The following is a 72,089-nucleotide window of genomic DNA, read 5'->3' on the forward strand; positions in this document are numbered from 1 at the left end:
GTGCTTCATTCATTTGTACAATGATATAGGGTACTAGGTTGTTTTGAGGTTGTTATATGGGAAAAGAAACCTTTCCTTATGATGCTTCCTCATAAGAAATTGATCCATCTGATACTCTAAGTCCTTGAGCTCATCCATATAGCCCTAAATTCAAGATTTAGTTGAGTTTGTAGTCTTTAATTTAGGAAGAGTGTTGAAGCAACTTTCATTCATATAGCGAGCTTTGGTTATTTTTAGGAATGCCCCACCCATTCCCTATACTCTACTTCATATTGCTGATAGAGTCTCAAGATCCTTGTCCAAAAAAGTGACGACTTACATTTTTTATGAAAATATGGAAAATATTTTAATAGTGATTGGGTGCATTTCAAAAAATTGTATATAAAATTGGTACTCAAGCAATAGGTTTAAGTGGTTCAATTTTCTAAAATCACTAAGAGTGGTTGAGTGCATTTCAAAAAGAGTTGTCCTCAGTGAGATTTTTTGGAAGCTTTTCTGGTGATTTTTTCCTATTTAATTTCTCTAAAATCCTGTATTTTTTTTTTTAAATCACAAGTTTTTGGAAGCTTTTCTGGTGGAATTTTCCTATCGAATTTCTCTAAAATCCGGTAAAAATTTATTGAAATGACAAGTTTGATGGGTAACCACGGCCAAATCCAAGTGTCCCAAGGGTTTTTAAGTTATCCGTATATACAGTCAAAATAATCATTTAAATAATACAAATCAAGATTTCACCTCATAATTTTCTTCCAACACCTAAAAGTCCAAAATATCACACTATAAACAACTCTTTTAAAAAAAATGTATATAATTTATAGGAAAACCGTATATAATTTATAGGAAAACCGTAGATCCACATAAAGACCCAACACCCTTGATGCAACACCCTCGATGCTGAGAAAACTTGTGATTCCAAAAAAGAGAAGGGAATTGGGCTTGTCTGTCATGTATGCCTCAAGCAATCCAAAGACTAAGCAATGAAGAAGCCTTTGGGACACTTTGTTGGTCTTAGATCCTTGACTTTGTGCAAATAAGAGAACCAAGCATGTGAGGTTTTTGCTAAACTTGGCCATCTCGTGCCCGCGAAGACCTTAAGCAAATAGTAGCAGTGAGACCTTATGCAAAAACTTATTCATCCATGCGTCAGCACCCTATGGAACCCTGTATAATGTTGGGACCTGCAACTCTGAGTCATTGCATGCCCTAAAAGAAAAATTGAGCCCTTGATCTGCGACAGCATATAGGCAGAAATCGCAGTAATACAAAACTCTAAATTGGTGAACTCCATCTCTTCACGAAACTCTTTTTATATTTACACTGATGGGCGTGGTTTATATTGGAATGGGCAATAAGTGAGTTTTTTTTATTAAGAAAAAGTTAATATTCGAGATTAAAAATATAGTCATCATCGTATAACAGAATCTTGAACATTACAAATTAATAATAAATGTGAACTAATATAGTTTTGGTCGATTTGTGTGTTGTAGCAATTCTCTATTCCATCATCTGCCTAGATGAGAGGAGTGCACGCTCGACTTGGACATCATTTCTTTCATTCACAGTTACCCTTCCCTCCATTTCCACTGCCATAGACCTCAATTTTGACTCTTCCTAGGCATTTCTGAGCACGAGTTAATTTATTAAAATTATTTCTAAAATTAAAGCAATCTGAAATAATCTTCACGAAGAAGAATGGGTTTTGCAAACAGCATGCTGACACACTATTTTGAGATTTCATTGCCATCCATAGAGGTGTATCCAAGGCATTCAAATCACAACCTCATTGGATCGTTCTTCGGTCTATAATGTTGTATATGTGTTCTGAGTCTATTTTTAACTTTTGTTAACATTAGCTTAACATTATCGGGCTTCTTCTCTTCCATGTCGTTGTAATTTTCAGTTATATTCAACACATTTGATTTAGTATTATGGTTTATTGGGCATGACATGGTTTGTATGATAAGCATGAGAACAACACATTTGATTTAGTATTATGGTTTATTGGGCATGACATGGTTTGTTTGATAAGCATGAGAACCTTGTGGTTTATGTTGTCATTTGCACCATGGCTGTAAACCACATTCGTAGTTACACAATTCATTAGAAGTTGAAGTTAGTGGAATCCATGAGAGGAGAATCTAACATCAAGGAAATGGTTGCTTGTAATTTAGGTTATTAACATATTTGTGGATTATTTGCAGTAAAAATTATATACTTCCGATTAATGTATGTACATATTTGGCCTATCTAAATTCAACTTATATAAGATTGAACGTGCAAAAAAACTAAGAAATATAAATTTCTATATAGGATGGAACGTGCAAACAAACTAAGAAATATAAGTTTGATGGACAAAATAAAGGTCCGGCACATCATTGAAGCAACAATGGTCCAGTATAACATTTTCAAGCCAGTCATGCTTAGGCAATTCCTCAACAGCTAGAGCTAGCGAAAGCCATGAAAGCTCCCTACATCAAGGAAAAAGCAGATTGGAACATGAAATCTTACTAGATCAAGGAAAATCTAGATTGTAATTTAATTTAAGTTTCCGGGATGATTAAAATAGAAGGGATCACATACTTCCAGTTTATTAGCAATACCTAGTTACAAGGCTAAGGAGTAGAATTGATATTATGCCTTTCCATTGGGGAGATGCTTTATAAACTAGTGTTCAATTAATCTAATGCTAAAAGTTTTTAATTTAAATTAGTAACATATTAAAAATTTTTAATTTAAATTATTAAGATATATGCACACCTAGGCTTATTAGCAATGTCTAACTACAAAATAGTCTAAGAGAATTCACATTGTGACTTCCAACTACAAAATAGTCTAAGAGAATTCACATTGTGACTTCCTTATTGGCTAAATGCTTTAGCAATTGGTATTCAACCAATTTGACTAACCCTAAAAGCTTATAATTTAAACCATTAAAATATATGCTAGTTATTTTCAATAATAATTATATACGTCTAATTAGTGTATATAGAAATCATGTCAAATTCTTAATTATCTGCTCGAATTTTGGTTATTTACTGATCCTTCCAAATTCTTCTTTCTTAACCGAAAACTTAAATTGTGGAGTACTTAGAATTTTGGGATGACTGTAAAATACATGCATTTTTTATTTTTATTTTTATTTTTATACAATGCACAATCATGAAAACAATAATAACATTAAATTGCAATTCTAGCTTATCTTTATGAAGATTCCATGTTTAAATAAAAAAATAAAATAAAATAAAATGCATTAAATCAAATGTGTGATAGGAACCTGCACATATAATTGTAAGTTTAACCATTCCTACGTGTAATCTCAAGATATCAATGAGTGGCATGTGAGAATAATGCAGAAATAGATTTAGTTATGAGTGGTTGAACTGAATTAGTTGTAGGTGGTTGAACAGAATTAGTTATGAGTGGTTAGGTGTTATTCCTATATAAGTGTGATGTAATTGAACAAATAAATTAATGAAGTTTGTGAGTTTTCTATTTTAATTTGGTATCAGAGCTCAGGGTTTGAGCTGGGGTGAGAGCGCAGGAGGTGAGGAAGGCCTAGTGGTGTCTGCGCCTCTCTTCTTTTCGTGGGCAGTAAGACTCTGCCATTAGAGTGTGCGTGAAGAGACCTGTGTGCGTTGTGCGTGGAGGTTTACGGCTGTGTGGAGCAAGACGGCTGCGTGGAGTTTTTAGACCTCAAGACGGCTGCGTGGGGTGCTGTGTAAGAACGCTGGTGGACGCGAGACAGTGAGGTGCTGTCCAGAACCCGGTGGAGACCTCAAGAAACTCGGAACCGCTCTTTCGTAAATGGATCTGAGAGCGCTGGGTAAGATGACTTTGGTTCGATCCGTGGCAACCTATAGTTCGACTTCAACCTCAGACCGCGAGAGGATCTAAGCCCGTCAGTAAGGCGCGGAGTAGGCGGAGTATTGGGTAGTTTTCGTTTGCCGCCTGCTGTAACATAAGGACAAGACGCGAATCAAACCACGTCCTGCTGTTAGAGTGAGCATTGTCGCCCCATTTCAGAGCGAGTAAAAAAAACGTCTCTGTGCCTACGTTCAGTTTGAAGTGGGTCGAGGTTTTTAAACTGAAGAAAGATTGTGTGGAGTGAGGCGTCCAAAATCGTCCGTCGAGAAGCCATTGCCGCCCTGTCCAGAATAGAACCGTCGAGACCAGAACTCGGGTATTAGAACTGTCAAGAAGCAAGACGAAGACGGTGCTGTCAAGAAGCTGTTGTGAACCGTTTGTAGTTGCTGGTGTGAGAACCGGTGTGTCCATGTTTCTTTGATTTTCTTGAAACCTTGCTGCCAGAACTTTGCTGGTGTGTTTTGCAAGCTTCCACCGTCTCTACTACCGTGGTCATATTCTTTTTCAGTCGGCCCGGTTTTCTTTGTTTTGTTGCAAAAATTGTGTAAGTGGGTCTTGTTCAAGAGAGTGCTGTTAGTGAGCACCGTTTGTGACAGCGGGTCTGATTTGAGGAGCCCGGAGGGCCAAGGAGAGCAGAGAGAGGCAGTAGAAAAGGCGTTTTGTTTGAAGTGTGATAAAGCTAACTGATATGTCTATTATTTTAGATTTTTTTGACAATGATCTTTTTAATGATCATTTTCTCATGAACCCATTTGGGATTAGCAGTGTTGTTGAGTCCATTGACAAAGAGTTTCATGTTGTTGAAGATCATGTCTCTGAAGAAATCACTCATGTTGTTGAGGATCACGCTGTTGAAGAAATCACTGAGATTAAAACTTGCCTGGTTGTTAGAAGTTTTATTGGATCTACTTTCAAGATGACTGCTACTTTGGAGGATACTACCATGGATGTTCTTCGAAGGCCGCTCATGTTCAAAGATGACTGCATTTTGGTGACTCCTTTGTTAGTTCCTCATGGAAAGTGGGGAGAACATGAATTAAATTACCTCGTTCGAGATCTTGCATTGCCTCTCAATCCAAAAGAGGTTGTTCACGTTAAGTATGTAAGCAAGGAGCAAAGGAATTTCATAAGGAAACCCAAAAAGGTGAAGATGAAACTGCACCAGCAATGGAAAAGGAACAAGCATGGACCTTTTAATAAGAAGGCAAAAATGAAATGTTTTGTTGTAAGCCTAGCTGAGACTTAGACCAGCAGGCACGTTCAAGTTTAAGTCGTCATGATTAAGAATATAGTTTCTTGTATATCGTGCTATAGTATATATTTGTTATATAGTTGGAATTAAGGGGGAGTGGTAGAAAGGTATTAATTCAATCTAGAGAATACAGCAGATCTTCAAAGCACAAGTTCTAGAAGTCAGTTAGGTATTGTAGAAAATCCATTTCTTCATTAAGGGAGGATGTGAGAATAATGCAGAAATAGATTTAGTTATGAGTGGTTGAACTGAATTAGTTGTAGGTGGTTGAACAGAATTAGTTATGAGTGGTTAGGTGTTATTGCTATATAAGTGTGATGTAATTGAACAAATAAATTAATGAAGTTTGTGAGTTTTCTGTTTTAATTTGGCACGACTGAATAATATAAGAAAATAGCGATCACAACCTGTTAGAATCTGAACAAAAATTCGAAACGTTCAGTACTATAACGAAAGCAACATGAAAAACACCATAATGGAATTTGGACCCATCACAAGCCTGCCCATGCTTGTTCTCAATTTTAGAATACTAAGAAAATGAGTCGCTCCTGATAAACAAGTGAAACGAAATTTTGCTGAAGTTGGTCCTGAAAAGCAAGTGAAACGCAAAGACACTGCTTAAGTTTAAAATGTATGTTATTTTTGTGTTTTCTTTCAAGCATGACACTATTTGAAATGAAAAGAACATGATTAATCACACCATCAAGATGGTTGGAATTTTAGGTTTAAAAACTACAAAATTTATTTTCAAACACATGGCTATTGCAGTAAAAGGAATATGACTAATGACAACTTTGTTATGTATAATATGAGTTATGCATTATGTATTTTGAACTCAACACTCTATTAACTTTAATATGTAATGTCTAATTATTCATATTAAATTGGTTTTTTTCATAAAATCGTTAAAAAAGAAATCTTAAATACAAAGTAAAAATTTGGAATTGAGCCTTTTTTAGAAAAGCGGTAAGTGAAAGGAATGTAATTAATCAAACCATGATATAGATAATTTTGTTAAATGTTGAAATTTTTAATTGAAATGGACTTTTTTCCTCAACACAATATCAAAATTATTAAAATTGTGGGTCTTTTATATTTCGTGTGGAGCAACTTAAGTAGTGGTGAAGTGGCCGCTTTTGAATAGGGAATAAGTGCTGCATTGTGTTGTAGCGGATGATTTTGAATAAGGAATTGAAGGGAATATAATATGGGGATTTTAGAATAGGGAAGAAGGGGTATCAAAATTATTAAAGTTGTGGCTCTTTTATATTTCGTGTGGAGCTGCGTTTAAGATAAAAGTTAAGTAGGGGTGAAGTGGCCGCTTTTGAATAGGGAATAAGTGCTGGATTGTGTTGTAGTGGATGATTTTGAATAGGGAATTGAAGGGAATATGATATGGGGATTTTAGAATAGGGAAGGAGGGGTGGTTTTAAAAATGAATAGAAAAATTCCAAAAGAAGCCTTAATAGTATTCGATCACATTAAGCCTATCAACCATTACTAATATGGTTGTGTAAATTTTTTATTATTATAGATCATATAATTTAAACTTTATCAAAATTAGTAATTAACAATCAATTAGTAAAGTTAATTAGCATTGAAGTTCTAATGTAAATAAAGGAAAAATAGATGTATACTGAAATGAATCTCATTCGATGCATTTGTTAAAACTCTAAAATAGAATAGATTCAACTCAGGAAAATACTAAAAACCGCGAACTGCGCAATTTGTTCAGTTTGACGTTGTCGTACCAGTACAAATTTCTCTCGAAGATATTATCAGAAAAGAAAAACTAGTGTACTCGCGAACTCAACTAGGGTAGAACGGCTCTGCATCTACACTGAACTAAAAAAGATGATTGGGAATGTCTGTTATGCATGAAAACTCCACTGGCGACAATTTCTGCACGATAAAATTATTCTGGCAGGGGTTTTCCTCTCAGAAAGTATTTGAACAACGTCAAAGCCCGGGATGGTTGAAATTCCGGAACTTCATGCCCTGCTCCCCTAATGGTTGCAAATGTCAATCCCTTGTAAATTACAGTATATCCCCCTACCTGCACACGAGCAAGCATGCATGGAGTCATTATATTTCTGTACATAAAAATCAGTATCGTGAGGACGTTATTTGTGGAATAGGCGAAACTGATATAATATAATTACCTCGCCGCCATTAACCCACGGGTACCACGGAGTCTCAACTGGAAGTTTCAGCGCATTGATGGAGAGTCTTGTACCGGCGACGGGCACTATGGAATCTGTATCTCCGCTGAATACCAAACAAGAAAACGGCGTTAAGGAAATTGGTGTGATGATCAAATAATAACATACGGGGAGTACGTTACAATTGAATTCAAAGTTCATACCTGAAGAGAAGTATTCGTAACCCTGCTGCAATAAGACGACGATAGGTCGGTAACATGGTTGAGGCATAGTCGGTCCAGTTCAGAAGAGAACTAGTCCGTTGGTGCAAGATAACACGTTTCAATCAATCAACTTATATGTCGAAGAGGTTTAATAAATTTTCGGGAAATTGAGGATTACAAATAAGTTGGCCTAAGTAATGTTACCTGCATTGGTCCCACGGATAAGGTAAGTTTGTCACGTTTGCGTGTATGGCTTTCTGAACACTTCGCCTGTTAAGATAGGTGTATACATAGTCATCGATGCAAGGATCATATCCCGGAATTTCATTTTCTTCTTCCTTTTAAGACGGCAATTATAACTGTAGTAAGAAAAACATTGAAGGAAGAAATAGTGGCGGCATAGCTATTGAGTTCTGAATTTAATATTTTTGGAATAGTAGGGTTATATGAACTATCGATGAGAAAGAGTTTAATTAATTTTTGAAATATTTCAAAATCTGCAATAAAAATAAAATTAAAGTTTATCTAAATAATACTTTAAATAGTTTTAAATAAAAACTAAATTATAAATGAAAAAAATATTCAGCTAAATTACAGATTAAAAAAATATTCCAAAAATATTTCAAAAAAAATGATCTAAATTAAATTTTCATAAATTCTGAATGACCAGTTATAAATGGTCCTAAATAGAAACTAGACTTCAACTAAATTGCATATTAAAAAAATATTCCAAAATCTGACATACAAAAAGGGAAACCTGGGCTTTTAACGGCATTGCAAATTCAAAGGATAGTTACCAAATTCTGACCTAAATATCATTTAATTCTTTGAAATATGCAAATTATCTGTAAAAAAATCAATTCATTTCCCTATAGATTACATGGGCGGGAGAGATCAAAGAGAAGGATTGGGTGATCAAGGTTTCTCCTCGAGTAAACTGTGAAAAAAACATTGATAGATTGAGAGTTATATTTCTCATGGACCAGAGACGGGTGCCAGTCAGCTGGGCAAGACAGCAACAGAAACCTCAGCGGTTTATATTGCTCATAGCCCAGAGGCTTATATTTCTCATAGAGCAGAGAGAGGTGCCAGTCAGCCGGGCAGGACATCAACAGAAAACTTAGCGGTTTATATTGCTCACAGCCCAGAGAGAAGGAGCAGTTAGCAGGGTAGGACAGCAACAGAAACCTAAGCCGCTTATATTTCTCATAGCCCAGAGAGAGGGAGCAGTCACGAGGGCAAGGCAGCAACAGGAAACTTGAGTCAAATTACAAGTAGTTTTGAGTCTTGACAGATTATGGATGAACTTTTTTGAAGTGTATAGGCGAATCTTTTGTCAATTCAATTTTTTTTTTAATTTAATTGTGTATGGTATGGTATTAAATTTGAATTTCGTAATATCTGTAAAAGAAATATTCGAAAATCTAATATATAAAATAAAATTCCTAAATCCGAATTTTTGAAATATATAGGGGAATATTTTCCTTAATTCAATTTTTTCTAATCTAATTGTATATTGTATTGTATTTGAATTTGAATTTAAACTTAGTAACTATGTATAAAAAAATATTCCAAAATCCACCCTATAGAAAAGAGGTACTAAATCACTTAAAAGACAAATATTAGGTACCATTTAGTTTATTGGTTTACTGTATTTTCATCTGTCCAATGAATATTAGATTATTCTGATCCAACTGACTAGATGAAAAAGTAGTGAACCAATAATTTGCTCATGACATGGTGTTTAATATGAATTCTGTCCATCAAAATTCTCTAATATTCCAAAACTCTAGGTGAAAAGTACCATCAATTAAATACTAGATATTAAAACATTAAGCTGTATAAACTTGTAATTTGATCAACATACCTTGGATAAATTTTTTGAGCATAAAGGAGCATAGATGCTGTACGGATCGATATTTCCCATCTCATTAGCCATTTTTTCTTCCGACTCTATGCACAATTTCGAATTCGCATCTCCTTTAATACAGCTATCGATTAGAGCGTTATAAGTTTCATCCGATATCAATGCATGTGTCCACGGGTACGTAAGTTCTCCAATGCCATCCTTATCATTATCCATTATGCCATTCCCCACCTGTATAAATTCAATGAGCATGCTTGAAATTGATTGTGTACTGTACTTTCACAAACTCAGAATGTAGCATGAGGGCTTTTAACAGAGTTGGTCAAGTTTTATTTGTGATAGATGCCTCGATATATCCAGAGGAAACAATGTTTTGTTCAATCCATAGTTACATATATTAAGAGCTTGACCGGAAAATTAATTTGTGATAGATGCCTTGATATTAAGAGCTTGACAGGAAAATTAATTTTGAATTTCCTTCTGATGCATTCTGAGCTTCAGATTATTGAAGCTGAATTACTTTTCTAAATGTACCCAAATTTCAGTTCAACTCACCAGTATTCCTTTTAAATTAATGAAGGACGCCTGCGACTTCTTTTTCTGGTTTAAAATAGTGGCAGCCAACTCTGGAACGTAACTCCCTACAGTAATGTTTCAATAATCACAGTTAACAGTTATTAAAATCTGCCCAAGCGTTTTGTATAGACAATGTGCTGTTAATAAATTTTTTAAATCAGTGGTTCAATTCTCCACTTTAATTTGGGTGTTATTCTTAGAGATAATTTTAATATAACTAAATATGAATTCAATAATATAACCATATTATTATTCCACTTGATATAACCTCACTAATGCGTAACTTACAAAAAAAAAAAAAATATACATATTTCTGAGCCTTATTATTATTTTTCCATAGTATCAGAGCTTTCGAGAATAAGTTTTTGTAAAAAATGAAAACCAGCAGCTTACAACTGAGGCTGCAGCGAAGCTATATTGTACTTGCAGAATTTGGCTTGTTACATGACTTACATCATATTGTTTTCTATATTCCAATACTACCTGCATAACTTTCGCCTGATATATAGAAATCTCGGAATTTGTACTTCGGAAATCTTCTGAACCAATTTACCAGGAATGCATACGCGTCTGCAGCTGGAAAAAGAAAAAGAAAAACAACATGTTTAGCGATGTCCGGTATATGTCCAGGGTTTCCTAATCGTCATGAATGCTTTTTTTATGAAATTAAACGCCACACAAATTACCCGTTCGACTGTCGCCACTGTTATTATAATCAGAGGTCGTGTTCGAGTAAGAGAACCCAACCCCCGCTGGGGACTCCAAAAACAAGATATTGGCCGCTGTAAAGAGAATCCATAATGGACGGTCAAAATTTAGATGCAAAATCATAAATCTTGAACGAATTTTCAAGGCTATGGAAATACAAGATTAAAGCTGTCTTTAATATTATCAAAAATTTGTTATGACGTGCATTCGAGCTTAGGATGTGGACCTCGGATTAAATCTATATGGTATGTATCATGTATCTAATTTGTCTTACCTTAATCGTTACATCTTTAATATGTTACAAAAGTTATTAAATAATGAAGGGAAAACAATGTTACATTATTTGTTAGTGTATGCAGGGTCAAATTAGCTTGGAACAATTAAGGCTAAAATTTTGAAATTTTAATTTTATGTAATTTTTGCAGTTATAAATTTAAATTATATATATATATATATATATAAAACGTTCAAATATATTAAAATATATAAATCAGGTGGCCATGGACATGAACGATGATATACACAGCGTCCTGTAAAACGAGTTAAAAACAAAAAAAAATTGTGTAGGATGAATATATTTATTTGTAAACCGATTTGTCTATTTTGCATGCCTCTAATTGGTTAGATGATAAGATTGGATTTCTGTGCAACAACTGGTCTATTTTGCAACCCTGGAATTGATTAGCGGCAAGATTGCATTTGTGTGCAATAAAGAAAATAATAGTTTTATTAGTAATTTTTTAATATGCGAAGGATGAGGAGTTTTTTACGGAATTTAATTGGTAAATCTGTAAAACTATAAAGTAAATGTCATTACAATATTTCATGTTCAAATTTAGCACGACTTATTGTGTCCTTGACAATATTTCATGTTCAAATTTAGCATTACTTACTCGTGTCCTTTGAGCTAAATGGTAGTGTGGTTCATGTAAGGGTTATAGTAATAGCTAACACATTATTAGCCTAATTACCAATTATATATATGATAACGAAAAACATTTTCGACAATTGCTAAAAGCCCCATCTAATATTTGATGGTGCTGATCGATCTTTCATTTTACTAATTTATTTAATTTATATTTTATTTGGTTAAATAGGTTAGTAATTTTAATTTATTAAAATCATCTACACAAGGGAATAATGCATATTTCATTTTAGTAGTTTATTTTTCTATTTTATTTTTAAATTTGACCAATTAATGATTACTAATTTTTTTCATTAATCTTAATTAGTAAATTGAATGTGTTATTTTAAAATATTTGATGATTTTGCTAAATTGCAATAGAAAAAAAATACAGTCATAAACATATGATTTTTATTACCTTGAATCACTCAATTATATGGCATATTTATTGTGCTACTGAGATCCAAAATGAGTTTAAAATAAATGATTACAGTTGAGAAAATATCTGAAGTGTCCAATCCACTCAAAAAACCAATTTTACCAAAATTCTAAATTAAGCATTTCCAACTTCACCCTTAACACTTACATTATTACATAAGTCACAAATTACATATAAATCATATCAAGTCTACTATGGTCTTCATCAACAATTATGCTCATTATGGGATCTTGCGAACATTGTTCTCTTTCACCACCAAATGGGCGACCACTTGATCTTCATTTAAAGCATAACCACCTCTGAACACCATTGAGAAGCTTTGCAAAATTGACATTTCTTAAGTACCACAAAGAATAGATGAGATATTCAATATCTCTACGGACAAGTTTTCATCCTAGTAGCATGCACCAAAATACACACTTTGAGTTATATAGGTAACCTATCTAAATAAAGAGCTTATCCAACAGTCAATTATGCAACTGGTCTTTCGTCACACACACATATACACATTAAAAAATATTATAACTAATAGCTATTTAGAAAAGCATGAGAGCCTCTGTATTAAATTCATTATCACTGTCATAATATTAGAAGTCCTAATGGTTGGCATATTGCAAGTCTACAATAGTAGATATGTTCGTCGATTCCTTTAATTTTCCATTTAAAAGATATCTAACACGACTTTTTAAATTGAACGTTGTGTGTACATGTCTCTGATAGTAAAAGCATTCTACTTAGTTCATATTTTTATTAGCTCTGCCCTTTGAGAATATTTCTATCTCATCGTGTTGGTTGTCCTTTGTATTACTTGATTTCGTCCTTTCCTCTTCTTATTACAGTGCTACAATCATTTCATCTAATGATCTAGAGGAAAATTGACTTAAGGTGAAAATAACATTATCATAATTTGAAGGTGAGTTATTCAACAAATTAGCATTAACATCTTCTTCTTCTATTTTTACCTCAATCTCCTCTTGCTGCATTATGAGTTATTTTATATCATTTATGTGTGTAGACAATGAAACTCAATTATGCATTTTGCATTTGAATAACTAGAATTCCAAGGATAATTTTTTATTCATAGTCTTTTCCCCAAATATCTTGCTTAAGTACTCCCATATTTTTGAAGAGGACTTTCCAAAGTCTATAAGGTGAAGTTGTGAATCTGACAAAAATAATCCTATAATAGACTTAGCTTTCTCTTCCCTTTTCTATCATTGAGCTAATTGTTTTGAATCTTGGGGTGTTGGTTCTAGTCCTTTTACTAAAATCCATAGGTTTTATGCATCAAATTCATTTCGGCTTTCACCTTCGAGGTATAAAATTTTGACCCATTGATCTCAAAATGGGGCTTTTAGGCTTCTTATCTAACTTACAAGAACCTATCCCACTTCCAAAGCTTCTAATTTTCCCAAGTCTTAATGATTAACCAATGCGGAAATAGGAAATTCTTGAAATAATGGGTGTATGCTTGTATTTGTTTCAGCTGATTATTTACCTCAAAATCTATTGTTTTTGCTAGTATGGGAAGGTACTTAAAGTGGTATATAAATGTGTATAACAGTAGTTCAAGCAGTAATAAAACAAACACATAAGACAACAAGATAATATGAAGTTCACCCTGATATCTCGGGCTATGTCTCCTTGAGCTCTAATCAACTCGATTAGGCTCTCTGGGGTTATGGCTTCAATTCTTTTACAAGTGCTACACTTAACTCCAATGTTTTATACAGGAATATTGGGCTAAGAACACCATCGTATCCCTTGGCTAGTGGAGCTCTTTGACTTTGTAGCTTTGGCTCTTGGCTCTAGTTCTGGCTCTTGCTCTAGCTGTGGCTTTGACTCTAGCTCTAGCTCTGTGGCTCGGGCTCTGGTTCTAGCTCCCAGCTTTGGATGTGGCTCTGGTTATGGCTTTGACTCTAGCTCTGGCTCTATGGCTCAAGCTCTGGTTCTGGCTCTCAACTCTGGCTTTTGGCGCTTGCTCTGGCTCTTGGCTCTGGCTGCGGCTCACGGCTCTTTGCTCTGGCTTTTCTATGCTCTTTCGATCAGCCTTTACATGCCTTTATGAATCACTTGACTTCCAAGCAATTCCAACAATGATATGTTGCTGTCAATTGAGCTCTCTGGCTTTTCACTTAACCTCCGAGTGACTCCCTAGACTCTCTATGCATTCATCATTTTTTTCTCGCTGTTTGTCCTCCAACTTCTGGTGGCTCTGTGTATTACAATGAGCTCAACTCTAGTTTTTTTCTTCTTCCAGGTGCGCTCTACTTCTTCCTTAGTTGCTCTCTTTTTCTCCCCCTTTTACTCTTTGTCTGTTTGTGGCTTAACGCCAATCCGTCTCATGACTATTCACTTCCTCTCCCGGCTCTTCGGATCGCCTGCCTCTATCCGCTGGAATTCCCTGCTCTGCGTCATCATCACTATAATGCTTCACAGAGAGGTGGCCACTTGTCTCCTCACGAACTAAGCCAGCTCTTCCTCAAACGGTTCATTACTTCGGTTACTTTGTGAAATGATTCATCCGCCAACTCAGTGGTCCAATCAAACTTCAACCTTTATGTGTCGAAGCTTATTTTCTCCGTCGAATCCAATTTCCCATCGGGCGCCATCTTAGCCATTAGATCTGGGGCCTCCAGATCCTACGATTATCGCTCTTATCGCGCAAATGACTTGCTCGGAGGTTAGCCTGTAATGAGAATAGTTTTCTCTCTCATATGTCGGACACGCGTCAATAATTATATGGCATCACTGGGTCCTCTGAAATACCCACTTACCACCTGAAACAGCTCCGATATTCTGTCGGTTTTGGACCGCATGACCCGCCATCTGTTTTCAACGCTTTTCCCATGGTTTTCTTGGCTTTCCTTGTGACCGAGCACTTGGGGATTTACCATGTCAAGGGGTTTCGCCCAACGATGCACGTTTGTGCTAATCGCGCATCAGAAACTGCCTCTGTTTTCTGATCTGAGCCTCCGAACTGCCATTTTTGTGCCATGCATAGTCGCCATGGGTCAACAGTCAATGCACTTTGACCGAAGGTCCTTGTTGCTCTGTGCTGGCTACAAATTGTTGTTGTTCAGAGGTTATTTCTAATAGGCTTCGACATCCATAAGATTTTAAACTTTGGTATGATCTTTTACAGAGTTCGGGTAGCTTTAAGAGAGTTTAATGATCCAAATTCGGATCATCCATTGAACTTTTCAATAACTATTTGCTCCATATTTAAAATAGATAGCTATTGTAAAAAAGTATTACCTCGTGCACTTTCTCTACTTCTTATGTCTCTTATGGCGGACCCTGTCATTGGCTTTCTCACAAATATGCAACAATACAAATCACTATATAGGCTGAATCATGGGCACTCGACTTGCTAGGAAAATATGGGACTGATAGCTCTTATTGTAAGAACATTGGTAGGAAATAAAGATGCATAAAGGTATAGAAATTTTACATCAGATTTGACTAGTCATGACAATCGATGGTTGGATTCATTTCTTTGCAGTAGAAAGACATTCAAGCTGACCCTATCGATTACTTATGCTCAAGATTATCCTTCGGAGAAGCAATAGGTAATCAATGTTATCTTGCAATCAAATATTATTTCCATGCCCTAGGCAAATGAATCTAACTTCAATTCTTTCATTATAGTACAAGAAAAAAATGGAGGACTCGACCAATCGACAAATGAGGGAGAGTTGTCCTTGAGATTTCCATATATATATATATAGGTAACCTATATAGATAGAGAAATGAATCTAGCCATCGCTTTTGTCATGAACCGTCAAATCTTCTGTAGAATTACTATATCTTTCTCCGTGTTTATTCCCTATGAGTGTTCTTGCAAAAAGGGCTATCAGTCTCATATTTTCCTAGCAAGTCAATTGCCCACGAGTCATCCTAGATAGTGCTATGTATTGTTGCATATTTGTGAGAAAGTGAGTGGAAATATTCCACCATTAGAGTCGTAAGAAGTAGAGAAAGTGCATGAGATATAACGTTTTACAGTAGTTGTTTATTTTAAATATGAAGCAAATAGTTATTGAAAAATTCAATGGGTCAAACTTTTATACTTGGAAGGTGAAATTCCAAATGAATTTGATGCATAAAGAGCTATGGAGTTTAGTAAAAGGACTAGAAACAACAACCCATGATTCAAAAAAATTAGTTGAATGGCAGAAAAGGGAAGACAGAGCTAAGTTTATTATAGGACTATCTTTTTCAGATTCAGAACATCACCTTCTAGACATAGGAATCTCCTCTTCACAAATATGGGAACACTTAAGCAAGATATTTTTGGAAAAGGCCATGAATGCAAAATTCTCTTTGAAATTGCATTTATTCAAATTCAAAATGCATAATAGAGTTTCATTGTCTACACACATAAAATATCTAAAATCACTCATAAGGAAGCTGAAGGACATTGAGGTAAAAATAGAAGAAGAAGGTGTTATGCTTATTTTATCGAATAACTTACCTTCAAATTATGATAATGTTATTTTCACCTTAAGTCATTTTTCCTCTAGATCATCAGATGGAATGATTGCAGCACTCTTAGCGAAAGAAAAGATGATGAAATCTGGTAATATAGAGGACATCTCACATGATGACATGAAACTATTATCAAATTATAGAGTCAATAAAAATAGGAACTCATTAGAATGTTTTTATTGTTGAAGATATGGACACACAATGTTCAATTGAAAAATTTGTGCTATATAGCTTTTAAATGGAAAATTAAAGGAATCATCTAACATAGCTACTATTGAAGACTTGAAAGAGATCAACCTTCAGGACTTCTCAGATTATGAAAATGATAATGAATTTAATATACAGCCTCTCATGCTTTTGTAAATAGCTATCATTTATATTATCTATTAATGTGTGTATGTGTTTGTGAAGAAAGGTTAGTTGGATATTGATTGTCGAATAATCTCTATACTTAGACAGGTTACCTATATAATTGGAAACATGTATTTTGGTGCTTACTACTAGGATGTAAACTTGTCCATAGAGATATTCAATATCTCAGTTATTCTTCGAAGTAGTTAGGAAATGCCAATTTTGTAAAGCTTCTCAATGGTGGTTAGAGGCGGGTATGCTTCAAGTGAAAATAAAGTGGTTTCTCATGTGGTGGTGAAAAAGAACAATGTCTGTAAGATCCCAAAATGAACATAATTGTTGATGAAGAGGATATTAGACTTGATATGATTTATATGTAATATGTGACTTATGAAATAATGTAAGTGTTAACGACAGAACTTGGAATAACACTTAATTTAGAAATTGGGTAAGATTGGTTGGGGTGAGTGGATTGGATAGTTGAGATATTTTCTCAACTGCAATCCCTCATTTTAGAATCAATATAAGCTCAGTAACAGAATAAATACACCATGTAATTGAGTTATTCAAGGTAATAGAAATCATTTGTTTGTGTGTCAAAACATCTCTCTGTTTTTTCTATTGACGAAAAAATTGGTAGAGAAGACATGGTGGATAGATTACACACAAAAATAATTCACATATTTCCATCAAAGCCAAATTACAAGCCACACAAATAGTGAAAATGATATCCAAGAGAATCTAAATAAGGAATTGTTTGTCAAGGAAATCTCTCAACAAATTCCAATAACCAACCAACCTAATCTATCAATTTGTCAATGTAAGAATTATTTCCAAGTGCTTCCTTTAATGCTTACATTTTCATACTTACAAATATTATTACAAAAAATACAAATTGCAATTCATATGTCACATCTATCTAACTAGTCTTCCTCGATAGTTATTGCCACTCTGAAGTCTCATGAACAATGCTCTTTTCACTACCACAATATTTGATATTCCCATTCAACTCATTTAATACATAATTTCCTCTAACTATCTTTGGCAAACTTTGTAATATTGATATTGCCCTTTATTCAATAGTCAATTATGCATTTGACCTTTCTACACATATGGATCTCATAATTTGTAAATGACGCTCGTGAAGCCTGAAGCACAATAAGTTCCTTATGTTTATAATATATTCACAGAGTTAACTGAACGATATGTTCTCTTGGCATCAAACTACATTAAGAATGACTAGTTTAATTATTTTCCTCCATTCATTAATTGATTCTGCACTTTAGAGAAAAAAATAAAAAATAATGAAACAAAAAAACCAATTACTCAAGCTAGTTTGCATGAAGAATCCCAACAAAAAATACTAACAAAGACGTTATAAGACTATCAATTCTCCATGACAAGGCATGTGAACAGTCACACCACATCACTATTGGCCTTATTGCATCTTTTTAGTGGACGGGAAAGCACAAAGAGACGAGTCATACTTAACCTAGATTATAAAGCAACTTTCCATCACGACCTATAATTCGTTTTAGATTTTTGTTGACAGAGCCGGTAAGAAGAATGCATATCCACCCTTAGTTATTCAAATTCCTCTTGCTTCATGTTTGTTGTAATTTTTTAATACCTATTATTCAGTTGTGATTTTTTTTCTACTTCTTACTTATATCATCTTTTGTTTGAGCTTGCACCGTTTCCCTTCCAATTCAAGACCCTATGCTCCTATCTTCTATAATAGAGAGGTTCTCCATATCCCTTAATAGGCATCCACCCACCAAAAAATATTTCTTAAGTTAGCTAACTTAAATATGAGAACTATTATTTTCAAGAAGTTAGTTTAGTATGAAAAGAATGCTATGGCCCAATCCAATGCACATTAATATTTTCAAGGTATTCATTCTAATTTAAAATTAACTAATTCCATAAGTGTATTTATTTTAGAATTTTTTTAATTTTAATTTTAATTTTATTATTAATAATTAATAAGTTGATGACATGGATTTAATTTTAAAATATGGTATAATATTCTTAATAGTAGTCACATTTAAAAGCTTAAGACTTATTTTCAAAATAATTTTATCATTTTTATGAATTTTATTATACGAATTAATTAGAAAAAATTGCTAGATAAAAATAAGACAAATAATGGTAATAAACCATAATTTTATTGCAAAACCTGTTTAAAAGTCAAGAATTTATATGGATATAAGAGAGAGTTCTACAACCAAAACCTAATGGCGACCATGTGGTAAAACGGTGGGGAGGAATCAAGAAAGGTAATGGTGTAGAAAACAAAGAGTAACGACAAAATACAAGTTGGAAAACCAAGAGCCACAGTCATGATAGAAGAGGTCAGGAGGGGAGAGATTCCCTCCTATTGGGATGCAGCGGCAGGGGAAGGAAAAAAAGGTCAGCCAACAACAAAGAAGCAGAATGCAGGTTCTGTTCTTGGAGCAACATGGCAGGTAGGCAGAAGGGGAAAATGTTTGCCATGTGTGGAGGAGAAGCCAAGGTTTGTAATCCCACCAAATAAACTGGAAAGGTACAGAAGCTACATGAAGGATCACACCCTCATCTGTAAGTTTGTTGGAGTCTGGCCATCCCAAAGAGACCTTACCAGATGGATTTAGCAAAAATGGCAGCCCCTAGGACATATCGAGCTAAAGCTGGGAGTAAAAGGCTTCTTTACAGTAATCTTCTCTAACCTGCAAAATAAAGAAAGAGTGTTTTAGAATTTCCCTTATTTTTACTATAATGCGGGTTTATTTATGAGATATTGGGAAGAATGCTATAACCCTGATAAGGAAAAAAATTTAGCAACTCTGGTATGGGTTAGACCATTTGTTTTACCTATGGACTTTTGGGACCCAGAAATATTGGAAGGGATAGGAAACATAATAAGGAGTTTTGTGAAAATAACGGAAACTATGAAAAAAGGAAGGTATACTTCGTATGCTAGGATTTGTGTGTACATGAACATTGCTAACCCGATCCCAGATTTAGTGGAGCTAGAGTATCACAAAGAAGTTTCGCAGCAAAACCTGGGCTATGAGCATATACCATTTAGATGCCGCAGATGTCATGAATATGGACACTTGGTTAAGGAGTGTCCTATAACAATGGAAGAAGAGGAGAGGAAAAGTAATAAGAAGAAGAGAAGACCAATAGACCAAGAAGGATTCCAAGAGGTAAAGAATAGAAGAAGAGTAACAAAATAAAACTCCAATGAAGATAGGAAGGTACAACAAACAAACCCAGGGAAATCAAATGGCTTTGAAATCCTCCAGGAAGAAGGGGAAGACAAGGATCAAACCATGGAAAACCAGAAAGGAAAAGAGATAGACAACAACTCCAGCATTGAAAGATCCCACACTAAGAGGAAAGCCCTGAGTGATATCCTAGACAAAGGCAAAGAACTGGTAGAACAGGTAGAAAACATGGAGATAGAAATGGAGATAACCAGGGAAGACCTAAGTATAGAAGAAGAAGTACTGGAAAAATTATTAAATGAGTGGAGAAACTTGGATGAGTGATTTATCCCTGAAGACCAAAAGAGGTTGTACGTGGAAACATTCCAGCAATATCTAGCCAAACAGGAAAAAGGTAAGACAGTGACTGAATAAGAACAAGAGAATCAGAACGACAGCTAAACAAACCAACAAGGACAAGTAAAGGGAAATGTCAGTGAACATAGGGAGAGTGGTGTCGCTTTCAGCAATGTTCCAAAACCTTAATCAAACCCCTCAATGATTTTGACATCCTGGAATATTAGAGATTTGAACAGGAAAAGGAAGTAGAGACATCTAGCGGAATGATTGAGAAAAGACAGACCACAAATTATGTTGATTAAAGAAATGAAAATCTCAGGTCAGAAGATGGAGGAAATACTCAATAAAATAAATCCTAGATATGAGCAAGTAACCATAGATGCTAAAGGAAGTGCGGGAGGGATAGCAGTAATCTGGAACCCAACAGAAGTCTTAATAGACTGGTGGATAGGAATGCCTAGAATCCTAACAGGAAAGTTTAGACTCATCAGGAAAAGTGAATGGTTTGTAGTGTCAGCAGTCTATAGGCCCCACACCCTGGTAGATAGAGGCCTATTTCTCACTCACATGTAAAAGATAAGGAATATGCATCAGGAACAGAGGTGGATTATTGTAGGAGACTTCAATATGACAACATCTAAAGAAGAGAAGAAAGGAGGAATAAGGAGGGAAGACCTGGAGATGGAAAGATTCAGAGATGTGCAAACGGACTTAAGATTGGTGGACATCCCAACTATAAATGGGAACTTCACCTAGAACAATAGAAGAGGCGAGAATAAACAAATAGCATCAAGACTAGATAGATTTCTAGCCTCTGAACATTTAATAGGAATGGACATCTTCTATGAAGCTTCCATCCTCCCTTCTATAGGGTCAAACCATTGGCCTATTAAACTGGAGATTGCTATGAACACTCAGAATAAAAAGAGACCATTTCATTTTGAGTCCTTTTGGCTAAGAGATCCAGAATTCATATCCAAAGTGAAAACTTGGTGGTAGGAGAGTAAAACGGGAGTGGAAGGAAGAAACAAAATGCATACGTTTCAAATTAGACTCAAAGACATAAAGGGCAAAATAAAGAAATGGAATAGAGAGGAATTTGGCAACATTCAAAAAGAGAAAGGAAAACTACAGACAAGAATGGAGGGAATTCAACAACAAATCATAGAAGGAGGAAGAAGTGAGGAGCTAGCAGAGGAGGAAGGAAGGATAATTAACCAATTAGAGGAAAGATGAAAGCAAGAAGAAATAATATGGAAACAAAAATCACAATTCCAATGGTTGAAAGAAGGGGAGAAAAATTCCAAATTCTTTCACAAAGCAATGTTCAACCACAGACAACATAATAAAATCTTTCACTAAAAGATAGTCAAGGAAATAGAGTACGGCAACAAGAAGAAATGGAGAAGCTTCTGGTGGATTATTTCAAAGGGATCCTAATAGAACCGAATATCAGCAGAGAGGAGGAAATCACTAAAGTATGCCAACATATCCCTAAAAAAGTGACCAGAGAACAAAATTTGGATTTACTCAGGGCAATCACGAAAGAAGAAGTGGAGGAAGTGATTAACAAAATGTCGAAGAACAAGGCCTTGGGGCATGATGGTTTTACCATTTATTTTTACCAAGCCTCCTGGAGTTTTATGAGTCAGGACTTGGTGGAACTCGTGGAAGAATCAAGATGTACAAAGTGTATGCATTCGGACCTCAACGCCACCTTCCTGGCTCTAATTCCAAAGACTTTAAATTTGGATGAACCCCAAGGATTCAGACCAATATCCTTATGTAATGTAGTGCACAAAATACTGGCTACAATCATGGTGAACAAACTTAAACGAATTTTGCCTGACCTCATAGCTCAGGAACAAACTGGTTTTGTAAAAGGAAGGGAGATAACGGATAGAACAATAGTCACTCAAGAGGTAATCCACTCACTGAAAATCTCCCAAAACAAAGGTATGCTAATCAAATTGGATCTAGCAAAAGCTTATGATCGCCTTAGTTGGGCGTACCTAGGGGGTATTCTAAAAGTGCACAGATTTGATGAGAGATGGGTGAAATGGATAATGTCAATGGTGAGCACACCGATGATGTCAGTTATGCTGAATGGAACCCCTTCTGAAGCATTTAACCCTACGAGAGGGCTTAGACAGGGAGATCCCCTCTCCCCGTTTCTTTTAATTCTAGTAGCAGAAGGACTTGGCATGCTGGTGAAAGTGCGATTAGCCAATGAATAGCTAAGTGGATTGAGAATTTGCGGTAATGAACTTCCGATAACACACCAGAAATTCATGGATGATGTAATGTTTTATAGTCAGGCCTCTCTTAATGAAGCCCAACAAATCATAAAAATTCTCTCTGAGTTCACTCAAACATCTGGGACAGAGATCAATAATGAGAAATCAGAAATATTTTTCTTTAATACACAGGTAACGTTTCGAAGATTTCTGGCTAGAATAATGGGATTCAAAATAGGAAGCTTCCCAGCAAAGTATCTGGGCATTATGCTCAATGAGCATCAATACAGGGTAGCAAACTGTGGACCCCTAATAAGTAAGATAAGGAAAAAGATAGACAATTGGACATTCCGGTCATTGAACACCCCTAGTTGGATAATCCTTCTAAAAGCAGTATTGCAATCCATCCCAATATACCAGATATCTAGCCAAGCCATCCCTAAATCTATATGTCAAAAATTAGTAGCCATGTTCAAGAAATTTTTATGGCAAGGAACAAGTAAAACAAGAAAATGGGCATTACTCTCTTGGGAATGGCTAAGCAAACCAATCAAAGATGGAGGATTAGGTTTGCGGGACCCTTATATACTCAACCAAGTGATGGGTGCGAAACTATGGTGGAGGTGGACACAAGGCGAAGAGGACCTATGGAAGAAAATTTGGGAGAAGAAATACGAAGCAGCTGAGAAGCCTGAAGACAGGATGAGAAGTTAGACAGAGGAAAAAGGATCATCAATATGGAATTTCGCTAGGAGAAATAAAGATTTGATAAGAGACTACAGCTTCTATGAGGTAAGAGAGGGGGACACAGCAAAATTCTGTGAGGAATACTGGCAACAACGACAAAAGATTCTCCATAAAGAAACCCTACAAGTAATCCAAGCATTTACCTCCCAGACAGAGGGGGATGTGGTTGGAAACTTTTAGAAACCAAGTATAGGGGAATATTGGCAAAATTGGAAGCAAAAGGAGCACAGGGTAGAAGCCCTTGATACTAATGTTGGGGTGATTACAACAAAGAAATGGCATCCAGGAAATTTGCAGTTAAAACAGGGCAAGATATACTACGATGGGGAACCCGAATAAAAGGAACATTTTCAATAGCAGAAGGGTATTACTTAAAGGTAAAACAAAATCAACAAACAGAGTCCAAAAAGTGGAAAATTTTATGGAAAATAAAGAATTGGCCGAAAGTAATCTTCTTTATATGGATCCTATACCATGGATGGGCACTAACCTGGGATCAAATGCAGAGAAAAGGAGTGCAGGGACCCTCACACTACGCGCTTTGTAATGAACTGGAGGAGACGATGGAGCACCCCATGAACAAATGCACTGTCAGCAACATCCTATGGAGTAGCCACCATCAGCTGTTTGAACACTACCATAGAAACTACCAAAATATCAAAAATACCTTTGAAAACTAGCCGAAAAAATCTTACCAAAACTTGGTGTTAAACCGTGCATGGATGCTATCAGCTGGGTTCCTAATTTGGAACATCTAGAAGGAAAGGAACAGTGTGATCTTCAAAGAAGAGAAGCAAACCCCAGTAGAAATATGGAAACAAACAATCAAGAATATGAGAGAAACAATTCTAATGGAAAGATGGAAGGAAGAGGACTAGAAGATCATACAAACAGAGGAGAAGATTTTTCAACGGCTACAATTAACACAAAACATGATACATAGTCCCCAAAGTAAAAACCAATATAGAGAGATCTAAGAAATAAAAAGTACAGGCATCCACCACAAGGATTTTCTAAATTAAACCTCGACAGGGCTACAAAAGGCAACCCGAGTAATGTAAGAACAGGGGGTATTCAGGAATGATAGAAGAAAAACTTTGAGAATTTTCGCGATCGACCATGGGGAAGCAAAGAATAACGAAGCGGAGCTACATGCGTTGAAGCGCGGCCCTGAAATCATAATTCAAGAAAAGTTCCAGAGCCTTCAAATTGAAGGTGACTCGAAACTAGTTGTGGATATGGTAAAACAACTACAACAAAAGGAACCAATAGAAAAAATAAGCAGGAGTTGGTGAACAACATGGCTAATCAGCGAAATAGGGAAACTAATCACTAGAATAGATTATCTGATCCTCACTCATGTAAGACAAATAGGCAATCAACCGGAAGACTGGTTAGCTAACTGGGGAAGTCAAAATAGGGGAAAGTCGATGGACATCAAAGGAATGGAGCTCCCACTCCTAGAGGAGAGAGAGCAATTGTAGAAACTTCTCGACATCAATAATGGTGGCAATAGCAACCTGGAGGAGAATGGTCAAGAAAAGCTAGTAAGTGGCAGACGCAAGGAAAGGACAGAGCTGGTGACGACAGATAGGACACTCATGAGAAAGGATTAGTGCGGGGTAGATGATAGAGCAAGGTAGCTGATAGGGAAGGGCAGGGTAGGATCACATGAAGGGGCAGAGAAGGGAGCAGAGGCGCAATTAAGAATGGAGATGGAGGGAATGTGGGGAGTCGAGAGAAGAGGCCAAGAAGTGATGGCAAGTGGTAGCGGTAGGACAAAAAGGGTATGGCAGGAGCAACCAGAAGAATGTATGAGTTATAACGAGTAAAGGAGGACTGAACAGTTGAGACAAATCCTGAGAAAAGGAGTTGGGGAAGAGTGCCGAGAAAGGAAAAGGACAGGTGGAGGTCAGGAACGACAAATGGATGGGAATAAAAAAATAGGCCTTGAGGTGGCACTAGGAACTTGCATGCAGCAGAGCACGAAGTAGGAGGGAACAACGAAAGCTGGCAGAAAGGCACAGAGTTCAGACAAAGACTCCGACATCGACGAGGAAAGGTGGTATGTAGATTCATTCTCCTGTTCTGTTGTTTTAGAGATAGATAGACGTAGGAGTTTCTGTAATTCTCCTGAGGTTTCCATGAAACCGAAATCGAAAGGCAGGCGTAGTCTGTTAGTAGGAATACCCAGATATGGGAAGAAGTGTCCTTACTCCACCAGAGGAGTTAGTCAGAAAGTCCTAGCGACTAGGAGATATGCTGGTTTCCCGACGAAAAAGAATTATGGCCCTCGGAGGAAAGGAAAACCCAAACCCAGGAAAGTTTTCAGGGTGGGAAAGGGTAAAAACTCAAGAAGATGAGAGAAACTTGCTAGTAGCAGGACCCCTGCCCCTTTCTGTCTTATAGAAAATTCCAAAAGGGTAAAGAGTAGAAATTCACCAGAAAAGAGGAGTGAAAGCAGTTCCCCTCGATAGCCGGAGAGAAGAGATGATTTGTCTAAATACATAGAAACCCAACAACATGGGCATCGCAGGAGTCACAGAGAAACCTTGAGTGGAGGAAAGGAAAGGGGCCGAATTTCAGGCCAGGCTGTGGTGCGGTCCGTGCCATCTCACCATTTTCAAACCTGGGGTAACCAAAATTATGGAATGGGGGTAAGTGAATGGATCAAATTTGAAATTTTAAACAGAGTTACTGATTTGTGGTATAATGTCTTGCTAGGTAAGAAAAGACCCAGTCAAGAGCAGTCTCCAGTCAAGCAAAAAGATGGCTCCAAGGAAAGAGAAATATGTTTTGACCCAGGAAGAAGGATCGAGTAAAAACCTAAAATGGAGAGGAAGGAAATTGGAGGCCGAGCAAAGGATGTATATGATAAATGCTTACATGGCCGGGAATTCCCCCGAAATTTAGGAACAGATAAATGGTTGGAAACGAGAGCTAAGATCCATCAACTTGGACCAGGAGATTCACAGGGGCGAATGGGCAGACTTAGTGCCAGATCTAGGTAATACACGTAGCCACAACTCTATTTTCAATAAGTCGATTCAACATTATTGGATAATGAAGCACGTGGTAGCCCGAGCTATGGAGATGAATCAGGCAGTCCGGGAGGAGAAAGAGGAGGAAAGGAGGCAGCGGGATGAGCTATTAAGGAACCAGATTCAAGAAGAATTGGAAAACATAAAGTCAACACTACTTAAGGAAATTGTGGAGGTTCAGATTCAGGCCTCATGCAATAATCTCATACTGGAGAGAATGGAATAGATGCTGAGGGAGATGAAATGTGAAATGGAGTAGAAAAACGAGACTCTCGGTACAAGCGCCATGGTGCCTACCCCAATTATATCCTCAAATGAGGACTGATGCAGCAGGTTAATTTGGTTACTTTTTTGAAGCAAAGAACTGATATCAGATGTATTATCATAGAATAAAAGCTATAATAATGAGTAGAGCTCAAAAGAGCATATATGATAGAAGAATAACGTAGACAAGTGGTTGCCTCGTTTCCTTCGTGCAGGTTAACCACCTGGAACATATGAAGGATGGATGTAAATTTTGATTTCGTAATATAGATAGTAGCTCTACCAAAGTTGAAAAAAAAAATCAAGAATTTATGAATGTTCATAATTAATAATCTTGTTACATGTTTTGATTTTTTTAATATAATATATTGAATTCATATGTTAATTTTTGATAATGAATAATAAAATTATTATTTAAGTAATTTTTACACTATGAAATTCAATTTAAATATAATGGTTTCACTATTTAATTTATATCACTGAAAAAAACTTAAAAAAAAAAATAACAACAAACCATAAACTGAATTATATTAATTCATATAAATATATTATGAGGCCCTACCACAGGCACGACGACGACTATAATAATCAAAATGGTCGAGTAAGCATTAATTTCAGGGGCTTATTGTCATGAACTAAATTATATTAATTCATATAAATATATTATGAGGCCCTACCACAGGCACGACGGCGACTATAATAATCAAAATGGTCGGGTAAGCATTAATTTCAGGGGCTTATTGTCATGCATTATCAAAATAAGCCAAAGTTTTCAGGCTCCTATTGTATATTTGTTTTTCGCCGCCTTAGGCCTTTTCCTTAGGCAAACATAGGTTAAGTTTCGATTCACTTACAAAAATTTGTAAAATTTGCATTGGGTTTCAATGGATTAATGCTAACATTAATAAGTAAACATTTCATGTTAAAATTACATGAATGATAAACAACATAGGTCACCATTGTACATTGCTCATAACAACACTTGTCACCATTGTGCGTTGTTTATCCTACACATGTCAGCGTACCCTCTGTAGTGTTGTGGACCACAGCTTTTGGGTGGGTAATGACCCAAAGCCATTGTACACTTGTATTGTGATATTGTCACTGTTTCATTTCACATCATGGAGTCGAGGAGGCAATTAAGGATATCTCTTAAGGAGCACTGGCCGAAGAGAGGATAGGTATGTTTAGTCGACAACCTCACTTAGTTTCCCTATCTTTGTTGCAGGCTTTTGTTATTGTTACACATCATGGAGTCGAGGAGCAAATTAAGGATATCTCTTAAGCAGCACTGGCCGAAGAGAGGATAGGTATGTTTAGTCGACAACCTCACTTAGTTTCCCTATCTTTGTTGCAGGCTTTTGTTATTGTTAGCTATCTTTGTTGCAGGGGGCATTCTTTTCTTGCAGGACGCATTGTCTTTGTGGCTTATTGGCTAGGAGGCAGCCATACCGACTCCATGGCCCACTGGAACTGGAACAACAATGATAATCCATAACCCACAATCACAATCCACAGCCCACTGGAAAAACAATGACAACAATGAGTGCTAAGTGAACTATTCAAAAATCATGAGAAATTAGTCAGTTACGACTACCTCTCATGGAAATGGTCATACGTTTGAATGACTTACTTAACGCAGTTGAATCCCAAAAATGATATCTAATATAATGCACTGCGTAAATCCCCCATACTTAAACATTTTGTCTATTTTCTATTTTCCTTTCATGTTTTTTTCCTTTATTTTTACTTTGAATATTGAAATTAACTATTGAAGTCAACTGTTCTCTTTCTACACAGGTAAAGGAAAAGAATATGTTATAACTTTTAGCTACAAGAAGCATTAGTTTGGCTTTTTCAGAAGTCTGAACAAAGATGCAAGGCATTAGTTTGGCTTTTTCAGAAGTCTGAACAAAGATGCAAGTATACCTACACTATGTATTTTGATTTTGGTGCCTTTATTTTTCCTTTCAATATTGAAATTAACTATTGAAGTTAACTATTCCCTTTCTCCACAGATGCAGGAGGCATTAGCTTGGTTTTTTCAAAAGTCTAAGCAAACATGCAAATACACCTACACTGTGTATTTTGCTTATGCTGCCTTTATTTTTCCTTTCAATGTTGAAATTAACTATTGAAATTAAAAATTCTCTTTCTGCACAGGTAAAGGAAAAAACAGGTTATAACTTCTCACTGGAAAGCACGCTATCATATTGAAATCTAAAAAGAAGCTAACCAAGCTAATCATAGAAAGAAGTTATCATACTGAATGCTAAAGAAAAACTAATAACAGAAAGAAGAAGTACTCTGTAAAGACAAAAGTAAGGTGGTGGAAGCTAGCCACCCCTCTTCGAAGAAGTTACTAGCAGTGGTGGATCTGGCTTCAAATGTTGCTGGATTTTCTCTTTCTGGTATCGAACTCCACTGCAACCAATATGTTATTTGAATCCCCGTCCGTGGTAGAGTTGACACCGATCTGTTAGTCAAATCCCCATTCATGGTAGAGTTGAACAGTCCCAGGTACTGCCCATAAATATTCTCAGGGAAATCATTTTTCTCATTTGTTAGCCAGGCAATCACCAAAGCCATGCCAAACAACCTGGACTGGAAATTTCAGAAATGACGCTTTCTTTGATTCTTCCATGGAGCACAGGATATCCTTAGATAAATCAGGTATTTTCCTCTTAATCTTGAAACCATCCATTTTCTTCTCCTATCCATTTTCTTCTTCTTTCGATGGGTTTTCTGTTTTGGCATTGAAAATTTTAATATTATATCTTTCGCTACCCCTCGAATCAGGGATTCAAGCACCCCTGGCGATAGAGCAAGCTTTACAACATACATAAAAGAGAGAAAATGATCTACATGAGTGCTCAAATTTCTAGTGTTTAGGTAGGGGTCACAGGCTGCCATGTCTAAAAGTAAAACCAACCTCAATCCCATGCCAAAAACCAGCTCTAAAATATTGTTAATCAAAATAAATATGCCATTGAAAATTCAGGCACACTCTTAGCTTAGCACAATCTACTTGACCTTCTCGAGATGAAGCTCTTACTCGCAATTAACCATAAACCGTTCGGCCAAATTCAATCTGCAGAACCCAAAACTCAGAAAAACATCAATCAGAAAAACATAAATCTACTTCCCGCTTGCGATATTCTCCGTATAAAGTAACAAAATTAACATCGCCTTGATTCAAGAAAACTCTACCACTAACATTGTCGTGTGCTTCTGCATGTGTCAATGTGTCGTGTGCTTCTGTGGCTATGATACAAGTCACTTGGATCGGGAAATATCGATAATGATACTAAGGTTATCTCTATTCCTATACGAAGTAGATGTATCGGCACAACCATAGAACTCTCGACCATGGTTTTAGGACATGGGTAATGTCTGTTTTGAGGTCCCATTAACAAGTAGCTTACCCATAAACTCTAGCCATGGAAGACCTTATTGATGGGTTATCAAGTGCTTCTACTTCTTGCCTGGGGACGAGAGCATTGTTCCACGTGTTCAAAGAGTTGTGAGAAATGTGGGGAAGGAAATACGCCGTGTCATGTGCCTCTGCTTCTGGCCTGGGCCGAAACCAACTCGGTTGGAAGAGAAATATCTATCCAAGGTGTTGACATTGTTCAGTTGCAGACAAAAGTAACCAAAGTATTGACACATTACTTGTTTGGAAACATTCATAACTTATATTGTTTGAATATTTAGATATTGGGTTGTGAAATCGGTAAGAGATATATAATTTTGTTTACTGATTGCAGCAAGCTACCATAGAGGAGGGGAGGATATTGTTGGCCGAGGACAATGGCATGATGGGAAATACAATGGACTACTCAGCTCCGGGTGCCAATTGTAACCATCATCCAAAAGGCCACCGTGGAAATGGTCATCCATAAATGTTACAAGTTCCACGGAGACAGATGCATACCAGTTCCATTCTCAAAGCTTATAATAACTCGAATCAATGTCCTTTTCACATGCTAGGGCTTCTTTGAATTCTTTTTCTCAGCTTCGATCTTAGACACATGGTTGGGTTTATTAAATAAATATTTGTTTTCTCAAGAACACAACAAAAGGCTAGAGAAGCTTTAAAATATGATGTTTGTGTGGATATCCTAGACCTCATGTAGAAGTCAGATGATCTGAATGTGTTATTTTTGCATGCTAATGTTCTTGTTACTATTGTTATAATATGCTTTCTGACTGTTATTGAACATAATTAGTTTAGAGTTTATGATTTATGATTTTTCTATGTTTTCTTTTAAGACAAAGAGTTATATATTTGTTGACAGTTGCTCAAGGTCAATTTGAGCTTCCTCTGCTCTCCTGGCATAATAACCAAATCTTCCTCATTTATACTTACAATAGTATTCATTGCAAAAATAATTTGTTCAACTATGGGAATTAATTTTTACATGGATTTCCATGATGTTTGATAGGGTGATAGTTGTGCTTGTTTATACTTGCAGTGAAAATGATGTTTTGCAACCCACAAAATAAATGTGAGTGAGATTTGAATTTCTAGGCAAACAAATGCTAATTACATTTCATGGTTGCCATATAGAAATAGGCACTCATTTTTGGTTTATATACTTAGTATTCTTTGAGGAATAAAATTGGGGAAGTTATGAGAGAGTCCTGTAACTATTTGTTACCCATCAAATGGACATATTTCATTAGTCATCGATTTTCAATATCTGGCTTTAAATTTTATTATCTTTTAATAAGTATTAAATATGGATAATAATATTGTCAAGCTAATCCTAGAAAGAAAATGATTTAGTTATGGATATGAGAGTCACATTCCTATGCACACATACAATATAGATACTCTTATTTTAAGTGTCTTGTATACATTTGCAGCAAAAAAATAAATTTTTAAGATAGAAAAAATTTAACTAAAATTTTATTTTGTGAAATTCCTGAAACATCTAACCATAAAATTTTATTTTCATTATCTTATGTTCCATTTAAGCACGTTCTGACTGGTCATATGCCTGAGTGAGGGATCAAACCACGCAAACAAGCCCATCGTGCACCCGTCTCCCTTCCACCCAACAAGTAAGTCATTTTGGGTTCTAGAACAATGGATATGTCCTCCAATGATGTATGTGTTTTTGTGCCCTGAACCCATTTTAAATACACAGTTTGTATTAAAGCCACCACTTTGATCTTTTAACAACACTACTAACACTATCAACCTGGGATGCTTCCTAAGTTTTCTTGCAATATGAATGTTTTCTAGCACTATGAACTATGAACACTGCCAACACTATCAACTTGGGATGCTTCCTAAGTTTTCTAATAGAATCTCCACGCAAGGCAGGGACTAGCTGCCATGCAACCTCCCTTGTTTTGTAACTCTTTATTAATCCCTAGATAACTATTAGCACCAATTCAAAAAAAAATTCTCTGGTGTTTAAAGATGATAAGCTATGAGTGTAGTAGTTGTTTTGGCATGCAAATCAATTCAATGTAATTTTATTTTAACTAAATATATTGGAATGTTAAAATATAATAGATATGTTTTAAAATTTTCATATATAAATATAATATTTTAATAATAATAATGTATTTAACACATAATAATTTATTTAATATTAATTAAATATTAATTAAATAAAATTGATATGTAAATTAAACAAAATTAGATAACCTTTATACAAAAGAAAAAAATAATCAAATATAATTTATTTTAATTATATATATTTCACTATGAAAATAATTAATATATATATATATATATATATATATATATATATATATATAATTCTTTACTATCTTATAATTATAATAAGAATTTATTTAATGATTAATGATAAAATATTTGGATATTTAAATTAAACAAAATTTATATCTTTTTTATATTAAAAAATTAATTGAATTAAAATTTATATAATATTTATATAAAATAAAAAGTAAATAAAAGTAGAATATTTCAATATTAGTATAAATTACATATAATATGAAAAGAATAATTAAAAGAAAAAGTTTTGTTTGTTTTTTTTAAACATTTTAATTACATATTACTTAATATTGGATAAAATTTGTTGCACTTCCTATATTCAAGGTGGAGTATATATATAATTCAATGCATGTTGCTCAATGTGAGTAGTCCATGTAATTCTTTACATTTTCAACATGGGACTCACAATTTCTCTAGGTGAAAATCTATTTTAAGGATGTAAAATTTGAAACAAAAAAATTGCACTTCAAGGAATCTAATCTCTTTTAGGCCATGATAATTAATGAACATGATAATTAGTAAGATATTCGATACCTCTCTCGGAATGTAATAACCACTTCAAGGGATTTTTTCCCTCTTAGCATGGAATAATCACTTCAAGTGATTTCATCCTCTAACACAAGACAAAAATTATCCAATAAATCTTAATTATTTTCTACTTCTTACTCATGTTACCATTGGTTGTATCATGGACTCTATTCTCCTATGGTCTATGATCATAGTAAGGCTAATCATAACCCCTAACCATTTCACCAACCAAACACCATTTCTTAGGATATCGAATCTAGATAACAAAACCTCTATTTCCAATAAATTATATTGGTATGTTACAAGTGATAAGAAACATTGAAGAATACCATATATGAAGCCAATATGTTGGAGATATTAACTCTTACTTTTCTTGTTTTTAACATGTGGTATTCCTCATCATAGAGCATGAGTTTTTGGTTGTATTATTTGGTAATCTATCACATCTAGGTGATTCTAAGAGATCTTCTCCAACTACGTGACTCGTAGATTAATGAGTAGTTCAAGTGTTATCTCATCAAATGGGTTGTATGTGTAAAATAGTTAATATATATTAATGCCAAACTTTATGCATAAATGTGTGATATTTTGAGGTATGAGTGATAGTTATTTGTGTGCAACTATTACAAATGGGTATAAGATCTACTTTTGGTGTAACTCCGTTAGGGAAGTGCCTAGAAAGATGTGATATTAATCTAGTGTAAATGTATATTAGATTAGTCTAGGTGTGTTTACATTTTTGTGTGATTGTTTTTTGTACATTTTTGTTGAAAATATTCGATGCTTTATTAGCAACTGCAAATCCGACCCACATTGTGTGTCTCTATTGATCAACATTGACCTGAATTTTGATTGTTGTTTGGTATGGTACACCCTACAAATAAGTCTATTTTTCCTAAGTGAAACAAAAGAATGAAGAGACTTCCATATCTTAAATGGTGGTGAAGGATTAGTTGTGACACACTTTTCAATGGTTATCACCTTGAGAATATCTTAGAGTTTAATTTTGAATTTACAGAGATAATCAATAAATTATTATTATTGGCTATGGATTCTGCCCACTTGAGAATTGTTTTTAGGCCCTGATTTTCATAGGAATTGCATAATATTAAAGGTATAAATGAGCCTTTTTAGCCGCCAAGGAAATCAAATCGGAACTATAAGCTTCTTACAACAATAGAGGGGATTTTACTTATTTTTTATCTTTAGGGGTACACTATGATGAGAGCATGACTGATACGAGTAATTACTCAAGGGAAAATGACTCAATCACATTAGCAAAGTTACAGAATATGAACTTCAAATTGGATATGGTTAAGGGGGAGTCCTTTATCCTAGTTTCTACCTTGACGACAAATGAAATGTGATGGGATATCATAATAAAACTATTCCCCATATTATGTGATTATTTTTTAAAGTCACTATAACTGCAACTGTGATTTTACGTTCGCCCATCAATCTTTTTCTGGCTAAAACCTCAGGCCTCTATTCTCATCCTGTGCTTCAACATGGATCCATCGATAATATACCATATAGTAAGAGGAGTGGAAGATAATTTTTGAATTAGTGTCAATATAAATTAGAATTATCTTTGTTTAGATTCAAAATCAGATAAAATTGGTCATGTTGTAAGAGTGACTCAGATACATTTAGTATCTATACTAAATTCCTATATAAATAGTCAATATAGTGGATGACAGCCATGTGCCTTGGTATATATAAGTATGTCCATAGAGAAACTAGTAGTTTTGTCATTAGGAATAGGGAATTCATTTAGTGGTTAGAAGTAATTGTATCTTCAAGGGATCCATTGGAAGTAAGGCTTACTATGGATGGATGTCCTATTAGTTTAAGATTTTGCAGTTAGGGAAGGATCCCCATCAGTTGTTAATGACATGAGAGTGGCCTACTAGTGAGGTTATGCAACTTCATGTAGCCTAGTAATAGAATTTAATAGATTCATGGTTCAGATGTTTAGGAGTGAAATTCAAGATTTCAACTAGGGAACTACACCTTATCAAGGGTTAGGGGACATATAGATGGATTTTAGTCTACAAGTTCTGAAAATGATTAGATATTCCTATGAATACTTTACGAAATAGAGATCAGAAATAAAGGCAAGTACTTATTAAGGAAGGGTTTTCGACATATTAACTCCTTTTCTTGTGGGAAGAAACTAACTACTATTTATGTTGTGCTTCATTTGTGATATTCCTTATCAAAGAGCGTGAATTATTTTCTTATAGTATTTGGGAAGTTGTTAGATATTTCTAGTTATACGAGTTCTACAAGTAGTTAACTCCTATATTAGTCAGCAGTTGAAATACTTAATTAAAAAAGTCATTTAACCAAAATATTTAGTTTATCCTAAAACCCAATTCAATATATAAATATATAATATTATGAAGTATAAAAGACATTATATCTAAAGCTAATAAGACACTCCTTTCATCCCAGATTTAGGTGTTCACATTGGCTCAACCAATTTGCCAACCTCTGAGTGAAGCCACCCTACACCTAGCATTTTCTCTCCATGCCTTGCTGAAACATGTTCCTACCATCCTTTAACTCCCATATTTCACTGTGCTCTCGCATGCTTTGACCAACACATTCCTAGCCACTACTCTGTATGCATCAATGTTGCACACCATGGCGGTGATTTGGAGTATCCCTCCTTCTTCACTGGTCATGTTTCTCCATGCCCAGTCTTGCATCTCCACCTAATCTACTACCTTGGCCCCCTAAACTTGTGTGCCTCCTACAAAACTTCATTGTCTTCCAATTTTCTCCCATGATTTGAGAACGCAGTTAGGCTCGACGTGGTGGTCATGGTTAGGGGTGAGGCCACGAGTCTAGAGGTTGAGGAGGTTCATTGAGGGGAGAACGCCCTCTACATTATTTTTATTATCCTCTCTCGCTATATCCTCACATAGGAATGAGATAGATTCAGTGATTCCAAAAGGATTGGCAGAGTCAATTCTCACTCCATCCCTATCCACTCTTTCCTTTGTCATCTCTTTCAATATTCGCATAACATTCCCTTCAGAATGTCCCACCTCATCATTTCTTGGTCCTTCTGCTTTAGTTTTGATCCCTCTAAGCTCCTCTTTTTCAGCCACCATTTATGCTATTGGGCATAATTTTGTAGCTCGTGGATCATACGACACCTCGTTTTATCTCATTGATGTGCATATAATTACTGACAAGCCTCTCTCGCTTGCCCCATTCCAGTCAGTTGCTTCATCATGGAAGAACCACCTAAAGATGTGTCTTTCCGCCTTACAAATGTAGAGGACGTTGGACCATCCAATGGTGAACATGTACACAAGGAACATATCCACGTTCCCTCTGACTTATGTGCTGCCAACTCATCTTGACTATGTATATTTTGCCATTGATTTTGTTGTTGATATGTTTTATCGACAGTTTTGCACACAATCCAATGTTAGAGTAGTAGTGGTGGTAAGTTCTCTATAAAAGACTCTTCCCAACTTTATTTTTGTGTTTTTTTCATCTTTTAACTATAACAATGACACCATACATCCACTTTATGGGAAAATGATCTAATTTCCCCTTCATTGGAAAAACCTTCTACACCCCTTTGTAACCCATGTGAATTGTAACTCTCGCTTCTTTTCTGATACTCTATATAATCTATTTTTGTTAATATAGTATAAATCATTCGAAAAAACAAAGGCGCTCCTTTCGGCTCAACTTAATCGTGGGAAAACATCAAATTGTCCATACAAACCACCCAAACTAATCTTATTTTCTTTTTTAATTTCATATTTTTTGATTTTTTTTTACAATACTTCCATATTATCCATGAAGATTAATTTAGAGAGACCACCGCAGGCATAAAAGTGTCTGTGCAAACAATCTAAACTAAATCTGCGTTGTTTTCCTTTTCTGGTAACATTTAAATATTATTTTTATAACAACTCTTTTTTAGTTCATAGAATGCCATTAGAACTATTTAAGCAATTGTGCTGTAGTCTTTAAAGATTGATAGGATATATGATAGGACTGTGATGCTGCATACCGCATGAGAAGGAGTTAAAGATAATTGTACGCTTTTTAATAAAATTAACATAAAAACATGTATATAAAATTGAAAAATGAATTTATTCCAATTTTAATTGCAAATTTAATTTAAATGAAATGGAAATATAGGTACGAAGTAAAATATTCAAGCTTCAATATATTATTAGGAAGAAATGTTCATTATCATTATTACGTATAGTTAAAAAAAAAAATGTTTAATGTTGAATATATAAAATTATATTAAAAAAGCAGTTAAAAATAATAATAACTTCTTATTATTATGTAAGGTTTACTTTATTTTTTTTAACGTATAAGAGAGATACCTTAATTCTTTTAAGGTATTTAATATAGTATTAATGTATTTTATTTTAAAAATAGAATATTTATATAGCTACATAGCTATAAAATAACATATAATTGTAAGTAAAAAAAAAATATTATACTAAATATTTCATATTTAGTATGCAGTTGATGTCAAATATTTAAAAAAAATATTAATAAGAAAAAATATTTAAATATAAATAGATTATTGAACAACAATATCAATTACGAGCCTCAAGAGTTAGCTCAATCTGTCAAATCAAGTGCCTCGCCAATGGGAGGTCATAGGGTCGAATCCCGAAAGCTCTTGGGGTTAGGTCAGTAAATAGGCCGAGGGGTGTTGATGCCTTCGGGTGCGTCCAGTCAGCGTTGAACAACCTTGGATGTAGCGGCTACCCATTGACCCAGGTATCCGTGAACCAGAAGTAAAAAAAAAAACAATATCAATTACGAATATGAAAAAAAATAAAGACACAAAATAAGTGAATACGAAATATAAAAATTATATTTAGAAAAAAATTAATAAGAAAATTTATTTAAATATAAATATAGTATTTAAACAACAATACCACTTATAAATATTAAAAAAATAAAAACACAAGAATAACTGAATATGAAATATAAAAATTATATTTCCAAGCATATTCTTTATTGTCAAGAATATCTTTATTGTCAAGAATATCTTTAATATTTTTCAGTGAAATTGACAAATTGCTGTGTCTTTACTCATATATATATATACAAAAGTTATGTCAAATTTTTCCATGGAAACTAAGAAAATGATATATAATCCTGCGAAGCTTATTTATATATATATATATATGTATATATAAACGGTCCAAATACAGATCACTTTTCAAATGTAAAATTCACCAAAAAAATTATTTATACCTCTTTTTAAATGTATAATTCAAAAAAATAATAATATTTATATTTTAAATAATTTGATACCTCTAAATGTAAAATTCAAAAAAATTATTTATATTTTAGTTTAATTCCTCGAAATACATAATAATAAAGATATATAGATGTTTCTCAGATTTTATGTTTCTGCGATCTTCAGGTTTGTCTACATCTTCTTACGGATTCATAGATGTTATTTTATTTTAAATAATTTAATTCTTCTCTATATAATAACCTAAAACTAAAATAAATTAAGAAAAAAATTAATATAGATCAATCGAAAATTAAAATAAATCTACGTGCAGACAAGTGAATTGAAAACATGAATTCTAATAAATATTTATGCTGACGTTGTTTACTTATTCTTCCCCGCTAATGGTCATAAACAAAAATATTTGTTAACCTATTGTCTCTAATAAACGACAAAGGGTGGAATACTAGCCTCGGTTCCATGAGTAGCGATTGAAACGAAGCGTTTCTCCATCTGGGTTTACCCTAAAAGGTCCCAGTTCCGCCATTGCTCCATATCCGAGTGAGGAACATCCAGGCCCTGCTAAAATAGCGCTTTGTGACGACCAGGATAATTGGGCAATAGATATACAATTAGCAGCAACATAAAAAGAACACAAATATCAAAATGAACGTACCGCCATTAAGCCAGAGAACCAGCGGTCTCTTGCTGGGATGTGGAAACGCCTCCACGAAATAGTAGAAAAGCGCTCTGCCTGCACTGGCGTTAACTGTTACATATCCCGAGTATTGTCTAAATTTCATGCCCTTTGGCTGTCCTGGCAGACCACGCGGGAGATAATCGGCTGGTTTCCTGCGACCCTCATTCTTTGACTCACTCAAATATTCGGAGTCGTTCCTAAGACTGATGAGGGAACTACCAGAACCCCATTCTGCAGTTTGTAGGCCATGGCTATTATGTCTTCTATCTCTGCGCCACGAGCGCAGTGCGTCACGTTGGGTAGTGTGCTGATGTGAGGGAGCAATTGCTGCTGTCATCATCGCAGAAAAAATCAATAACTCAACTGCCTTTATTATCTCCATCTCTGGCAGAAACAACGAGGAAACGCACAGGAAACCTACAAATTCAATGTTTACTGTATTGGGATGCATTATTTATAGTTAGTTACGTATGTTTACCACGTGGCAACGCAGGCAAATAGTTCGGAAACAGAGTGGCGTGCATGATGCAACCGGGGATGTTCTGTGGAATCGGACAAGGGTTAGGGTTGAGTTGGAACAGTCCTCTCACAACAAACCACATCGCTGTTTCCATCTGGTCAGCGAAAATAGTAGCTCCGCCTTCGGATATTCAATATTGTTTTAACAATATCGCAAAAATAGTACGCCAATCTTGCAAAAATATTGTTTTAACAGCTGGAAAGTCGTTGAGAAAAAATTGTCAGGGCTGACCCGGTTTACCCAAAAGCCTCAGAAGTTTACACCAAGTAGGAGTATCTTTCATAGGATATTGTTTTAACAGCTGGAAAGTCGTTGAGAAAAATTTGTCAGGGCTGACCCGGTTTACCCAAAAGCCTCAGAAGTTTACACCAAGTAGGAGTGTTTGAAATAAAATCTTCATGGATTTTCATCAGAGAGAAGTGCTTCAAGATAGACATTTTAGGTTTCACAAACTTTGTTTACATTCAGCTTTAAAATATTAATATTTAAATGCTTAAAAATGTGAAAAGTGGTAAAGGAAACCCTTGGATTTTTGTGTTAGGGGTAGCATTTTTGTATGCAAGGAAGAAACGAAGGTTGTATTAAAAAAAACCGATTTTCAGGAAGAAATATATATATATATATATATATATATATATATATTATTTATTTAAATATGTATATTAATTTTAAAAATTGAATAATAATATTTAAATGTATGACAAGAAAATTTAACTGAAAAAATTGATAGTATTTAATTAATATAATTTTTAAGGAATTTAGACTTCTGTGATCCATAACAATGATTAGATAATCTTGCGCAAAATCACATAACCAATTTTTTGTCGATGCGTTTCGAACCAACCAGTGTGGTTCATCGTCAGGACAAGTTGAAGAACCAATCCGGCTTATGCTTGATTAAATAGAGTGTGCAGAGACTCCAACAGCTATAATGCTAACAGCTATAAGAACCAATCCGGCTTATGCTTTAGCCGTTAGCATTACAGCTGTTGGAGTCTCTGCACACTCTATTTAATCAAGCATAAGCCGGATTGGTTCTTCAACTTGTCCTGACGATGAACCACACTGGTTGGTTCGAAACGCGTCGACAAAAGATTGGTTATGTGATTTTGCCGAAGATTATCTAATTATTAATATAATTTTATTTTATTTTATTTAAAAAATAAAGAAAATAAAAAAATAGCCATTCCTAATTTAAACATTATCTAGAATAGATGGTGACATAGTGTTAAGGTATTTTATGTTGAAAAGGTTGGAAGTTAGAAATTTCTTGGTCATAAATTCAACCATTCTAAGTGTTAGTGTGGCCTAGGCTAGGTACCATACCATGTGATTTTGATTGTTTAGATGCCCTTGGGTCATGGTTAGTCAAGGGCTGAAGTGGCTCGGGTGAGTACATAGGTTATTTTTGTTGATTTTTGAAAGGTCTTCTCACAAGATAATTACTTCTTATGGCTTCTTAAGTTAATATTTCTTGTGTTCCTATCATAAATAAATTACATACAAGATCTCAATAGTAGAAACAAAAAACGATAGTAGGATCATAAGGAGACAACCAAACACATGAAAGACGGATCCACTTGGGTAAAAACCTAACAATCTTTTCTGTTAGATAAATTATTTAGTTCAATAAGATATACATCTAATATTTCTAGTCAAAATGAATATCAAATTAACTAGCTATGGAGCCCTGGTCAAACCTAGTCAAATTTCCCTCTTATCAAGTCACATAGCTTCCCAAAAAAACTGACCTAGTCTGCTCCATTAAGGCCAAACCTTGTCCTTCTTTTTCACCTAAAGGAATTTGGACCTGCTTTCAGATATACACAGAGACCTGGCCGCATGTCTGAGGTCAACAAAGAGAAAGTTGTGTCTATAAGGTCAAACTAGAGAGAGAAGATGCTAGATTTTTCTTTATCTTTATTGTCCTTTACTCCTTTGTTGAGACCAAGAGATATTATGTCTTTTATGTGTGGTTGAAGGGTGCCAAGAGGAGGAGTTAAAATTTCATATAGATAGACTTCTTGGGAGGTCGAATGGGTGCCACAGCAAGTTAGGCCAACTTGATCATGTGGATGGTCAACTTCAATTTATTGGTTCCAAAATATTAAATTTTAAAGATTCAAATTCTTTCTTTCGAAAATGACATGAGGAACATGCCTTGAATTTAAAAGCTGGAGGGCTAAAATAGTAATTATAAAGACCAACCATAGCTACCAAAACCAACACTACCTCTTAGCTAAGGAGGTATTTATAATGACTTCATAAAATGTTCTCTTGCTAAACAAATTATCCAAGAAAAGGTTTAATGAGCTAGCTATGTTGATGTATCTATCTACTAACTATAAAAAGCATCCTACATCAGCATCATCCTCAACAAGTTGTCACTTGGAGCCATTCACCAATTATCCAAGTCATCAATTGGAACCTAGTCAATATTTGTGACCTATGGTGAAGCCCTGGGATATTACCCTTATTGCATGTTAATTGAATGGTAACTCCTACTCGATGCTAGAGGAACTCACTTCCACACTTAGGGAGAAAACCAGGCCTTAATTCTCTCCGAGTCATTCTTCCTAGCCACATTTTGTAGCCCCTAGTAAATACCTTGATCTATATTTATTCTCACCTAGGGAGAATGCTTTCCCCTTGATGAAACAGCATCAACACTCCCTCTAACTAAGGAAAACATTCTCAGCCACTCCAGCTTGCCTCTGAAGTATTCAAACTTGTCAATATTTTCCATGAAGTGTACAAACTTCTCAAATTTGTCCCTAAAGTGTACAAGATTCTTAAGATTGTCCTTAAAGTGTACAAAATTTTCCCTAGGACAAAGGCTTTATGAGAATGTCAGCAACCAGCTTGACTATAGAAATGCATTAGAGCCTCACTTATCCCTTATGTACCATGTCTCAATATTTGATCTCAATGTTCTTACACTTGTCATCATGGTCATCTAATGTACCTATTCAAACAATATTTTGAGTAGTTACTGAAGCCATAATTTTTCACAAAACGCCTAACTGGCTGAAATATACTTGCCCTCTATAATTTTGAGTGCAATAGATGTACATTTCTTGCTCATCCAAAATATCAAAGTAGAATCCAAAAACTCAATTGTCATCCCAAAATGCTCTTCATATCTTCTATACTCTCTGCCCAATTTGTATATTCCTGTACGTGTCACCGTGACTAGGTGCTCCCTATAACATTGGGATAGATTTTGCTCTAGAAATGTTGGTTTCTCCCTCTAACACTTAGCTTCTTCATATTAGTTATTATAGAAATTCCCATGGAATAGTGGTCCATCATACCAATTCTTTGAAGGATCATGACAATATGCTTACCCGACTTCTACTTCTAAGAAGTAATGTATCCAAACAAGATCCTTCATTTCAAACTCAGATGTCAACTCCCTCTAAAAATGAAGCATGGGTTGACTGGTCCCTTTATCACATGCTTCCTTCCGCTCCTATCAAAATCAAGTCATATAATAGTAATATCAACCAACACTCATTACATATTTTTATGCCCAACTTGTTTGCTTTTGATCATATAAAGCCTTCTCTATTTTACAATCATGACTTATTCTCATGTACCTAAAAGCCCTGAGGTAGCTCTATGTACACTTCTTCTTTCTCAATTACTTCATTTGAGGAAAGCGTTCTCCACATCCACCTAGTGAAATTTTGAATGTAATAATAGTTCTAAAAAATGTTTACGTGACAACTGGAGTAAACATATTCTCCCTCTTATTAGAAGAACCCTCTTGCGATGAGTTTTTCTTTATGATACCACCTCCTACAAGCCACATATTAAAGATTCTCGGAAGTCACCACATACTTCTCTTTAGGTTTTTAATACACTTTCCCTCTGATCTAGAAGATATTCTAGTATTCTGACATGGTTCTACATATATTGATCATTTTTTCCATATTGAGCGCAAATCCTTTTGCAAAAAATTCTTCTATATTATTCCTCATGCTTCCTCCTACTACAAATGACCTAGCACATTTCATAATGTACCTACAAACATCACTAGGAAGACATGGAAGAACGATTATAACCAAGCAAAAGATACAAAGTCAAGGAGCTATCTTAATAGTAAAGACAACAATAATCAAGGAAGAGAGATATAAGTTACTTATATTTTGAGGATTATAGGGAAATGTCAACTCCCTAATGATATTATCCTTCATGTATCGATCTTGCAAATTTAGAAACTTCGTCCTCATCATCAACATGATGTCATTTCTTCCTCCGATGAACTAGGTTTTCTTATTTCAGTTGTCTATCCTTCATCATAACATTAGTAATAATAAGAACACCTTCAATTATGCAAATGATTCATATTTATTAAGGGGCCTTCAGTATCAAACTTTCAATTTTGTATTGAACAAGATTCCATCGAATGTTGAATTACTAATTTCACAGTTACTCTCAATTTTTTCATTTTATTCCAAAGAATTTACACTCATTAATCTCATCATTACTCAAGTCAAAGCTTGGATTAGTAATTGTGATTGTATCAAATCCTAACTTTCTTACACAATTTCACATTTCATCAAACTCCTGCTCCTTTTTCCATATAGATTTCCCCATTCCATATTGTAATCCAGTTCACTTAATCTCTCCAAAAATCATAGGTGGCAACATCAATTTGCAGCATGATAGAAGATTGATTTTTGTAGCATATCAGATTAGGGTTCACACATATTTGGTCATACTCCATAAAAATGAACACAACTATGATCATAATGAATCCAATCTTCCTTCCATACATTCCTTTCAATATAATTCTCATCATACAAGATTCAATATGGTATTCAAAATAGGAAATAAAATACTAAAACATAGTGTATATAACATCACTCATTCAAAAACATTAGAGAGAATATGCTTTACATGTTTCCTCCTCGATCATTGCAATATTATATATGATATTTAAGTGTGCCTTTATAACATAAAAAATTCCCTATGCATGGAGAGTGCTTTCAAACAACCCTCCACATCTTGTGAGTTTGTATTCATTAAAAGCCGGATTGATATTTCTCCATGTTTTCTTTAAGACTGATTAAACAAAATGTTTGAACTCTTCATAATCATTGGCCTCTTCAAGTTGAATCCTTATCATTTTCACCTTCTGTCCGTAATTTATAAGGAATTGTGGACTTGAATTGTCAAGGGTTTTAGTTCCCTTGGTCTACAACCTAATTTTTATAGATCATAAGGTATTTTAAACTTGATTGATTTTCCTCGGGACAATATTGAGTTTCTGATTCCCCTACACTCATCTTATGAATCATTTTTTTCCTTCCTGGGATTTGGATTGAGGTTGTTTGGACTTTCGATAATTTCCACCTTTATTTGAGGGCTTTTATCTAGAGTTTTCAAGGAAAAGAGAAATATGGATTCAAAGTGACTTGGATTTCTTGTAGGGAAGACTTCTCTTCTTAAGATAGAGATTAGTTTTCTATGGATTCTTTTTCCTTCAAATAAGGCTAACTTGACTACACCTCTATTTCACCCATGCCCTAATACCATGTTGATCTTTCAGAGGTCTTCTAATCCGATAATTAGTTCTCATGATTTCTTCAGTTAATATTTCTTGTGTTCATATCATAAAGACATTACACATAATATCTCAATAGTGGAAACAATAAATGAAAGTAAGGTCATAAAGAGACAACAAAACACATGAAACACATAATTTTACCCTAGGAAAACCCACTTGGAAGAAAAAACCAATTAACCTTTTTCCTTATAGATATTATTGAGTTAAAAAAGTGTTACATCTAGTCTTTGTAGTCAAAACGAGTGACAAACCAAATAGTAAGAGTGTCTTGGTCAAAATTGGTCAAACTTAGATATTATCAAATCACATAGATTCCTAAAAGACTCACCTTGGTTTGCTTTGTTAGGGTTGAATTTTGGCCTTCTTCTACACCTGATGAAACTTGGACTTGATAGAAAATATGCCCAAAAACTTGGTTCCATGTGTGAGGTCAACAGAGAGAAAGTCGCATGTGCAAGGTCAAACTAGAGAGTGAATATGATGTATTTTTCTTCATCCTTGTTTTCTTTTTCTGCTTCACTCATATCATAATATACTATGTCTCTTTTGTGTGGTATAATGGTGCCAAGAGGAGAAGGTTAAATTTCATATATATAGACTTCTTGGGAGTTTAATGGGCACCAAAAGAAGCTGATCCAAATTGATTATGTGGATGACCGATTTGACTTTCTTGGTGTCAAAATATTCAAATTAAAAAAATTAAATTCATTCTTTCGAGATTGACATGAATAACATGTCTTGAAATTAATGTTTGGACATGTAAAGCAATAATTACGAATACTAACCATAACTACAAAAAATAACAATTTTTACAACTTAGAAACCCTTATTTCATGGTTACTCAAGCTATAGGTTCAGTGTTCTAGTCATCTCATGACTCACATTACCAGACAAAAAAATAAAGTACTTACAAAAAAATAAAAAGTATTGAACCCTAATACATGTTTATAACCATAATTCTATATGTATTCCATATTTTATGATGAAACATATAAGTGTTACATATATTAAAATTTCAATGTAAAATTCATGTGAGTGCATCATTGATTTATAAGAAAATTTTTAAATTGTAGCATGAATAGAAAATTAGAGATAAACAGATAAAAATATATGCTTTTAAACAATGGGAAAAAATGACCATAATTTCGTTTTCAAGCTGACAATGGGGGTAGCCATCACTTGTTGTTTCCGCAAATGCAGGTTGACTCACCATTGTTATTCAGAAAAAGCACATAACCTATAGTTACCCACTAGTGGTCCCTAAGGGGGAAGGCTTTTGCTCCTGCTTGATACCAATCGCTATTAGGTCATTAACATGTTTCCTTATGTCAAAAGAAGACAAGATTTTAACTGAGAATAAGAATTTTTAAGCCATACTCCAGACCCAAAAAAAATCAAAACATATTTCTTAATTTTTATTTATTTATCAAGAATTATATTAAATTATTATTATTATTTATAAACATGGTTGAGATTATATCTGATAAATTTTATTTTTAAACTATTATATATAGTTTAAAAGTCGAAAAGGAAAAAAATAAAATGTGTAAATGATATAATTAGAAAATTGAAAGAGGCAACGAGATAATAGGTACTCCAAAAATTATGTTATAAATATGGAAATGAACCATTCTTGGGTACACTACTAGTGAGACATAATCCTCAATGGTAATGGTATTTTAGGATGTACTAATTCCTTTTGGTTTAGATGGAAAATTCGGCTTATGTTCTCCTAGTTGAGGAATGAATCTACGTAAAACAAAAATGTTGCATTAATCATTCATTAATGCTATGTTTTGCATTTGAGTAACATCGATATTTTATTTTTATTGGCTAAAAACCAAGTGTATGTTATTATTGTTGTTATGAGGGGCCATCCATAAAGAAATTTATACGTATAGGTTTTTTTACTGTTTGAAAGATGTTGAATCTAGGGTGAATGTACAATGGTAAAACAAATATGTCGCTTATGTGGAGAGAGGTATCCAAAGGTAAAAACAACTATGTGAAGAACCTTAACCCATATATGAGGTGAAGACATGAAAGAAGTTTAAGAATATATTCGCATATCATATACTTCAATTTCTTATTATGTAGACTAAAGAAATTATTCATATTCAGTATATTAGATGCATGTAATAATGAGATATTTCTCCTTTTGGTTATTAATGAGGTGTACATATCATATACTTCAATTTCATCTTATGTAAACTAAAGAAATTATTGGTGTTAAATCTTTCAGATGAATGTAAGAATGAAATCGTTTATTCTTTTCCTTATTAATGAGGTATACAAAAACATATAAATATGGTTGGTTAACTATTGAAATATGGAGTGTGTGATAAAGGGAAATCTCTTGAGTGCCAATTAATAGTTCTAAAATAATCTTATATTTTCAGCTAAATTATATGTATATATAGAAGAGAACATTGATAATGGATTTAGTGTCTTCATATTGAGAAGAGAAAGCATCTTCGAAAGGATCACCCTATCCTTTGAAAAACATTTTGGCAACATTATGATTTCCTAAAGGAATTTGACCTATGGGAGGTCATGTGTATGAATGGGGTAAAAAAAGAATTGATGACCTCAAAAATAGAATGGAGGAATTAACAACAAAAATGTATAGATTTGGGGGCATATAATGGAGGAATTAACCAGGGTGACCATTGATGTAGGATTGACATTATGTATAACAAATTTTGGATCGACCAAAATTTTTGCGATGAAAATTCATCTTAAATTGTATAAACCATGGTGAATATTACTAATTATTAATATGAAAACAATAATATAGTTGGAAACATTTTAGTAAAAAATATTCAAATTTCTAATGATTCTATATGGTTTCTATCAAATTTTGTTGATTTTTAAGATGAGATAATTTTAAATTATAAAATTTGGGTAAATATTTTTAGACAAAATGGAAATTAATTATTGAATCACTTTTCTAGAAAAAGTAAAAAAAAATTATCGCATTTGAAAAATTAACCCTTGAAAAGTTTCCATGCTTTGGATAAATTCATCCTCCTTAAAATTCCAAGTGCATCTTACTCGAAGCATATTCCATCACTCTTGGTTGATGATTTAGAGACTCCATGTGAAATACAATTCTGAATGTTTTAGCTGCAATATTTTAACTATAGTCAAAATATATGTTTCTTTCGAGATTTTTCTCATTTAGTTTTGTGGCATACCAATGTGCATAATCTACTCTGAGAGTGTGTCAATAAAATCATTAATATATACTAGAGGTATCAACTTTAAGATTTCATCTTCTACTCTACAATGGTTGATAGCAATCAATGTCCCAAGATAATGGACCATAATAGTCTACAAAATGGGCATGGGAAGTTTTTGTAATTCCCTTGAACACTAGTAGTGATTTAGATAATATCTAGTAAAGTATAAGTTGCAAGAGAATGTTGATGTCAATTATTTTGTTCTATTAATTCTTTTGTAGAAATAAGAGGTATGGAGGGTAAACCAATACATGTATATTGGTTTCTCTAAAAATCTATTATCAAGGTTTATATTAATGGCTATGCACCTCTTCCATTGACTCAATGGTTATTTATCTTCTTGCTAGTTTTTCTATGATTCTTTTGGACCAAAACTTCCAAGGACATTTTGTGTTACCAAATGATGTTTTGCGGAAATTTGGGGAAGACGAGATTTTTATGACATGCCCTACCCCCAATAGATATGGTATGCAAAAGGTGCACCCCAAGAAGTTGATGTACCAACTAACCACCTTAGGACCTACAAATATTTTTGTGGTTCATTTTCTAAAGTAAGGAAAATACCCTCTAGCATAGGTTTTTGCAGAAGCCCCTATTAAGATAACCCAAAAATCCTTTTATAGCAGAGGTCACTAATGGAGTTGAACGGGCATATGTTTTAGCATATGTATTTTAACAATGCATCTACAATAATTCATGTACGAGTGCATTTCTATTAATATATGCATTGGTACTTAATAACATATGATGCACCATGGTAGAGTTTTCTTTTGTAAAATAAAAATAAAAATGATGCACTAAGTACTTAATGCACACTCGTGTGTATACTATTTGATTACAACAAAAAAGGGTTAAATTAAAAAAAATCGTTCATAAAATTCATTTTGTCTATTTCGGTGCTATACTATCATGACACCCCAATGCTAAACCCATATACGAGTGCCTCGATGGATAAACAATATGGTGTACCATTATGGGGATTTTAATTTAAAAAGAGCAGTGTGTTTGATATATTATACACAACAGTGTCGTTAATTAAATTGAAATCCCTTCTTCTTAATAGAAAATGGTGCATCATTACAGGGTTACTTTTTATACAAATAGTAACAATGGTGTGCTACGTATATAAGGTGCACTGGTTCATATACTATTTGATAGCTCTAGAAAAGGGTTAAATTTAAAAAAAAAAAAATTATCGGTCATAAAAATTCATTTTCACCATTTTGATGTTATGATCATATAAGGCAATGGTGCTTTCCCATTTTATGAAAGCCCCAATGCGTAAAAACATGGTGTGCCATGGAAAGTTTTTTAATATAAAAAGTATTGGTGTGTAACTCATATAATAAGCACTAGTGCCATTAATAGAACTATAAGTCCCAGTGCTAAACAGAAATGGTGCAACGTTAAAGGGTTAATTTTTTTAAATAAAAAGTAAGTGTGCACTAAGTAACTCTAGATCGTCGGTACATATACTACTTGGTAAAATTGGACTAGTGTTAAATCCAAAAAAATGTTGGTGGCAAAAATCATTTTCACCAATTTGGTGTTATAGTCCCATGGAGCATCGATGTTATTACCTTTTCCAAGTGCCCCTATGTGTAAATAGCATGGTGCATTGTTGCAGGGTTTTTAATTTAAAAATAGCAGTGCGTTAGGTGAAACCATAACACCAGTATGTTTACTCCTCGATAGTAGCGGAAAAAAGTTAAATTTCAAAAACAAATTGTCCTAAAATTAATTTTCACCATTTTGGCCTATACTACCACAAAGCACTGATGTTATTCCTCTTTTGGAATGCTTTGGTGCATAAATAAATGGCGCACAACAGTAAGGTTTTCAATTTTTAAAAATGGTGGTGCGCTTCATAAGTAATCCACACAGGTGCATTAGGTACTCAAGCACACCAAAATAGGGTTAAATGAAAATAAAATTATGTGCCTTTTTACCATTGGAAATGTTGTAGAGCTCTGAAGCACCAGTGTTATTTTTTCCTCTATGAAGCACCATGTCATCGGTGCTTCCCTTGCTTTCCATCCTTCCATTTGTTTCTCACTGGGTTCCTTTTAAATTTTGTCAAATAGTGGTCAATTCTTTTTTTTGTTTATGTGGCAACCATGCCTCCACGATGAGAAAATATCCAAGCAATGTCTATGTTTCTTGCTAATTTAAACTTTTAGTGAATTATAATTAAAAATTAAGTAAAAAAATGAATTTGTCATGGTGCGCCCTATAAATTTACAGGGTGCACTGCAGAATGGTGTGTAATGTTAATGCACTATAGGTTTTGAATAATATTTGGTATGATTTGTAAATGGAAACACACCAGGATGTGAAGTTCCATGACACAGAAATTAATTTATTTTTATTTTTACGGTGATGTGTCAGATAAAATTAGCTTCTCGGTGCATTTATTTTACCAAATACACCACATAGTATTAAAAAAATTATATCTTGGTTGGTTTGCTACCCTGAATGTTCTAGTGTGATGCATCGACCTAAAATTAACACATCAATGCAAAATTTTGTGTCAAAACATCAAATTGAGAAATAAAAATAACTAATTTTATGCATGTATGTGAACCAAAAGTGGTGCACCAAGTCCATATAGGAACCATTTTTGGTGCATTCCTAATTTTTTAGCACACTATGTTCGGTGCAATCTTGGTTTTTTGGCGCACCGTGGTTAATTTTTTTTTTTTTTAAATTCAAAGTTATATGTCCATGTTTATAAACACATTTTTTCATTAAATGAAAAAAATGATGTTTTATGTATGAGGATGATGTATTTTATATGTCAATCATGCAGAGATGTCAAAGGAGAGAGGAGCAACAATAGTAGGAGCAACGAGTTGACCAGTACATTGCAACACGACAGTGGGAGGCACAAGAGAGGGAGAGATATTTGTACCCTTTCCCTATTATTAGAACCACCCAATACCTCTTGAGTAATGTAGGCCTCCTCAATTACTATGACGAGGCTACATCCCTAAAGGGGCACTCAAGGTTGTTGGTTTAGCTTATCCATTGGTCAGATTTCAACCTGTAGGATTTCTTTGTCAATCCTACCTTGTGGTTCTAGCACATTGATAAGGAAATGTATTTTGTCACTGGACTATTTAGGAGAGGAGAGGGTTCTCCCAATTTCCCTAATGTCCCCCTCGGTGTTGCTATAGAGAGTCATCTTATCTACTATGAAGGATATGTGGGGGAACACGTAATTTCTCAAGTGGATTTTCAGGTGTCTGGTGGATAGCTGTGAATCTATTCTTTTGGTGCATAGGAGGTTAGGTGCCTCTCACTATTAGTGACTAGCATTGCACACTCCACCAGTCATGGGAAGAGCATTAGTTTCCCTCTTTTATTTTACGTTAATTCTTTGGTGCATAGGCCACCATGTATCACATGGTCTACAATTTGTTTGCAAAATTTTTCTATAATTTTAGATAGATGTCATGCTATGATAAATAAGAGTTCAAACTTCCCTTTTGTTTCAGAGTTACTCTCTTTATTTTTTGAGAGGTTTCTGGAGATGAGGCATACTTTTGATCATCGCCCTCCTAGGTTGATGACTGAGTGAGGTATTCACATGTAGGGCAATATGATGCTCAAAAGGGGCCTCCCTGAGTATCTGGCTAAGATATCCACCGAGGTACTGGACCTATTACCAAGATATCCATCGATGTACTGGGATTTTGATATTTGTAGTCATATGGCGACGTAGACATCGTAATATATTTAGGATGGAGTTAGGTGAGTGATTGTTTAGTCTTTTTGGTTGAGGAAAGAGTCTTCCCTATGATGACTCGAGACATGAAGGAAAATACTAGTCTCTCAGAGCTCTGGAGGGACTTTACACATGATATGATGAGTGCTATATCTCATATCATTGGAGCTTTGAGGATACCAGCAGTGAGAAGGGATTACCATGTAGATACATAGTCTTCACCCTATACTGCCCCATTGGCTAATGATGAGGGCAGTGATACTCCTGGTGGTACTCCACCTCCTATTCCTTCGATTTCACCTCACCCACTATTCATTTCTCCTTATAGATAAAACCTTCCTTCTCCTCCTCTACCTCCTACTTCAACTCTTGAGGCAATTGACCATTCATCATCTTTTGATATAGACGAGGCCTCCACTAGTACTATTAGACCAGATAATTTATAATAGTTATTTGACTTACAAGTAATTATTATAAATTATCTGGTCTAATAGTCCTAGTGGAGGCTTCGTCTGTTGGGAATAATACTGAGAGGCGAGGTGAATAAGTATTTGTAAATAAATAAATTTTTCATTTCTCTAATCAGATTTATATATGCTACTTTAGTGAAGGGAACTTACGTGTGCACGCAACTGTTATTAAGGAAACTAGCCTATATCCAGTGAACTTATGCTTTAGTTAATTCATCATATGTTGATCTTTAATCAGTGCATCAGTACTCTATTAAACGTTAAACAATAACCATGTGTAGTAATAACAAAGTAAACCATCACACATAAGCAACACATATGAACACCAAGATTTAAGGTGGAAATCTAATGCAGGAGAAAAACCACCTGTTTTTGTTGTCTTTGTCTTCTTTTAATATGAAGAGTAATTTGTTTACAATCGTGTACTGGTGCAGGCTCATACCAGTATGCAGGCACCCACCTGCAGATGGATACAACCTTCTCTCATTCTCTAGGTTCTACTAGAAGGGAGCTACAATCCATTAGTTCTTGTACTAGCCGATATGTTTACTAGTACATAGGCTCTGACCTACAGAAGGCTACAACCTTCAATCATTCTCCAGCTTCTACTGGACAAGAGCTCCAACCCCCTGATCAAATCATCAACAACTACTGGCAGGAAGCTTCGCCTTCCTCATTGAAGGCTCCAACCCTCAGTATCCTCCAGGGACCACGTTTCATAAATTTTCACAATGGATACTCATGGTACACAATAATACAATATGAAGGCCAAGTTTCATCAAATTTTCACACTAGACCCATTAGTAACATCGAAGCTCAAAATCAATCACCACTGCAATACAACCATCAAAACCAATCACTGAAATTCAATCATCAATCTCTAACATCACTGAAAAAAATCATCAATCTCTGAATCAACCATAACTGGACCAATCAATCACTGAACCTCTGACATATTGGATCAATCGATCATTGAAACCTCTGACATACAGAATCATACAATCATTGAAACCTCTGACATATTGAATCAAACAATCACTGAAACCTCTTACATATTGAATCATACATCCACTAAAACCTTTGACATACTAAATCAAGCAATCACTGAACCTCTAACACAACTGAATCAACCATTCACTCAAACTTAATCAATTCAACCAAATAACTGGAACAGATAGATCACTGTAACCAATACACAGATCTGAACCCAGAACACTGCATCAACAACTAGAACCAACTTTAACCTCACAAATCCTGTGTCATAATGCATACACTCCTTCAATGAAGCCAACTTGTGTGTATATGCTACTTCCTTTAGCCCAACCTGAATATACCTCTAAAGATACTGAATCATAAAACCTTTGAACCACAAACAGTATCAATCAGTGACATTCTAAAGATATACTGTCATATTACAGAGTTCTAAATAGATAGCAACAAGGATCAACCTTCTTTCTCAATAAATCAATTAATTAGACTTAATTTTCTTATACATTCAGTTCAATTTTCAAATATAAGAAGACATCATTGACAAACAACATAAAAACAACAACACTAATCTGATAGACCAGTCATCCCTGAACATCAATCTTTTCTTTTGCATACGCTACTTGGAAGAGTCGAATCAGTGTGTATATGCACCTTCACCAAAGCAAACCACGTATAGATCTACAAATACTCACTTATAACTTCGAGGTAATTCCTGACTTCACACATACCCAGATCATAATATATAAAGGATAGAACATGTGTTAGCAATCAGATCTAGCCTATCCATTATCATATCACATAATGATAAGTCATTATGATCCCGAACCATCATTAGATATCAAACACTTAGGTGAATACTTAGTTCAAATCAAGCAAAGCATTAGAAACCCATAACATGCATATTTTCTTTTGATCTAACACTTCATAAGATATTCATTACTTCTTCTCTTAGCCCTTTGATCTTCTCCTCCTTATATATTTTTAGCCTTTCTCAATACCTCGGATCAAAACAACACTTAGAGCCTATGGTATTCTTATATGGGATCAAATAATCATTACTCTGCTCAATATTGTGGGCTAATACCATGGTATTGACCCTTGGTATTCTTTCACCTTAATTTCCTTAATTTTTCATCCCATACGCGCTTTTTATTCTATGAAAGTGTGTGCATACGTATACACTCTTTTTGTATAGTGAACCTGTGTGTACACGCTCTTTTTGTACATTGAACCCACATATACAATTTAAAGTACTTGAAAATGTCCTTTTTCTTCAACTTCATGATTCTGATTTGTAGTCCTTTCTTCCTTCATCATATTATTTTGTACCATTACTTTGTTCCCTCTAAATAGACCTGTTATAATGTGATTTTCCATTGTACATTACTTATAAATGGATTCCTTTGAACTATCCTACATTTTGTCACATCTGTAAACACAACTGCCATGCATTCTGTCACATCTGACATCTCTCCTGTAGATTCATCTAGTTACGTAGATTCATGTAGTTACCATATACAGGTGAGTTTTTCTGCTACAAGTGGGTTTCCATCAAGTACAACACATGTATCATAATGCCAACATCATCTGTAGCAGAAGATGTTGAATGGACAACTGCCTAAAAAGTTGAAGTAGGAGGTGGACGGTTTGGATATATATATATGGATGGTGCAATTTTTTCTGTTCATGTTGATGAACTTAGTTTTTATGTTGGTTTTTATTTGTTTATTGTTAGGTCATTCTAGATATGTTCATTTAATGTTCTTGTAAGTAGATGTGTGTGTTATAGTAGTTATTTGACATGAGATGAATATTTGAGGATGTGTGTGGTGATGATGTTAGACAATTCTTATTTTTTGTTAGATGTGATTGTGATGATGATTTCTTCTTAGATTATTATAATTTTGTTATAGCTAATGACATTTATATGTCTTAGAGGTGAATATAATTAGATGATGTTAGCGAATTTGAATGTGTCCTTTAGATGATGTTTATGTTTTTTAGATGGTGTTTTTGTTACGATCATCACCCTCCAAAATTTTGGTCACACTTGCATTTTGGAGCTTACTAAGGATCTTATAGTTTTTCATCTTATGGTTACTCCATGGTCGTTTGATTTTTGTAAAGAATTTAAATATTCTTTGTAGTTTCAAACTAACATGTCACTTGCACATAGATGCTCAGTCTCTAATGGGTTCATGAACGAACTTATTTTATGCAATCTTCAACATGTATAGAATCATTCATCTAAATACTACTTGTTCAATGACAAACCCATTTTTATAGTCAATTTTTAGTTTCATTAATAGCCTCCCTCACTTTGATTGTGTTTTTACTTCTATTACAATGAGTTTTCTCAGTTGTTTCTTTTGCTCACAATTTCTTTCAAATACACCACTTTCTGGTTAACTTTTTTGCATTAGATGGTCCTATATGTTGTTAATATATGTTCTATTCACATTCCTACAACTTAGCACACCTTTTGGTTATAGTATTCAATGTTGTCTTAACCTGTGTTCTAAGGGTCATAATGTGTTGTTTCAACTGTCGCACTTAGAAATACATGTTGCTTTGTTATGGTAATTAACTATGTGTATTGTGTATTCTACGGGGATGTATTGACACTTTTATGTGTTTAATCCATTTTTGAGTCATATTAGGATGCATTTCTTTCTCCTACTCTGTTGGTCCCACACACAGCCATTTTGAGAGTTCTTCTTGGTCCTCTTGCTAGGTGATGAACATAGCTTATTAATGAGCCTAAATGACATACTCTTTCCTCTGATACTTTCTCACTAAGTCTTTTCTAAGGTCTCCTACCTCTCGCATTGCATTAGTACTTCCTATGATAAGTAACCTAGCCTTTTTCCGCCTCCCTCAATGAAAAGCACATTCCAAATGAACAAGAAATCACTGTTGGAGTAAATTGTTCCCTCCCAAGATTGAGCTCACTTTATAACAATGAAGCACACTTCATAACAATGAAGGATCCTCTATCTCTTTAAAAATGCATGTCGCAATCATGAAGCATGAAGCCTTCCCTTAGAGCGCATGTCACACTCCGAAAGGAGGAAGCCTTAAGGAGCATGGTCCACTGTTAAAGCATGGATTCTTCACCCTTCCCTTTAAGGGCATGGCCCATCAAAAATCTTGAAGCCTTTGAGCACATGTCTCACTCTTAAAGCCTTAACACTTTCAGCACATAACACATTCATGAAGCACTAAGCCTTCATACTTTGCTTCGAGTGCATGACACATTCTTGAAGCCTAAAGCATTTGAGTGTATGGTGCACCCTTGAGGGATGAAGCCTTCATCCTTCTCTTAATTATCACATGGCACAATCATGAAGCATGAATCCTGCATTTGAGCACACTCCTTCGACTCGAATAATTGTGCTCTCCTAGTTCCTCTTCAGCGCATAGGAACACTGTGGAGGCTTGAATCCTAACCCCTTCATGCCTTCAGTGTGCACCCTTGCGCCCTAATTTGTTGCTTAAGTGCATGAGAACACCCTAAATCAATGAATGTTTTCTCCTTCATGATTCGATTGTGTGCCCTACGCCCTCCTTTTTACTCTTAATCACACGACTGAATTTGGAAGGCTTGAAGCATGACCCCTTCATCCCTTCGGTGTGCATCATTGTACCCTCCTTAACTTCCTTGAGTGCATAAGAATGTCATGAACCAACCAATGATTCTCCTCCATGATTTGGACCTACGTCCTATTCCCTTGAGTTATCTCTCTCTTGACTGAGCACACAATGAGACCTTGAATGCCTATTATGAGTCTTGATGAGTTTTATTGTACCCTCCTAATCAAACCTTCCTCTTTTAACCCTCTCATAGGATTATCTTGAGCTAATCATTCCATGAGTTAGGTAATGATAGAATAGATGTTTTTAAGACTGATTTTAGTTTTTCATGCATGATTTTCAATTGTAGGAGTTCCCTCCTAACATGACAAGGTAATGCTCAAATAATATATCAAGGAGGAATCACGAAGAAACACTTATGGATAATAAGAACAAACGAGAGTTGTCATGGAGACATGAAATATATCATGGGTCAAAATAGAAACAAGACATTGCATGATGAATCAGAGGATTCCAATGTTGAGCCAAGGCCCTTTGGTGGGTGAAGATAAGCAACAAAGTGGATCCTTCATGAAGATGACACATAGATCAAATCTATCATATAGAATGTATGATGAAGGAGCAAGGCAGATAGCTTGGAATTTCAACCTCATCATGAACTACATGTCATCATTGTCAAGTTGTAACTTGTACAAGTGTCATCATAGTGGTCAACGTATGTCCATGTTTCATGCCACATCATCATGTGGAGTGTAATGATGTGTTCTCAATAAAAGGAAAAAATGTAATGTGCAGAAGTATAAGAGTTATATGTGGAAAATGAAGAGTCAGTTACACATATATGGACAAAATGTATTTAGGATAAGTCCAAAGCTCATTTAGAAGTTCAAGAGTTACATAGAATTCCGTTGATCATAGAAGTCCAGGAGTCATGAGGGTAACTCAAGAGTCACGTCGATATGAAAGGTCATTTCCATTGTTATAAAAGGAACATGATAGCTCAAGGAAAGGGAATTTTGGAGGTTTAACATTTGGAGAGCTATTATTGGCTTCTCAACTTTTCAGAGGAGAGAATAGTTATTCTTTATAGAAGCAAGAAGTGACTTAATTTCCCAATACTGGAACTAATGACTCACCATTGATACTGTGTAGTTGGATATTTCACCTTATAATTGAATCCCGATGAGCCAACACATTTTCATGAATGTATTTTGAATGTCTGAGGACTATTCTTTAGATGTTTTCTATATATGTGTTTTTCTTATGTACTAAGGAAATTTAACTATTTCGATGGCTTTGGTACTTATCTTTTTGAAGGTGTGTTGTATGTGGTTTAATGATCGTTGTGTCTATGTGAACTATTTCACTAGATAACTAACGAATAATTATTTTCTCCTATGGATATCTTAGGTTAGTACTATTCCTTCCTTCTAGAGGCTCACTTTTGTCTCACTTCCTCGTGAAACTCTCCTTTCATACATTGCAATCAATGTTTCACAATGTTAACTTACTTGCTTGTACAAGGTTTATGTATATAATATCTTCTTCTATCCATTGGAACCAAGGAAAAATATTTTTTTGTGGTGGCGAGGTCGGTACTCTAGATGGGGATCCTACTCCTAGAAATGTGAGGTCTAATTGGGACTTCACATCGGGGACACCCCCTATATGTTGGTGGTATCCAATACCATCAAAATTTTGGCACTAGAAGGAGGGCCAGATGACAAGTTGTGCCCTTTGAGTCTATTTTGGATATCTTATAATCAGTGGCTCATCCTTAAATCATACTCCCAGGGTTTTTCTCGAATTTATTCAATGGTAAAATTTTAATCCGTAGTGAACCTCTTTATGACGTGTGAATTCAATTTTGATCATTAGGACGTAACATCCATAGCTAAGCCATTTATGATTTTATTAAAAATTTAATGAATATTATGAAATCAATGATGAATATTTGGCTTCTCTACTTTTCACCCTTACTCTTGAAGGTTGTGTTAATTGATGGCTTCATATGTTACTATATGTTGCATTGTGTTATATTCTTTCCATGAATAGTGATTTTTTTTTCGACCCTATATTAGGTGGGCAGGCCTACCTATGGTTTTGTGCATGGATTTCACATAGTGTTTTCGGTGTGATGGTTTTCATTCCATGGTATTTTGTAAATCGAATCAAGGAAACTTAATGGATGGTTCGACATGTATATATATGTATTGTAACATTGAAAGGAACATAATGAAAAATCAATCTCCCGGTTTTGGGATCCAGGGGTAAATCTCTGTTTATATTTGTTTTATGTGTTATTCTCTTGCAATTGTTTATTTTATTTTTTTAGATTTCGTATGTAGGTAATTTATGTACGAGGTTAAAACCTACACCATATTTCTCTATTCATTATTTTGATCAATTTCTCAAGGATCTTAAACAAGATTTTGATAGGTATGATTACTGAGATGTTTATAAAAGAATAAATTAGCTTAGGATACAGCCTAATGAATCTATTGGGGATTTTTCTAATAGATTCCATGAATTATGAGTTTCCTGAACAGGATATGGATTGGGATTTCTTTAAGAAAATGTTTGAAAATTTGGTTTGAATCTCTTTGAATCATTTTGAATCTAAACCCCCAGATGTTCATCTTTCCCCAACTTTTGTAAATTGTGAGACACCTCCAGTTTGAAACCAAAAATATACTATTTATTATGCTCCTTGTCGTCGTCCTTTTCTAGTACCAATTTAGGTTTATTCTTGTGCTAATGATCAAGTTGGTAAATCTACAAATCAAATTCCTAAGCCATCTTCTCAACCTCCTCCTTCTTTCCATGATTCAGATACAATGCTATAAACATTGGAATGGTTCATGAATCCTATGGTGAAGGTTAATATCTCCATTCCCCTAGATGATATTAATACTCATAACTTCAGTCTTGAATACAATCTAGATACCTATCATCCTCTATCATCTCTTTCTCATGATCCCTTTCCCCTTGATCTAGTTAATCTATCTCTTCAAAATACAAGTATCAATCAAGAGAAAGGTAGTCACATTTCACAGGTGGAGGAAAACAAAAGTGAGGATTATTTTGATCTTTCTTCTCTTTTTCAAAATCCTCCATGTCAATATTGTGTTCTCCCATCCTTGGTTTATTTTTAATCTATAAATCTTGATGATGAATCAAATCAAATTGATTTCCCCAATAAATTTGAACTCTTAGACAACCATCATCTTGATGATTTTGTCTCCATTATTGTATGTGATGATGTACGCCCAAGCAAAACATTTGATATATGGCCAAGCACATTGGTTTCTCTAGGATATTTTTTTTTGAAATATTTAGACATCAAATCTCACTCGTTCCAAGAAGATGTTCTTATGGAAAATTCCTATTCAAATCATTATCCCTTGCATTCTACTATTTCTAATGCATCAACTTGTGAAGAAGATACTCCAGGATTTTCAAGTTAACCATGTATTGAGTTTGATTTCGAATTAACACAAGATAATGAAGTTATTCATGATGAAGAGGAAGGTAAATAAATCATTGAAGAAAATTATCCTATCCAGGTTACTCATGAGATTTTTTTCGATCAACCCATATTTAGATGTGAAATTAGGAGAACCCTATGTCTTGGGTAACCTATTTCTTGAAGATGTAAATTTTGATAAAATTAGTAATGTACTTGGTTATCGTCTTGATAGTAGCGATGTTTACTGATGGTAGTTTTCCACGCACCATGCATGATCTGGTCCAATATTCAAAATGTAATTCTATAATTCTTGAAAGCCTTGGGGCTCATCAGGGAGTTGAGGCACTTCAACTTTCATTGGTTGTTATGTCAGGTTCTTATGACTCTGGATAGATCCCTAAAATAAATCATATTTGGATATTATCGCATAATTATCTCATTTGCATTGTCTCATTGGATGTAAATTCCCTCTTGAAAGGTTTGAGGTATTTGAGATATAACTTTACAAGCTTTCAAGATTTTGTCTCTAGTCAGATTAGGAATTTTGTTTCAATTGATCATCCCTCATGTAAATATATTGTATCAAACTTGGGTTTGGAGTGTATACCTTTCAGGGATGAGCGCAATTTTGAATTTGATCATTCTAAAGATTATATTTGGCTGAACAATTCATACATGTCACATTCTTTTAAAAGTAATGGAATCATAATCCTTATGAATATTTTGATTCTGATCATTTTCTTCATGACACTAGATACCGTCTCCAGTGTAAATGAATTCTTGTGTTATTTGTTTACTCATTTTCCTCCTTTTCATCAACTACTTCTTGATTGGTCTCATGTACTTGCCATATTGGAATTTCTTTCTAATGATTTTATGTGACTTCATGTCATAACCAATCACAAGTAGATGGTTTGTCACATTCAACATATGAGGAAGACGATTCTTTAATTCAAAGAATTTGAAAATTTGTTCAAATGTATTTATCTTTGATGTTTACTTATCAATAGTTTTGTGCCTTAATCAATCCATCTGATCATGTTTCTTGTTATACCAACTATCATTCAATTAATCATTTTCCCACTAGTGAACATAATTATGGTTCTTTTACATCAACTGATCTTTACATTCTATAATCTCATTATTAAGACACTTCACAACTAGTTGAGGCACTTCAACCTCAGTTGATGGTTATGTCAAGCCCTAACTATCATGACAAGGTTGCTGAATATGATCATATTTTTTTCTCCTTGCAAGATTATCATCTTGATTCCTTAGCATTAATTGAAAATATTTTCTCCTTGGGATTTTAATATTTCCAAGAATATTGCTTTTAATCTCTTGACCCAATCTATCATTAGTTAGAAGCATCTTGCTCAGCAAGATAATTTTCTAAAAGCATGCTATGATATTTGTTGATGTTTTCTGAGGAAGACAATATAAGTGTGGACACATTCACAAGTAACTATCAAGGTTTATATGATTTATGTTCTTGTCGAAAATGTAATGTGGAAGGTTGGGTAAGGTTAGGTGATATGATACATTCTTATTCCTTTGAGAAATACCTTCAATGTTTTCTGCAATATTTTAAAGCTTCTATCTTTTCTATTGCACATTCTTATATATCGGTTTCAATTTCTCTCAACATTGTGTTTGTAGATTGGGATCAATTACGGTGGATTCATTGGAGATATGATTACACTTATCCCTGACCTTGTAACTAGTTAGGCTAGGAGTAGGCTTAATTTCATTTAGTTTCATTTGTGTTGCATCCACCCTCTATCCTTCTCTCAATTTATTCTTTGCATTTGTTTGTTTCCTTATTGTATATTTTTCACATTGTTTTTATGTCATGCCTCCATTTTCTTTGTTTTTTTATTTTTATTTCATTTTTTATCATGTATTTTATTTTGTCGTTTTGTTAAATAAGACTTTTCACTAAATATTATCCTTTTGGCTCAAAAGATTATGTGGGTAAATTTGAAAGGGGAAATTGTGGTGATGGACAATGCTTGTATTATCTCTTACCTCCTATCTATCTGGGATTACGTATATTGAAAGTCAATGATGTATAAATGGAAAATATGATCCACTGAAATTGAAGGCCTCTGGTCAAACTATAAAGCCTGTAAATAGTGTTTTTTTTCTTATTGATCCAATCAAGTAGAGAATGGTAAGGGGAAAATCAATTAGTGAGAACACCAATATCATAGTTATATCGATGTGTTTATGAAGGAACAACCTATATTGATCTCAATAAGTCGAGATCCATATTCTATCTCAATAAATAAATAAGTGTCTAAGAATAGTCCTATTAAATAAATAAATAAAGGGTGAAAAAAGAGAAAGTCCTACTATGCAGGGAGGTGAAGCAAGTGACTTCACCAAGGTACTTTCTAGGCTCATTGGTAAAAAATAAATGCTTGTGATCCTATGGTGACTCCATTAGGGTTCAGTCGCTTGTGTGTACCACTGCTTTCACAAGCACCACTTTCATGCTTACAACCATTTATTTTCTCACTTTCACTTAAATAAGTATCATTTTCATGTTATCTTTGCTCTAGAATATGTCACTTTCAAGGCTATTCACATTTTGTAAGTGTCGTCTTCATGATTTCCTCTTATCGCATTTGTCGCTCTATTATTTTTACTCCATCATGTGTCACAACTACATATCACCAAATTTATTTCTGGTTCATTTTTCTACATAGGATTTTCTTATAAATCATTACTATATGTGTTAGACACATTCCTATAGCTTAATATACAATTTGGTTACAATCGTCATTGTTTTCTTAACTTGTGTTTTAAGTTTCGTAATGTGTTGTTTCAACTATCACAATTAGAAATAAGTGATGCTCTATTGTGTTTGTTAGCCATGGATCGTGTATATCTTTCTCTCTTGTATTCATGGTCTTATGTGTCTTATCCATGTTTGAGTTACGTTAGGATGCATTTCTTCTCCTACTTTTCTAGTGCCACACTTAGCCATTTTGAGAGCTCTTCTTGGTCCTCTTACTCAATGCAAGTTGTAAGGGGATTGGTTGTCTTATTAGGTGATGAGTGCAGCTTATTCATGAGCATTAGTGACATATTTCTCCTCCCATACTTTTGAACTAAGTATTTTCTAAGTGCTCCTCCCTCTCACAATGAATTACTACTTCCTATGATAAGTAATCTAGCCTTTTACCACCTTCGTTAGTGAAAATCACATTACAAATGAATAAGAAACAATTGTTGGAAAAAATTGCATGCTCTCGAGCTTGACCACACTTGGGAATGATGAATATCACTTCATAAAAATGAAGCACACTTCACAACAATGATGGATCCTCTGTCTCTTTCGAATTGCATGGCACACTCACAAAGAACAAATCCTTCCCTTAGAGCACATGGCACACTCACGAAGAACGAATCCTTGAGGTGAATGACACACACATGTAGCATGAAGTATTCATCTTTCTCTTTGTTTGCAAGGTGCACTTACAAATCCTAAAGCCTTTGAGTCAGTGACACAGTCTTGAAGCTCGAAGCCTTTGATCACATAGCACATTCTTGAAGCATGAAGTATTTATCTTTCCATTTGAGTGCATGGAACACTCTTAAAGCATGAGGCCTTTGATAACATGGTGCACTCTTGAATCATGAATCATTGATCCTTCTCTTAAAGAGCGCATGGCACAATCACAAAGCTTGAAGCCTTCATTTGAGTGGACTCCATTGAATTAAATTATACACCATGTTAGTTCCTCTTTAGGGCATAAGCACACTACGAAGGCTTGAAGCATGATCCCTTTGTCACTTCAGTGTTTTCCCTTGCATCCTACTTTTTCCCTTAAGTGCATGATTGCACCCTAACCTAACAAATTTTTTCACATTCAAGCTTAGAATTTGTGCCATGTTCCCTCCTTGTTCCTCTTGAGTACATGCATGCACGTGTGAGGCTTAGATCTTAACCCTTTCATACCTTGAGTGTGCGCCATTGCACCCTTCATAACTTCCTTGAGCGCATGGGCACATATTCAACCAATAAAAATTCTCCTTCGTGCTTTAGAATTGCACCTTGTGCCCTTGAGTTCTCTTTATCTTTCTTAATTATACAAGCTCACCTTGAATTCCTCTTCTAATCCTTGATGAGTTTGATTGCACCCTCGTAATCAATCCTTCTTCTTTTAACCCTCTCACAAGCCTATCACGAGGTAATCATTCCATGGGCTAGGTAATGATAGAATATATCTTTTTAAGACTAATTTGGTTGTTCATGGATGGTTTTCATTAGCATGAGTACCTTCCTAGAATGTAAAGATAATGCTAAACTAATATAGGAAGGAGAAATCATAAAGAAACACCGGTGGAGAAGAATAACAAAAGAGAGTTTTCATCGAGACATGAAACAAATCATGTAGCGAAAAACAAAGAAGACATTGTATGATGACTTAGAGGATTCCAATGTTTATCCAAGGCACTTTGGAGGGTCAATATAAGCAAAAAATTGGATCCCTCATGGACATGAAGCATAGATTAAGTCTATCGTCAAGAAGGCAAGATGAAGTAGAAAGGAATATAGATTGGCATTGCCACCTCATCATGAATTCCATGTTACAATTGTCAATTTGTAACTTGTACAAGTGTCTTCATAGTGGTCAATGTATGTACATATGTTACACAACATCATCATGTGAATTGTAATGATGTATTCTCAAGAAAATATGAAAATTTAATGTGTGGAAGTCCAAGTGTGATAAGTGGAACATGAAGAGTCACTTAGTCATATATGGATAGAATGTCTTTAGGAGAATTACAAAAGTAATTTATAATTTCAAGAGTTACATATAATTCCAAAGGTCATAGAAGTCCAAGAGCGGTGAGGGTAACTCAAGATTCAGGGGGATATGAAAGGTAATTCCCCTTGTTATAAACGAAAAATAATAACTCAAGGAAAGGGATTTTAGAGGCTTAATATTTGGAGAGCTAGCCTTGAATTCTCTTGTTGGCATAGGAGAGAATAACTATTATTTGGAGAAGCATTAATTGACATAATGTTCCACTACTAGAACTAATGCCTCACCATTGTAAATGTGTACTTGGACATTCACGTTATAATTGAAGCTGGATGAGCCACCACATTTTCATGCATGTATTGTGAATGCCTCGGGACTATTATTTATATGGTTGATATATATCTATTTTTCATATGTTCTAAGGAATTTGAACTATTTTGGTGGCCTTGGTAATTATCTTGTTGAAGTTGTGTTGCATGTAGTTTAACGATCATTATTTTTATGTGAGCTATATTTCTAGATAAGTAATGAATCTTCCTTTTCTCATGTGTTTCTCTTAGGTTATAACTATTAATTTCTTCAAGAGGCTCACTTTTTTCTCAACCCCCTCATGAAAGTCTCCTTTCATACATTTCAATCGTTGTTTCACAATGACAATTATTTTATTATTCAAGGTTGATGTATATAATCTCTTATGTTATATTTTGAAACCATGAAAAACATTTGCGTTATGGTGGCTGGGTCGATACTCCAGATGGGGCTTCTACTTCAAGTGATGTGCGGCCTAATTGGGACTTCACATCAGGGAGACCCCTTGCATGTTAGTCGTATCCAACACCATCAATAGATGGTTACCATCATGATGTTTGTTTTTATGAAATTATATTTATTATAGATTATGAATTGTTGAACTTATATCAAAATTTTATATATGAAATTTTAATATGGTTGAAACAATAATACAAAGCTACCATAAATATTTTTCTATTGAACAGATAATTCATATATATTCATTATAACTAAATTCTTATGGATTGTGAGAAGGATAGTTCCCCTCCTATAGAAAACATAGAAAAAAAATATATATCATTTATAAAACAAGCCTAAAAATGGACACTACAAAACATAATCAATTTTACACACGATTAAATAGTAAAAACCACTAAATATAATTACATGTGTAGTCATAGTCAAGCTAGGAATCATGAAGTTGTCGCTTATATTTAAAATACAAGAGCTAGATAATATGTAATTAAAATTTGCAATTAATTTTTAAAACTTGTATTGCAACATGGAATCATTAAATAAAAATTTAATGGTATTTATAACAAAATTAAAATATATAATTGCTTGGTCTATAAAACCAACCCCAATTAACAAAAGTTTGTTCATAAAATATTAGATTATAAAAATAACATTATAATTAATTTGATTTTATAACATTAATAAATTAAATTTTATTTATTGAAAGTAATTATGAATGGAGCATCATTAAAAAATACATTTATTAATTATAATATTATTTAAAATACAATTTCTAAATTAATGTGCATTTTTAAATTTAAATTTGAATTATTTTTTTAGTTTCTATTGTTAAAATTAATAAATATGAATTGTAATCAATAAAATATTATCAATAATATTTATTTAAAAAATATGGAAATAATCTTTTAAGTTTATCTATGAAACTCAATCCAATTTAAAAAACATAAGTCAAAATTTTTTATAATTACTTTAGATCTAGTATAACCTAAAAACTTATATTTTGATAAAATTTATTTTATCATTGAGGTTATGAGAGTTTCAAGCGATTTTAATTTAATATTTATAGCAACTCTTACCAATTTAAATTTAAATTTAGTATCTTACCAATTTTTATTTAATATCTTACAAATTATATAAAATGTCAACAAGATGAATAAAAAACAATATAATTAGCATGATACCTATTAGCATGGGGAATTGTTATATCATCACGATGATGATGCCTTGTTAAATTATTAGGTTTGTGTGACATCTAATGACATTTATATGTGTTAGAGGTGTATATAATTAGATGATGTTAGCATATTTGGCATGTATATTTTAGATAATGTTTATGTTTGTTAAATGACTATCATCATGATGTTTATTTTTATAAAATGATATATATTTGTTATATATTATATATTGGTGAATTTATATCAAAATTAAATATATAAAATTAAATGCAAAAATGTGTGCTTTAAATAAAAAATGCAAAGATATTTTTATAAATTACAAAGTTTAATATGGTTGGAACTATAATTGCAAAATTATCATAATTTCTTTTCTATAGTATATATATATATATATATATATATTTCATACATATTCACTCTAATTAAAATACTTTTCAAAAAACAATTATATATAAATAAATGCTATTTTATATTATACTATTTACTCTTTTTTAATAGACTCTCCTACCCTAAAAATTGTTATTATAAAAAGTTATGATGTTAAATCATACGTATTTTACTGACCCTAAAATTTTATTGAGGCAAATCTTCCTATATTTGTTGTTTTTGTTATTATTTTGTAAGTTGATTGCTATCAAAATTTTAAATTACTTCATTCATTGTGGTTTTAGTCAGCATTGGGGGCATAATTTAAATATTTCCAAAAGAAATGACAAAAGTATGTAAACCAACAAACAGTTAAATTGATACCCAAAATACCACAACATCAAAACTAAACTTATCACAAACTTACAATTAAACAAATATGTTAAAATTTTAATTTTCAAACTATAAATTTCACAATTGGAAATACCTAGTTTTAATTGTAAAAGCATTTCCACTAGAAAAAAATGTGTAAAAATGCTTTTGAATATTACCAATTATATCACTCGCTATTGTCATCACCCGAATTATCTTCCTTGCTTGGCATGATAACATTGTTGTTTAGAAAAATATTTGTTTGTCTAGTGCCATGTCTTAATAAGAACAACCAATCCCTATCCAACACATCTGGGTAAAAAAGCACCCGATTGTAGTATTTGGGGAAAACATAAGGATCCCTAGCTTCATACCACATCTTTCTAGAGTTTCTACATATCATCCCACTACCATGATCTTTGTTTACATTATTATGATCAAATATCTCCCGCCACTTGCATCTAAAAATAACACATTGGAACGAAGATAAGTCTACTTCAATGATCTCTTGTATCTTTCCATTGTAACCTAACATCCCCTGTATTAGTTTTTCCTCATGGTGTCTAGCATGAGTAGATTGGTACAAATCATCTTCCACTGCATAGCCTAGTGTCATGTGTCCATCATTGGCATCCTCTGTGTCAAAATGATGTCCATAGCCACAAAGATGGGAACAAATGAAACTATAAAAATTTTAAAAATAACAGTGCCATGTGTCTAATAACCTAAACATAATTAAAATATAAAATATAGACGTTACAGTCGAAAGGTCCATCATGAAGTTAAAAATGTACGAAAAGTGATTATTACTAAGTTGTTGTACCCAATTCCTATGTTTAGTGTGTCCTCTTCAACATGTAGGTAATGACGAGATGCACGATATTTCTCTCTGACTTGGTTAACAACCTAATTTTTGGGGAATATCATTGGAATATTTTCCTTTAAATTATCATGAAAAGGCACACTTCTACCACCCAATCGTCTGAATTATTTCATGTCATTCTCCCATTTCCTCCACTTATGTTCGTATAATGTGACCCACAATTATGTTTCTACCGAATTTTAGAAAATGATTTTTTTTATGGCTTCAATTTCCTAAATTCGTTGGTAAAATTAAACCAACATATATAGTACGTATGAGATCAAAATATACATAATTATGAAGTTGAGTGAGAACAATTACTGTGTATAAATTTAACAAATGATAAGTCACTTACTCTTTATCGTGTGCGTTTTTCCATTCATTTTGGAAATCTCCCTTTCCCTTTTATCTTCATCATTTTCTTCATCCCAAATCACCGCACTTGTTGTGTTTTTGATATACTTGATGTACTCATTAGAATAATAGAAAGGCTCATATGGTATGTACCCGTCTACCATAGACCCTCCGTTTTTTCCCTTGTTCAAACAAAACCTTTTAATTTCTTCATGTACCTTTCTAAGAAGAACAACCAATGACATGAAAACACCCCAACTAATTCAACCTCCTCTACTAGGTGAATTAGAAGATGTAAGTCCATGAAACTTATCAACAGTTCTTTCCAAACAAAAGAATAATCTTAGTTATCTTTTGATTTCTCCATGGGATGCTAGCCATATCAATCTCTTTTGATGTGATTCAAAGTACAAATGCAGATAATTTAGATTTGGAAGATCGTAGGCATTGGGGAAAGTCATGGTTAACACACCCATGCACGAGAACAGGACAATCACACTGCAAAATAAACACACACAAAATTTAATTATATTTAATCCCATTTTATAAAATAATATAAAATAATGATATCATGTTTTTCACATACATACTCTTAGAAGGTTCAAATGGTCATGTCATTTCATCCTCGTCAAATGATCTTCCATAGTGAAGCACCATTGTAGTGAAGACCCATATAAAGAAGGCACCCCCAAACCCAATATAACTTTTTTTGCAAAATAAATATCATATTTATTTAAAATTCATGGGACATCACATTATTTGAAAGAATGAGAGCGACCAACCTCTCCTCTACATTCTTGTCTTGGCAAAATTTTCTTTTTAGATTTTGAAGAAATAAGATCTCTCTAAGCAACCAATATGTCACTTTGTTTTGATGATATGTTCTTCCATAAAGAATATGAAACATTTTTAAATATTTGCATGATATCTAATAAGTGGGTAAGCTTAATATGCTATCAATATGGGAGCTCATAAGAGAGAAATTTCATTTTTATCGTAATGAGCAATTTCTCAACATAGATGTCAAAGAAATTTGGAGCATCAAACATAGGTTCCCTATTCAAATTGAAATTTTTGCAATATCCTTCTCCCTCTCTCTCTCTCAAATTCTCTAAGCCATTCAATTGGTGTCATCATCACAGGCCTTTAGGTTCACTCTGATTTACCATTAAAGAAAATGTTGCTCTTTTGTAAGCATGTTATTCTAGGAGGAATACCCTGGAGCAATCATACACTGCCTTTTGTAGGTGGTTGGACCACATAGCCTTTATAGAAGGTCCACAAAATTTACATCCATGATACCTTCTTGCTAAAATACCTATGAAATTATTGTATACAAGGCATGCTAGCGATCATGAAGATGAAAAAAATTTAGTGAATTAAATTAATATGTGAAATGATATTGTTACATATAGAAAAAAAACAATAATAAACATGTAATTTACCGAATCATACTCCTAAGCATGAATAATCATGTCTAGTGTGAGAATATATGTGATACAATGTAAAACCCCTCTTTGTTGTGATGGGTTTTGATACATCATATACATGTATCGCTTCCCATAATTCCTTCAATTCATCTACCAATGGTTGTAAGTAGACATCCATATTCTTCTCTTGTTTCTTACCAGGGATTATGAGAGTTAACATAAGATATTCATTCTTCATAAACAACCATAGGGGGGTCTTTTTATTGATCACTACTACATGCAAACAAAAATAGTTAGTGTTTTAGAGGGAATATGAGTTGATTCCATGCATGGTTATGTTGAGATGTAGACTTCGTACCTCATCCTTGAATTTCTTAGGCCATATATTCTCTATATGCTTCATGGCTATTGAATCTGTTAGGATTCACATAACTCCTAAATTAATTTTATGGGAGGCATGTCATCCCTGCAAAATGGCTAATTATTTGCAATGAAGAAGCCTTTGAATATTTTGGATTATAGACATGTGCCTCAATATCGTATGAGGAGAACCATGTGATTCACCCTTTTGTTATCTATGGCAATTTTCATCACCATATTTCAGATATGTCTTATTGTCTACATATTCTCGTCTACATAGAATACTATCATTCACACATGCATGATATGATATGTACTCAACATCCAACATTTCCAACAAGTTCTTCACCTCTTTGCAACTATTGGGAAAGACATTATCACTCAAAAGAACCTTATGTTTGAACAACCTACGCTGGTGGGAAATATAAATGTACAATGTTAATATTTAACATTCAACATAAAATCGACCATTTTTAATGTGGATTATGTGACAGGATTTCTCAAAATATAAGGGATTTGATCATGGTAAATTACCTAAATATTACTGAGAAACACCCATTCGACATTCCAAACATTTATTTCAAGTTGTACCATAGCATCGTTGTTCTTAGCTAGGTAGAATTTGAGTAACCATCGGGTCCAAGAAGAGGGGTGGTCGAAGCAAATTTCAAGCTTTCAAAAAATGTATTAGTGATATGAGCATCATCCCCCACCTCATAATTTTGGAAAGAATATAAAAAAATTGTCTCTGTGGTAGCTGTATCCCATAAGTAATGATCCATACCAACCTCTATTAGATTGCCTTCATTTCCAACTTGTGATGGAAAGCTTCAATTTTTGTAGTCATTCCTAATTGGTGAATCTGGACATAGTGGGAACTGAATATGTGGTTGATTCAATCATTCTCGGTATGATTCCTCTCCTATATTTTCACTTAATGAAACCTTCTCTCGATTTTACATTTTAGTGGGGTGCACCAGAATATGTTAGGTGGGTCGTTCGTCATGACTATAATCCTAATTTCAAAAACTATTGAACATTCGTACGTCAATGATATTAGTAGACATAATGCAATTGGTTTTTTGAAATGACATTATACCAAATGATTATTATAATTTATAACCATTAGGGGGATTTTGAGGTCTAAAATGGGCCTCGTGA

The 72,089-nt window shown here is 34.1% G+C and overlaps 1 protein-coding gene across 1 annotated transcript; it reads right to left on the reverse strand.

Moving 5' to 3' along the window:
- Window positions 1-7,031: 7,031 nt before the first annotated feature.
- On the reverse strand, window positions 7,032-39,324 carry LOC149194796 (serine carboxypeptidase-like 26). Its single transcript, XM_089407903.1, has 10 exons — window positions 38,853-39,324; window positions 38,648-38,755; window positions 10,611-10,706; window positions 10,408-10,500; window positions 9,904-9,989; window positions 9,349-9,579; window positions 7,686-7,819; window positions 7,482-7,571; window positions 7,279-7,384; window positions 7,032-7,172 (listed from the first exon to the last, which is right to left on the reverse strand). The coding sequence occupies exons 1-10, from the start codon at window positions 39,256-39,258 to the stop codon at window positions 7,032-7,034; spliced, it is 1,491 nt and encodes a 496-aa protein (XP_089264029.1). The 5' UTR covers window positions 39,259-39,324.
- Window positions 39,325-72,089: the final 32,765 nt, after the last annotated feature.

Source organism: Pinus tabuliformis, chromosome 2_2 (genome assembly GCF_031772625.1).
Source record: "Pinus tabuliformis cultivar Carrire ecotype Pingquan chromosome 2_2, CPIR1, whole genome shotgun sequence".
Taxonomy (NCBI): domain Eukaryota; kingdom Viridiplantae; phylum Streptophyta; class Pinopsida; order Pinales; family Pinaceae; genus Pinus; species Pinus tabuliformis.

Excerpts from the sequence above, each read along its gene's own strand:
- LOC149194796 (XM_089407903.1), bottom strand. The coding sequence starts at position 39,258 with ATGGAGATAATAAAGGCAGTTGAGTTATTGATTTTTTCTGCGATGATG. Across the intron at positions 38,756-38,852 it reads GGTTCTCTGGCTTAATGGCG|GGCCTGGATGTTCCTCACTC; the intron begins GTACGTTCATTT and ends CTATTTTAGCAG. Across the intron at positions 9,580-9,903 it reads TTAATTTAAAAGGAATACTG|GTGGGGAATGGCATAATGGA; the intron begins GTGAGTTGAACT and ends GAATTTATACAG.